Source organism: Wolffia australiana, chromosome 13 (assembly GCF_029677425.1).
Source record: "Wolffia australiana isolate 7733 chromosome 13, ASM2967742v1".
Taxonomy (NCBI): domain Eukaryota; kingdom Viridiplantae; phylum Streptophyta; class Magnoliopsida; order Alismatales; family Araceae; genus Wolffia; species Wolffia australiana.
Window position 1 is genome coordinate 11,314,040 of NC_135847.1, and position 52,060 is coordinate 11,366,099.

At 37.3% G+C, this 52,060-nt stretch overlaps 3 protein-coding genes and 1 long non-coding RNA gene across 4 annotated transcripts; 3 read left to right on the forward strand and 1 right to left on the reverse strand.

Moving 5' to 3' along the window:
- Positions 1-11,341: 11,341 nt before the first annotated feature.
- LOC144711417 (uncharacterized) lies at positions 11,342-14,884 on the forward strand. Its single transcript, XM_078585407.1, has 5 exons — positions 11,342-11,556; positions 12,996-13,152; positions 13,661-13,711; positions 13,979-14,071; positions 14,668-14,884. The coding sequence occupies exons 1-5, from the start codon at positions 11,411-11,413 to the stop codon at positions 14,737-14,739; spliced, it is 519 nt and encodes a 172-aa protein (XP_078441533.1). The 5' UTR covers positions 11,342-11,410; the 3' UTR covers positions 14,740-14,884.
- A 7,066-nt stretch (positions 14,885-21,950) lies between these two features.
- On the reverse strand, positions 21,951-26,059 carry MLS (malate synthase). Its single transcript, XM_078585338.1, has 3 exons — positions 25,707-26,059; positions 24,556-24,881; positions 21,951-23,064 (listed from the first exon to the last, which is right to left on the reverse strand). Exons 1-3 carry the CDS (start codon positions 26,055-26,057, stop codon positions 22,089-22,091), a joined length of 1,653 nt encoding a protein of 550 aa, XP_078441464.1. The 5' UTR covers positions 26,058-26,059; the 3' UTR covers positions 21,951-22,088.
- Positions 24,627-25,058, forward strand: LOC144711358 (uncharacterized). Its single transcript, XR_013583533.1, has 2 exons — positions 24,627-24,761; positions 24,843-25,058. It is a non-coding gene; the product is annotated as an uncharacterized LOC144711358 (long non-coding RNA).
- An 18,720-nt stretch (positions 26,060-44,779) lies between the features above and the next one.
- NEF1 (no exine formation 1) lies at positions 44,780-50,729 on the forward strand. Its single transcript, XM_078584678.1, has 4 exons — positions 44,780-46,216; positions 47,583-48,154; positions 48,602-48,821; positions 49,089-50,729. Exons 1-4 carry the CDS (start codon positions 45,005-45,007, stop codon positions 50,394-50,396), a joined length of 3,312 nt encoding a protein of 1,103 aa, XP_078440804.1. The 5' UTR covers positions 44,780-45,004; the 3' UTR covers positions 50,397-50,729.
- The last annotated feature ends 1,331 nt before the right edge of the window (positions 50,730-52,060 follow it).

A 52,060-nucleotide genomic window follows, 5' to 3' on the forward strand; every position in this document is an offset into this window, starting at 1 on the left:
CAAACTCAAAAATATGTACTAAATGATTTTTAAGTGTCAAGTAAAAGTATTTGATAGATAATTTGTATTCAAGATAATATGTATGCAATAAAATATTTATTCAGGAAAATATGTAGTCAAGAATATATATGTTCAAGATGATATGGAATATAGCTCACTGGATTTCAGGTTTCTCTATATCTTTCTTATACAACCCCCTTTCTCTCTATTCTCTCTTCAATCATTGACTTCCTCTCCTTTTTATTTCAAATCTCTCTCACTTTTTTACTTCTCAATCTCGTCTACATTTTATCAATTTAATCCTACCTATCTTTTTCTCTCTTTCCCCTAAATTTTTGTTTTCTTTGTAACCTTTCACATATAAGAACGAAAATGTGTACCTTTTAATTATTCAAACCTCAGGTCTTTGCGTCTTCTCTTTTCCTTTCAATGTTCCTTCTTTCCACGTCTAGATTCCTCTTGATCAATCTAAAGTTAGTACACAAAGGCAAACCCAGACCTACAAGAAAAACAGACTGAATCCTTCATTCTTCCTCTTTCCCTGGTTGCCGTGCGAGAGACACAATGGAGAAAAAGCTTGAAGGTATTCTCTTTATTTCTTGGAGAGAAATTTCTTCTAGAGAGAGAGCTTGAAAACTAAAAAGGATCGAGGAGAACCCTTTAACATTCAAAAACTAGGGCTAAACATAAGGGGAAGTTCTTCCACTCTAACATGAGTAGATGGTAGCATTAAATGCACACACATTTTGAATTAAATTAATAAGATTTATCTTTCTTGGAATTTTCTTTCTTGTACCAGGTACACCTTCAAATGAAGGTAACCTTTTGGAATTGTATAGAACCTATGACGTACACAAAGTGGCATTACATGGTCCAGGTAATCAAGAAAATAAATAATATAAAATACTGACCAGGTTCTATGGTCAGATGTGAACTTGTAGACTTCAGTCGGATGTGCATAACCTTCATTCTAAAATACTTACCGTATAATTATGAAAACAATTATTCATGGAAAGATTATTTAAATTTTCAAAGCTTTTATTTTGAAAATTGTCATTTATTTAATCTTTATCAAACATAAAAAGGATACAATTAGTTCATAATTGATTTTTGATCCACTTCAATCTGATACATTTCTGTCCATGTAATTATGTAATTAAATTAAGATTTTAATTATCTGGAAATTTTTGTTGCTTAACCAAAGGAATTCCAATTGATCTGGAATTTTGGATTTGATAATAAATTAAATGTATTTTTCACCATTTAATTTGGAGTAAAGATTTGTTGGTTTGAGTCAATGACCTCACCTGTTAATTTCACTATGTCAGGGCATTCCATGAGCATAGGTGACGTGTGCATGTATGAGATGGATTTTTATTTCCAACTCATCCAAAAACTCTCTGAAAAATATTTCAATTGATCTGGAATTTTGGATTTGATAATAAATTAAATGTATTTTTCACCATTTAATTTGGAGTAAAGATTTGTTGGTTTGAGTCAATGACCTCACCTGTTAATTTCACTATGTCAGAGCATTCCATGAGCATAGGTAACGTGTGCATGTATGAGATGGATTTTTATTTCCAACTCATCCAAAAACTCTCTGAAAAATATTTCAAATGGTTTTGGCAATGTAATGGTCATTAGTTGACAAAGTTTTATAGGTCGACCAAATGCCACATAGACTTCATAAAGTAAATTCATCAAAATCCATACATTGACTTGAAATCAATGGCCTTCAATCTTCAGTGCCTTTTGACAAGAACTGTGGATAGATTGAAAAGGTAAATATGAAATTAATCTCAAATGTTCAGCCCAAAAATCATATCAGATCGTCTTCATTTGAAATTAGAGAAGTTTAAGGCCTTCTTTTGTCTCTCTACTCACCACGGATTGATAGAGTGAAATGGAATTATCACATTTCCAGAAAATTATACATCAAAATTTTTATTAAAAAAAGCTCCATTGCTTCGTGAAAACATGACCTCATTTTATACAAAATTCTGCAAATAATTGGCATGTTCGACAAATGAAGACAATTGTCTTCAACTTTGACAAAAGTTCCAATGATTGGGTTTATTTTTTTGTGTCAAATCCTGCAGTGCGGCACATAAAATACAACAACTATTATTAAAATAGCATGTTATTTATGATTATCATCATGTCATTGAATGTTTGCCAGAATCTGAACTCCTCTATGTCATGAAGAAGGAAGTCTAGTATTCATTGAAAATTTTGCTTTCTGGTGCATCCTAAGATAATGGGAGCTCGCTTACGGTAGTCTCAGATAACATCCACCTAATAAATGGTTTCTTGCAAAAAAAATCACAAATAAATCTAACCATATCAGATTTGTGATACACAAATTGCTTTTTTTCCACAAAAATATGCAAAACATGTTTAGCACAAGATTTTAAACCTACTGGTGAATAAAAAATGTTTCTCGGCACAAAATTCTAATTATTTAACATTTTATTAAACTTTGGGACATTGCCTTTTTTTAGTGATTAAATTTGTTCAATTTATATACATACGTCAAGAAATATTGCATCACGATGGATTCTTAAAAAATGATATTTAATCCAAGTTTTAATTCACAAGTTTACTCTAGATTCAGATGATATTTTTTGGAAGATCCTCTTGAACACTAATAGCTTGGTAACTATAGTGTAAATTTCATGTTATCAATGTTACTTAATGAATATTGATAGTGTAATCTAAGTTTAGAGGTTTATGAAAATTAGTATATCATGATATATTTTGGGCCTAAAATTTTTATGATATCAATTTATAAATTCCCCTTTCATTTCATGATTAATTCAAGAATCTTAAAAAATTAAATGACTCATGATATATAATATTTGATTCAATGATAAAACCAACTTAAATTTATTTAATTCTACCATTTTTTATTGATGAATATTTTCTAGGATTATGTGTGCAGGAAACAGGTGGACATAATTCATGATGATTATGATTCTTCAAAGGATAATGGGCTTAAAAGACTTGCCGGAGCACGTTGGATGATGAAATAAATTTTAGGAATTTACTTTGTCATTGATAATTGATTTAATTGAAAATATTTATATCAAGACATTGACTTAAAATTATGATTATCTAGTGATGAGCAAGAGTCGTCTCCACTGGGAATGGTGATGAGGGAATTGATGACCTTTAAACGGTGATTAGGGGATGAGAATTGATATTTTATAATTTAGACAGAAACATGATGGTGAGATGAGAAGGCGATAAATGACAATATATATTTATGAAAATATGGGTAAAGTAGATATAATAGAGATATTAGGAAAAAATGCAAAAATGTTGAATGATGAGAAGGATGATGAGTAGGGACAAGTATACGTAATAATTAATCTATAGAAATGTTTATAAATGGAATAGGGGCACGATGAAATGGATGTGGAAGGATATATTTGGATAGATGAAATTTAAGAGAAATATGACCAATGTAAACCCAAGGAACTCTTCATTGATGACACTCGTCATTTTTTTTTATGATTAATGTCATGTTCATTGTCCTCCTCAACATTGAGGACAGCCATCATCCTCATTGATGATGATAGTTGTCATCATCCTCATCATAAACATTCATCCTCCTTTTCAGCATCAATTGTCTTCTCTGTCCGTGACAACTGTTGTGGTTGTCATCCCTTTCGATGACCACTGTTGTCATCATTGATGATAATCATTGTCCTCATCATAGATGCCAAATGTAGTCATCATCTCTGGCATTGATACTTGTCATCTCCATCAGTGATAATCATCATCCCATCGATAGAGATTGTCATGAATGTCATCCTCGTTAATGAACATCACATCCTCTTCATCGATGATTTTCGTTGAAGTCATCATCCTTGGCAATGACAGTCATTGTTCTCGTCAATGATAGTTATCATCCTCATCAAGGACAATCATCATTCTTGTCAACATCAGGCACTATCCTCATCCAAAATAGTCATCATCCATATTGATGATGCTTTCTTGACATTTTCCATCGTAGCCATAAAAATGACCATCGTTGTTGCTGTGGATACCATCAGCAACACTAGTCATTCTTGCGACGGATAGTAGTCCTCATCCACCATAGTCATCATCCATATTGATGATTCTTCCTCCAAAGTTATCTACCATCATCCTACAAACTGTTATCATTGTTGGGGATAAATATTCATGTTTAGTGACAATTGTAATTAGTTTCATCAACTTCCACCATGAAAGTCATCATTTCCAACAACATTTCCTTCAACATTGCCATCCATAAAATTAATTTTCCATGACAATCGTCCACTACAATCGTCATCTAAGATGACAGTTGTAGTCATCTCCAATGAGTATTGTCCTTCTCTTCCACAACAGCCATTGATGGCAGTGATTGCCATCCACTGCTTCAATCATTCTCCTCCTTAATTATAGTGGTCTCCTCATAATTGCCCTTTTTCATCCTTGTCAACAAAAGTCCTCATCCTCATCAATCGTATTATTTTTTCTCGTCAGCGATAATCTTTTTCATCAATGACAGTTGTTTCATCAATGAGCTTAGCACGCATATCCAAAATAAGAAGCTAAGCTAAGCATAATAGCAATAAAAGAAAAGGTACAAAAAACTAAAATTAAAACTCATAACCGGTTATTCCCCTTCCTAGAATTTGAAATCCATACTTTTATTAAAGCAGCATTCCTTTTACCCCGGCTGTATTCTTAGACCGTTCTTGCCAGCAAGATAATTCTAAAAGGAGATATTTGGGGAGCCTCATCTGGTCAACGTGGATGAATCCCTATCCCCTAGCTTTGGGCGTTGAACCCTTCTCAATGGCAGTAAACCTCATAACGGAAATCATAATCATCATTAATGACAGTTACACTTGCCATCCTCATCCATGATGCTTCTGTCAGTGATGCTAGTCATTTACAATGCTACCGTCATCATTGGTCATAATGGTAGGGAAAATATGCATTCTAAGATATATTCATATTATATTTTATAATTTTATATTTTAAATTCATAAATATAATATAATATATATTTGAACACATTTTTAATATTTTTATTTTTCTTTGCTTTCCCTCCGATTATTTCCAGTCTTCCTCTGTCATTCGTACCTCATTTCCATCATCAGTCATTCATCATCTTGGAAGAATGACTGATGATTCCTGATGATTCCATATGATTACATCTAGTACCATAAAATAGTTTGGATGATAATGGGTGATGTATTTGAATGGAACACATCAAGATCTGTTATCCATCAAACAAGGCTAAATCTGATTGTAAAAGATGGTGGTAAACTGTTTGTATTTATCTCTAATACCAACTTAAAAAAACAATTTCTTGGAAAAAATGATGTCTAAAAATTCCATAAAAGGAGGAAAAAACCTGAAAACTATAATATCATTATTAAAAAAACATAAATAACACCAATTTAATGAAAATAAAAAAATATAAATTGAGATTAATATAATAAATATCTTGTTATCAGACCCATTCCTTAATTCATTCCTATTCCCTTGGTAATGCCTTGAATTTTACTTGGATCATTCTTTTAGCTTGAGAACCTAGATATATGTGTATGATGTGCAAATGGTATTGATTAAACCTTAATATATGACTATCCCCTTGAAGTACTAGAACTATAATGGTCAACTATCTTTGAGGTTTTGAAAAGAGCTGATGGTCATGGCTGGAGATTTATTTTTGCTAGGAGTGATAATAAGGTATTGGGGATGATCTCAAATTTCTCCCAATATAGGTCACTCTAGCACATGTGGATGTTACTTAGTGCTTGGGGTTCCCCATTAACGTACCTCCTATAAATGATGTGGTGAGAATAGTAATATGAAAATAAAGGATGGACACTATATCAGAAGTGTATAAATGATGTGTTGAGAATAGTAATCAGAGAAGGCATCAATCGATAAAGAGGAAATAAAATGTGGAATGACATAGAAGAGAGGAAATACGTGGATGAAAAGAAATGGAAAATCAAATATGGGATGTATCATTTAATAAATTCTACTTCTAAGATAAAAGAATGAGCAGAAGATGTATAGAAATAAGTGAAGATTATCGTGTGGTTTCAATGATGTAGGCATAATGTTCAAGTATGAAATGAACACATGTGCATCAAAGTTAAACTCAGTTCAAAGTGATAAAACTTCATACCAATTCAAAGAGAGAAAAGGCCATGGTATGATAGAAGAGAATGAAGAAGATTAAGCTAAAAAAAGAGTATGAATATAAGGAAAAGTTAATAAGAAAATTGAGAAGATAAATGCTTGAGAGTTTGGCATATCTTAAGTAATAGGAAAATGGTTTAAGGTCAGGTTCCTACAAAAAAATGATGGGAAACACATGTGAGGATTAGTGAGGAGGATATGTTGGGCATGGATTTCACCTATTTGTGTAAAAAAATTAACTCTGATAAAATAATATTTATATATTTAATCCCATTCCCTATATGAGTAGAGAGTGAGGTCATCTCCTCAAGGACTTACATTTTAGAGATATTTATAATTTAGAGATCTAAAGGGATTAAAAAAGGAGAGATCACGGATAATGAATATAAAATAATAGGTATGAAAAAAGGAAAGGAAAAATATTTACGTATTTATTTATCAATTTAGAAGGGGTTTTTTTTTGCCGTGTGATGTGTGGCTATGTGACTGAAGTTGTGTGTACATCTGGATAGATGATTGTTGTGGCTGCAAAGATACACAGCTGCATGCTCCAGCTGCATGGCTACACATTGTTGCTAAATGCTATAGCTTTGCAATATCATGCTTCAAACTATGTGCTATAGTTATGTGGCTGTGTGCTAGTCTATTGAAGCTACACTGCTGAAAACTATAGCTCTGTATTCAGGAGTAGGGACAGAAATAATAGATCAAAAAAAGAGAAACTAAGAGATATCAAGAAACAGAAGTAAGAAACAAAAAATGAAAAAAAATCATAGACACGGCGTTGACTATGTCGAAACATTCTTGCAAGTTCCCATGATTAATTCAAACATTCTCACCATACCTTCATAATATGATTATGATATATGGTAAATGGATGTCAAGATTGCTTTCCTCTGTAGGAACCTTGAGAAAAAAGGAGTATATGATACTACCCAAGGTTTATGCATCTAGAGAGTTTCATGAAAAAATCTACATGTAGAAAATATCTATTTGTGGGTTGATGCAAACATCAAGAAGTTGGAGTATTTGATTTTATTATGCTATCAGATCTAATAACTTCACTTTAAATGAATCTGTAACATGTATGTACAAGAAGCCCAGTGGGTCGCAGCAGTCACTTTATACTCATCACAAAAATAATTTAGGAATGTTATCATATAATAAAGGTACGGCTTTCCACCAACTTATCTGTGAAGGATTTGGGAGATGCAACATATATATTAAAAATAAGTATCTACATAGATGGATCAAATATTTGATATTAATAACTCCAAGAGAGGTCCGATAGGATTGAGAGCTGGAGTTCACGATAAAAAAGAATTTGAGTTAAATGAGTCGTTTTAAGTCTCCAATTTATGCAACAATATTAATAAAAATTTCCTTTTAGAATAGGGTAAATAAGAGCAAAATCCACAGGGATCAGGTAAGGAGAGAGTAAATTTTTTTTCAAATATATTTTAAGTAATTTTTAAGGTGATTTTATATTTTTTTGTATTTTTTAGTATTTTCTATAGAGCAAAATCAATGCAATAAATAAATTAGCCAAAACTATTTTAAATAAATGAAGTAAATATTTATTTTGTTTAAAATAATTAATAATGATTTAATGTGAGTTTTAGAAATTTGTGGAAATTTTTAGGGCAAGAAATAACATTAAAGGTTAAAGAGAACTTTTGGCCATGCTGTTTGGGTGACAGAATTTGGGCACCAATGGGTAGTAGACAAAAAAGCTGTAAGTTTGGCTACATAAGGAATTGTTGAGTGCCTTCTAGTGCGTTGGAAAGCTTAAAGTCTAGAGTATCCATTAAAATGACTATATAGACAAAAATGGTGAGAAAATTCAAACCAAACATTTAGGAGATCAAACAAACCTTGTTGTTACTTCCCCGAAGGGCCCAGTTACACTCATTCTCCAAAAATATTGATCACTCTTGGACTCTCTCTCCCGTACTCATGTAGAAAAATAATGGATCAAAAAAATCTGATGCACTAGGCCTCAAAAAATAATTTGGGAGCAGAAATCCAAGATGAGATGTAAAAAATGGGGACAAAAGATTAAATAGAAGTGCCCTAACTCTCCCAGTCATTGGAATTAATTCCAAGGGTTTGGAGGGCTACGATTACTTGATTTCTACCTCGGATCCAAGTTCCCTCCTTTCCATATTGGAAAATAAGCCTTTCGAATTCAAATTATGGGTTAGTTCTAGAATTCTTCTGATGGCGATGGCCTCAAGTTATCTAGGTTTTTTTAGGTTTAGATAAATTTTCATGTTTTAGTTAGGGTTTCCCTTGTACTTCATGGGGGCCTATATATAGGACCCCTACGTTAAGATGAAAGAGAAGGCCTATCATTTTGAGATACAAATTTTTGGAACAAGAGAGAGTAGGAGAGAGAGTTTGAAGAGTGCGGCGCCGCCATTGTCAGCCCGCTCCTTGCCGGCCGCCTGTACACTCTCCAGCCTGGCCTCCGCTTGCGCACGCACATTGCAGCCGCCACGCGGGCTGCCCGCCACGCTGCGCCGCATCGCCGCGCCGCGCCACAAGGGCTGCCCTGCCGCGCCCCGCATCCGTGCGCGCGCTCGCGGCCGTGAGCCTCGAAGCCGCCACCGCCCGAGCCGCGCCGCCGCGCTGCATCGCCGTGTCGCCTCACCTCGCTCCGCGTCGCCGTGCCGACCCTGGAAGTCGCCACCACGCCCCGAGCCGCGCCGTCGCGCGCCCTGGGCTCCACCGACGGCCCAGCGGGCCAACCCACCTATTGGACTGGCGCCTTGCCAGGCCCACCAGGCCCAGCCCAGCCTGGACCACGCGCCTCGAGGTGCCGCAACCAGCGCCCCGAGGCACCACGGCTGCCCTAGCCGCCCCGGCCGCACCCCGAGGTGCCACTTCAGCTGGACGCCCCTGCACGCGTCCCCAGACACTACCACATCAGCCCTAAACTCCAAATGGGCCAGTCCTGTTGGACTGTCGGCCCAGATGGCCTTCTGGGCCAGCCCATCTGGGACCGCGGCCTAGGCCCGCGGTCCAGACCACGGTCGACTGTGGCCCAGTCCGTGGCCCTGCCCACGGTCTAGTCTGTGGCTCAGCCATGGCCGCCTGTCGCCGCTAGACCAGCCCGCGGCCGGCCATTATCAGCCGTGGCCGACTTCCGCCTTCGACTGCTGCTCGTCGCCGCCTCTGGCCACCGCCAGCCACCGCCGCCCGCCGTCGCCTCAGGCTGCCACCCGCCGCCGCCTGCCGCCGCCGCCTCAGGCCATCGGCCGCCATCGCCCACGGTCGCTGCACGCCGCCGTACCAACCGCTGCATGTCGCCGCACCAGCCGTCGCCGCCGCTAACATCGACGTCTGCCACGTCACCGTTTGCCTTGCCGCCACTCAGCCGCCGCCCACTGCCACCGCCGTTCTCGACCGTTGCATGCCACCGCCGTTCTCGACCGTTGCATGCCACCGCCCTCGGCCGCCGCCACCGCCCGCCACCGATTTCGGCCGCCGTATGCCGCTGCACTGTTCACCGCTGTTTCGTCATCCGGAGATGGACGTACCCCCCCATGGTCGTCAGGCCCACCAGCGTCTCGACGACTACCACGTGGACGCAGACCATGTGGAGACCGCATCACCGTCGGCTTCATCAAATTGAGGCCCCTTGCGAGACCTTTCTGGAACACCCCACGCGGGACATGCAATCCAAGGCGATCGTCCCCGAGAAGGATGAACGGACCACTCCCGTCGTAGGACGTCGACGACGTCGTCCTACATCAACCCCTCTAGTTGATCCGGTTATTAAGGAACATTGAATTGGCTTCTAGAGTGGGATTCTTGTGTATTGGGCCTCTTCTTATTATGTATGAGATCGCAAATGTTTATTCTTTCCTCAATTTGTATTCCAAATTCACCATTGTACAGGCCTTAGTCCTGTTTTCTAAATAAAACTCCAAACAGATGTGAGAAATCAACTTGACTCCATGGACTCAAGTGGGGTTAGTCTCAAAATTCAATAACATATATAAATAGAGCTTAGGGGTATAAATCATAAATTTCTCATTTTATCGATAAATGATAAATAATGCAAGAGAAAATCTAAAAATAAATGGTAAAAAAGAACCATAAAGCGTAATTTCATTGATCTCATTTGATGTTATCAGTTCACATATCAAAAGAGGCACTAACCTTAGACTTTTAAAGACAATGTGATGATGGAGAGACTCACATATGGTTTGTCAATAGGATCCATCGTGTGCATAATATAACATTTGTTCCCAGTTTTACAAGTCGATTTCAAGCAAACCCATGAGATGAATACTACATAGCAGTAAAATATACCCTTAATTACTTAAGGACTATATATTTGTTTCTAATGTATGGAGGACTACAAGTTTCAAGGTTACATTGACTCACTTTTCAGTCAGAATCAAATGACAGTAAAGCTACATATAGATTCTTTTTTACATTGAATGAAGGTATGATGTACTAGAAGTATTCCAAGCACAATCCAGACTCAAAGACAGAAGATAAATATAATGCAGCAATATGGTTGAAGAATTTCTACACCTAAATTGCCATTGATTATTTGATCTTAGAGCCTATTAATTTGTCGTATGACAATAATGGCGCAATAGCACAAGCAAACGAGCCATGATCTCATCATAATTCAAAACATATTTTGAGTTGTTTTCATTTCATTAAGGAGATGATTGCTGATGAGATATTGTGACGAAAAGGATTCCATCAATATACAACATAACATATCCACTAAGGGAGACCCTAGCTCATGATGTTTTTGAGCATCATGAAAGAAATAGGATTATTGAACAAGGGACATTGAATTTAGTTCAAGTGTAAGATTGATATATATATATATCAATCTTATCATCTGTGCAGCGTAAGAAACAAAAAACGACCGTCCCGTCCCGTCCAGAACCTTCTCATTCTGGTACCGTCCCCTCCAGAGCCGTCCCATCCACAACCGTTCCGTCCAAACCGTCCCGTCCACATCCGTTCCGTCCAAATCCGTCCCGTCCCGTCCCGTTATGTCAGCCCAGTCCAGCTCGACTATCGAGGCTGGGCTGAGACAATGGGCCAAGAAAGCGCAAAAGTCGGGCCCATTAAATACTAACCGTTGGTTGACAAAAAACGACCGTTTGTTCTCCCGGTTAACGTCGGAAAAGCCTGCGAGCTCGAGATCGGCGGCGTAGAGAGCGATAATTTTGCTGCTGCGATGGAAATTTTCAGAAGAATCGCTTCTTCATCAACCTCTGTTCCCGTCGCGGCGTTTGATTCGTCTTCCGTGTTGCAGAACTATCCGCTCTTATCGGCGCTCGCCGCTTTCTTATTGGCGCAGGTGTCCAAATTCTTCATTACCCGGTATAAATCTAGGGTTTTTTTCCTATATTTTTATTTTTATGGTGCTTTTGGGTTCGATTGTCATGCCCCAGAGCTTAATTCAAGAGTTTGTCGTGTATTTGTTCATACTTGTCTGTCGTTTGTGTTTGGTAAGATCAATGTTTTCGGGCCATTTTGTGTAAGAAATAATAGATTATGGGTACTTGTTCGAGCTTTTTGACGGGAAAAAAATTCGGATATCATTGATGATCTCTCTCTCCCGTGAAATAGGTTCTGATTCTTATTTAGCTTATTTTTGTATTGCGTAAGAAACAAAATTGACGATGCCTTCCTTCATTTTCTCTCTGACTTAAAATAATCACTTTCAGTACAATTCCTAATTAGGTCGCCCAATTTTTTTCTCACCCAGTGGTTACAACGAAGCTATCTTCAAGTTATATTCCAGAAAAGAAAATTCACGCTTTTGAAGGATTGTATAATTTGCAAAAATATCAATAGCCCAGTCAGAATCTTTGAGCTAAAGTGAACTCAGAAGCATATTTTTGAAAAAACTTTGATGTCGAGGATAGATCTGACTCGTCCATTGCGGCGATTTTTTCATAATTAACGTTTACTGCCTATTTTTGTGTCTTTCAAACTGGTGATGACGCTTTCTACGCTTTTAATGGACGCATGTTAGTTTACTCACACGAAGTGAACTTTCCATGTAATCGAGCATTCGATCCCCAAGTTTGTGATCTAGTTTTTTACCTTTAATTCGATTCAAACCTCTAAAGTGTCATCTCATGGAAAATATGGATTGATTTGATTTTATTCAAGGGACAAAGTGATAAGATTTTTTCAAAAAGGAGGATTCCGTAAAATATGTAGATGCTGATTCCATGCCTTCAGTTTTTTAGGGTACCTCATGTTTAGATTCAGATTTTATCAATTATAAAAAAAATATATTTTTTGGTATGATTCCTGCACCCCGTGAGAGGAGTCCAATTATTTGGGCGGGAGCCAACTTTCCAGCGTTTGGAATATAACCTGATTGTAAAGGCGTCATCTGGTCTCATAAGATAAAAATTTATGCGATTTGCCTAAACTTTAGGATAAAATAACTTTTACGGCAATTGGATTAACATGGATCGCAAGCTTTGTCTTTCAAAAATAGATGTTAAAATAATAGCCGCTCAGATGATGTGTTGAACAGTTAACCTCTGATGTCTCAGTGTCTACTTCATTTCTCTAATGAGAATTTTAGAATAGTGTGTACGTTAAAGGGCGTAAGATGGCTTTGAATTTGCTCAATTTGATAAATCGCTGCAGTAAGTCCGTAGAAGGAGTTTTATTCCAACGGAAAACTGAAACTTGATGATAGAGTGTGTGAGTCAAGATATTTCCATTGTCTGATGTCATACTTTCTATTTCTTTATACTAAAAATTACTTCAGAAATATTTTATTTCAACCTTCTTAGGTTCCGAGAAAGACGTTGGGATCCCAAGCAATTAATTGGAACCGGCGGAATGCCATCATCCCACTCAGCCACGGTCGCTGCTCTTGCTGTTTCTGTTGGACTGAGAGATGGCGTAAGTGGGTCAATCTTCGCCACAGCAGCAATACTAGCTTGCATTGTAAGCTCTTTGCCTAATTTATTTTAGATAATCCTTTTTTGTGTTTCTTCTGAGTTATTTCCATTTTTTTTTTGTATCTTTTGAAGTTAGGCGTCCTTAGTTCTAATTAATGTTCTGCATAGCTTCTCCTTATTGAGCCCTCAAAAACCTTGGTGGCATACTTATCATTTTTACTCTTTAGTTTGAATCAGTAGATTGATGATTAGAGTAATTTGCGAATCTTATTTTTTATGAGCCTCTATCAGTTTTTGCTTTACATTTTCCTCGGTGGAGGAAATATGTAGCTTCTATTTACAAACGAAAGTATATAAAAGGAGCTACTTAGGTTATATTTTCCTGCCAGTTCTCAGATAATTTGTTCTGGGAACCAGAGTAAGAGACAATCCAAGCTTGGTGTTCAACGGGAGTCAGTGTTCTTTTCGTATCCGACAGCTATAATGTTATTGTGGCTTCTATTTTTTTACTGTTATTTGAGTCATTATGTATAGTTAATGTAACCATTTCATAGGTTATGCATGATGCTTTTGGCGTAAGGTTGCATGCTGGACGTCAAGCTGAGGTACTTAATCTCTCTCTCTCTCTCTCTGTATCTCTCTATCTATATATCCTCCATCACCATCTACATCCCTTCTCCCTCTCTTTATCTCTATCAATTTAGCTACCCATCTATCTAACCATCCATATGCTCATTCACTTGTCCCATCAAGGCACCACAGAAAATTGAAATTAATGTGGCCTTGAAAATACATATGTTATTTTTCCTGTTTCTATGACACACTATCCATGTTATAGAACCTTATTTTGACTTAACTATTTCCTCCCATAGGTTCTGAACCAGATTGTATATGAGCTTCCTGTGGAACATCCTTTGGCCAACTCGAGGCCATTGCACGAGCTTCTTGGTCACACTCCTCTCCAGGTTTCTCCTAATGCTAAACTTCACAGCCTGATAATATGGTTTTTATTGATTTCTGCCGTAAACAATGAAATGTCTTGAATAAGTATTTACTCATTTTTAATACATGTTTCTATGACACATCTATTAAAATAAATGTATGATTGCGTAAAACAAGATGATTATTCATTGTACTAGATGAATTAAAAATGGGTGCATTCCATCTCAGATTGTTAGCGGTTTGTTACCCGGGTCTGTAACTGCCTTATTTGCATATTTAATTGGTAATATAATTTTCTTTAAAATTTCGGCAATATAAGAAGCTAAATTGCTTTTTTTCTTTTTGCCATAAATTGGTTGCAGTCTCATTGTATATGAGTTTTCCAACGTTATAGGGGAAACAAATCAAACGTTATAGAAAATGATTAAAAACATGTTTAAATAAATCCATCTCAGATTGTTGCTGGTTTGTTACTTGGGTCTGTCACTGCCATATATGTATATTTTATCGGCAATATAGGGAGCTAAATTGATTTATTGATTTAAAGGGGAAACTAAGTCATACATGATTGAAAACGATTGAAAATATATTTAACTAAATGGGTAAAATTCCATCTCAGGTGGTTGCTGGCTTGGTACTCGGGTCTATCATTGCCATATTTGCATATTTAATTGGCAATATAGGGAGCTAAATTCATGGCGCAGCTTGGAGGAAGGCGAACCGACCTCATTTGGGAACTCGATTTGTTGTAGAAAGTGGGAATTATTGCACTGTATGATCGTTTCTAACACAGTTTTTGATATGGTTTTGGACCAGGATCAACTTTATCTCTTCAACCTTTATAATCTCCCTTCCTAACTTTCAGATATTAAAGTTTGCTCTGGCGATCGTTCTTAGGGAAAAGGGAAAATTTAATGAATCTAGCGTCTCAAAGGGCAGAAACCCCAAATCTTAAGCTTTGAACCCAAAATAAAAAGAAGATGGTACGTTGTTTAAGTTCATGGCATGTTAGATGTTGTCAATGAGAAGCCAATAAATGTGATGCAGGGAAAACATAAGTACATTTGATTTTGGCTTGTTGGTTTTGTTTTCTCGTCAAATGGTGAAGGCAGCAAGGGTGTCAATGTTGGCATTTTTGACATCCAAAAATAGACTGGTTCCTTCTCATTCGTTAGAAGTGAAGAAATGTTGAAAACTGTACCATTCACTTACTTTTACAGCTGAAAGTAGTGTAGAATGAGAATACAGTGACTACCAGCTGCGTAAAGATTAATGGTGAAACAATTAGATGTATTGAATAAGTGTTTCCTCATTTATTTATACATATTTAGATATCTATTAAAAATAAAACTGTATGGTTGCATCGTAAAGGATGAACTTTCTATAAATGTTTTTCCCAGATTGTTGCTTTCAATCTTGAAGCCTGAACTTCTTCGAAGGTAATATTGTTCAATAATATCATGGATCAATTTAGTTATGAGCTTCATTACATTCAGAGTGAACCTTGGAACAAGAATACAATTAAAAACAGATCATTTTACATTCACAAAATCAAAAGAAGATAGGCTTTATGATTATTTATTGACATTACTCAGATATCACCCATCATAGGAAAAATAACGTACTATTGACGTCGAATTCATGACATTTCTCTGGCGCAGTTTATGAAGAAGAAGAGGAACTAGATTGCCGATAAGAAGAAAAACTTTGAGAAAGAGAAAAAAAGGTGTGGGTTACTGTTGAAAAATAACTTTTCAAATTCCTATATGATAAATTAACTTTTTCAAAGAATGCCATGAATTATGCACGTTTTCTTGTTTTCAAACATTATTTTTTCATAAACTACTAGATTTATACTGCCCAATTCATAATTAACTATCATTTAATTTTACTTTATCGTCATTTAGTATTAATTGAATGGTTACCAACTCTGACTTACCATTTATATCTAATAACATGATAACTAACCATTTTTTAATAATGAAACAACATCCTGGAAGATACACATATGCACTGACATCTAGTCATAGACTATTAAGTTAAGACAATTCAATTACAAGGATATGATTTATAAATCCAGGTAACTCATAATTATATATAAATCCATCAGTTAAGATGAAATATCTGTTACCAAAAATATAAGATTTCTTTAAGCTGCGAGACATGTGATGCAAACTTATATGAAAACTAAAACAAGCATGTCAGATCACCAGTATTTATGTGGAATCCTCATATCTCCACGAAGCTCTGAATTTTTAGGTTGGGAGGCATGGATTAATGGGGATCTGATGTGTGTCCTTGGATTTGCCAAAATATACTCCTAATAGTTTGATTCCTTTTCATAATAACATTCAAAAGATCCCGTACCACCATCTGTCCTTGCAAAAATAGTTCAAATAATCAGACGTTATTGAAAAAATTAATACATACATTGTGGTACCATGATTTACATTTCATAGTCAATGTGTTTTTCTCTTTGATTCAAATGTCACCTCGTCATTTATGTTGACGTTTATGATGTTTACATAATATATATTATGATTCTGATTGCAAAGTTTTAAGCTCTGCCATGAGTCCAAAGCTTCCCATTGCATTCATGTGATATTAATATGTATTTTCTTGCCCTGCTATGTGTTCCAAAAAACTGATTGGAGAATTATGGCATCAAAATATAATACCCTTATCACACCTATTGATACTGATTGGTCAACTAATCATTGGTTGCAGCCGTAGATTGGCCAAAACTAATGATTAGTCATAATCCAAATAAATCATATTTTACCAAGTGGCACAACGGCGTTATGTCAAAATAAATGACATATTTAAAATCATATTTAAATTCATAGTATGATTTTTTGTTTACAAGCATTATGTCAAATATTCAACAATTAAAAATTTCCATAAAAATTAGAATATCATTCTTAATATAGCTTTAATCAGCTAAATGATATCATGCACACATGCTTATTTTAAGGCAAACAAAAATGTAAATTTATCATTTCAATGTATACTTTGCATTTTTTTCAATGCCACATTATCAAAAAATGAATTTATGATGAAAATATTTTATGATTCCCATAAATATAGTCACATAAAGAAGAAAAAACTAGTTTTAATTATTTTTAATGTTTTATTATAATTTTAACTCCTAATGTCTCATACTAAAATATTATATTTACAATGGTTTGGATTTTATGTATTATTTAATGCTATATTCTTTACTCTTTGAAAATTTTAAAATGTTTAGTACAATAAGGTACATATGAGAAAAATATTTTATCATTATCTTTATATTAATATAACTACAAATGGTGCATCAAAATATAATGGTTGATGGTGAGGATATCAACTAGGTCTTCAAGAAGAGTTGGAGAAAGAGGAGAGGAGATCCAACAGTCCTGTGATCGCATGGATAGTTCTAGTGGCTAAGCCCATGAACAGCTTCAAGACACTCTCCCAAGGAGCAACTCAAGGGTGGAACAGGTTCCCCACAAGGTAATTTCAGTTTACTTTGTTTTGGAGATCAAGTGAAAATGGATTTTCAAATTCTACTTAATGGAAAAGAGTTTTCCAAGATTTCTCTCATGGCTCAGAACCCAACATATAAGTCATAAATAATTTTTCTATAGTTAGATTAGCTTTGAAGGCAATTGTTCTCATTTTAACAGAATTTCAGAGATTTTTATGAGTAAGAACATACTCAAAATATGAGATAAATATTATTTTATGCTGTAAGAGGGGCAAAAACAAGCATCTCAAAATTAAAAATACTGGTAGATGTCATGATAATGCAAATGATAAAACTTATTGTAATCTGAAAGCTTTTCACAGAGACTAGAGTTTTGTCAAGGGCATAGAGTCGTATAAATATGTTCACTAGAGATTTGATTCAATTTTCTAGGTTTTTCTCATATTTATAACTCCATGTTTGAAATCACATTAGAGAAAGCATGCCATGCATGAAAATGGATTTTATTGAGGAACCTTGTTTTTGAAATTTATTGGAATAATTTTAAACCATGTGGGCTGTGATGTGCGAGACTATATTTTGCACACTTTATTTTACAATAGACTAGGAAAGAAGCCTATAACTATCTATTATTACATATTTTCACTGCATCATTCTGGACTGAAATATTGTACTACCTATACGAATCATAATCCAGTTTTACTTAACGTGTATAATTTTTTTAGTCTGTAAATTATTCATATAATGTGACATAATGAGGTGAGGGAATCATCTGTATTATTCTCTCTCTACATCAATTATATATACTGATATTTTATTTATTAGAGGATTTAGGTGAAACTTCATGTGGCATTTCAATAAGTTACTAAAAGTGCAAGAGTGATTTTTCTCATTTTCTCATACTATAATTTTTCTGTGCTTTTTTATTTATTCCATATTTAGCATCACATAAATTTATTTTTTTAACTGGATCTTTATTTTATTCAAGAATACATACATTAATTTATGAACTTAAACCCAAAAAACATGAATATTTGTCTTACAATGTTCTTTGTTGTTCTTGCCTATGTATACCACCTGGTTATCAACTAATTTTAAAGTGTATATTTTTAATTATGTTTTCCTCCCATAAATCTTTGTTCCCCCTCATAAGTATTTTCCTCATGATTTAGAATTTCAGTGTCAAAAATATTGCAACCTAGTCGATTTCTTGAAGGATACATGTACATACTAGGGATTATATGATCTGTTAAAAAATTAATGTTTAGTTAGTGTATAAAATTATATCACTTTGGGACATGTTAGATTTTTCTAAATTTGAATGACACAGTTTTTGAAAACATCTTACTCACTGAAAATTTAATACAATATATTTTTAAACTACAAAGCATAATCAAATATTGAAATTTTTCATTAATCTCTTCAAACCTGCTGCACAATAAATTGATCATCATGATAATTTATTTCACTTCTTTTGAAGGGAAGAATGAAAATTACAAACTACGTTCCCAGAATCATGGCTGTTTCCATACTATTAAGGCTGTACTTGTGAAGCCTTGATAAGTCCCCTTGATATTCTGGTGGTGGAATCCCATTCTCTTGAACTTAACCATCATAAATTAGACTTGAAAGCTAGAGAGTGTAATGTACCTTTAATGTATGCTTCTCTATGGACATACTGATCCCATTGAGAGTTCCAGTAAAAGATGACATCGTGGCTAATATGGACTTTGCTTACATCATGCTCGCAAGAATTTTGTGCTCATGACCCAATTTCACAGGCCTGCTATGGTCATCAAGCATTTTTAGTTGATTCTCAAGTATCTTCATGTGAGTAGGACAGCCAAATATGCTTGCGGGCTAACTTTTGGCTTCAAACCATTCCGAAGCTCATATGATGTGGCACCAAAAAAACTCATGGTTTACTCATGGTTAATCAAATAAACTACTGTGCTCACATATTCTCCCTTCATCTCCTTAGACAACATGCCTAACAACATGGATCTCACATAAGTATGTCTGTCTGATTTCTCCTTTCAAGCACACCATTCTGGTGCATTGGATATGGGGCAGCTAGCTGACTTTTGATACCTGTTCCTCACAATTCTGCATGAATTCTGCTGATGTGAATCAAACTCCTCTATCTATCCTGAAAGCCTTCATCTTCAACTTCTCCACCTCTACAATGACTTTGAATTTCTTTAAGGCATCAAAGGTGTCAAACTTCTTCTCTAAGAGCGACCTAGGTAAGTCAGCTAAAATTATCATCCATCAGCATGAAGTAACAGTTATCTCCCCAAGTTGCAGGATATCAAAGCCCACATATATCACCAAAAAATGAGCTCCAGAGGTTGGCTAACCTTAGACATGATAAAAAGGGAAATAGTGATCTATGTTCAGATTCCCTGATGGACATAGATAAAATTATTTTCCATCTTCAGATTCTCATACTCACATTCCAGTACTTGAACTCTCATTGAATGATCCGATTAAAGACACAGGTCAAGGTGCTATGTTCTACTCTTCGGTGGTGAGATCAGACGTTGATTCTCCAAGATCAAGAAAAGAGAAAAGAAGAGATAGATAGAGAGAGAAAGAGGAGAAAGGGAATGCACAAGAAGGTTGTATCCACCATGCACAGAAGTACATCATTGGTTCATATTTATAAGATAAAACAATGGTACTTTTTAATCGCTTATTTTTTAAAATATTCATGCAATCCTGTCTGTTATAACCTCCTATCTAGATTGAACCCTAGCCAATACCATTTGCCTTTACATGTTTGATCCTATCCCTCTATCTGTGATCATATATTTCTAAAAAATACCTGTATTATTATTAAAAATATAATTTTATATTAAATCCTATCGGTCAATGTCATAGAAGATGTGTCTGATGTTGCGAGCAAGACTCCTCAATACTCAGATTGTCGAGGCATGGACCACCTCCACCGAAGGGTACAATCCTTTTCCCCTTCACCTCTTCCATTCCACTGCCATCCTCTTCCATTACCTTATTTCATTCCCCATTGACGCCCACCCCCCCCCTTTTTTCTCCCCTCTCCCTAGTCTATCTATACCCAGTCACTAGTCTATCCCCAACCCAAGCAACTCCACAAGGTCCCCTGGTCAACATTCAACCCCAACCACACACTCAACTTTGACAATCTACCACCAACCTCGACCCTGTCAATGGTCATCCCCCCATCCCGTATATGGTCAACCCAGACAATGGTCAATCCTGACACCATAAATGGTCAACCCTGACACTGTTAGTGGTCAACTCAGACCAGGTCAACCATCCGACGAAAAATACAGTTGACCGTTGTACTCCCGTCCTTGTGCGGTTTACTGTTGTCGTCGGACTCAATTAGCAAAAGTCAACTGAACAGCATATCCTAACCTATTGATGCCAGATGGTCATTAAATCTAGGCCAAAGTATACACCACAATGCTTACAAACATTACTCTCATCCTCGACGAAGGAAAGGGACTCTTGCATTACCAATATCCCCGGAAGGAGATAGTCATAGCATTGGTGTGATCTGTAGCTTGTTTATGTCAGGCCTAAGTTGTCATTAGTCATCCTTTTCATGTACATTATCTGTTGTTTATCAATCTCTGCCTGCTCAGATAACAAGTGTTGGGGAATAACCCTCATAAAGAAAGGCAACAGAGGAATGAGGTTAAGAGAGAGGGAGATATAACACAAAAACTTTCCAGCATTTTTCATTCATCATTCGACCATACATTTATAGAGTTTTGGAGAGACTAGCTAACTTATCCATGTCCTTACAAATTTCTGCAGCTCTTAATCACACATAAACGCCAGCATATCATTCCCACACACCAAAGGAGAAAATTCTTCTTCTTCTTCTTCTTCTTCTTCTTCTTATTCTTCTTATTCTTATTCTTCTTATTCTTCTTCTTCTTATTCTTCTTCTTCTTCTTCTTCTTCTTCTTATTATTATTATTATTATTATTATTATTATTATTATTCTTCTTCTTCTTATTATTATTATTATTATTATTCTTCTTCTTCTTCTTCTTCTTCTTCTTCTTATTATTATTATTATTATTATTATTATTATTATTATTCTTCTCGAACAGTGGCCCTCACAGAGCACACTTGGGGTGGATCTCCACGAGGTGATTATACGCGTCCAGCGTGGGAAAATCATCCAATTCACTCGCCATACACTGTTGTTCGAAGATCCTCGCTTCCACATTGAATGAAAGAAGAGAGAGCAAGAGAAAAAGGAATACCTACTGATGCACACGACATGCTTTCACCTGAAGAACTAGTACATATTTATAGGCATTTCCCCCTTAACAGCCTCTAGACACAAACTAAGCACGGCCACAAAAACCTGTCCCTCGACACCAACCCCAACTTCTCCTACAAACTATTTTAACCTCCCTAAAGGCCAGTAATCAAGATAAAAATAACGCACTAAAACTTGGTTTACCCCTTGACCCATTTCACAACCAAGATTAAAATATCCAACAGCCATTAATCACACAAAAACACCGAAAGAGAAAACTATTATTTTTCTTCTCCAACCGTACCCATCAAAGAGCACACTTGGGGTGGATCTCCACGAGGTGATTATACGCGTCCAGCGTGAGAAAATCATCCAATTCACTGGCCATACACTGTCTCGCGAAGATCCTGGCGGCTTCCTCAAACCCCCCGGAAGCAAACCTCGCGCTTCCCACCTCGCTCCTTATCCTCTCCATCTCCTCCTCCATCACTCTCCCAAAGAGCTCCTTCGTCACCGTAGCCGGCGCCGCCTCCCCGTCTAACTCCGCCGCCCAGCGCAGCCACTGCCAGTTCTGCACCCGGCTTATCTCCGCCGTGGCAGCGTCCTCCATTAAGTTATACAGCGGCACCGAGCCCGTCCCCTTCAGCCACGCGGCTAAGTACTGAATCCCCACGCGGGTGTTGAGCCGCAGCCCCGCCACGGACCGCCGCCCGCGCGGCGGCGCCAGGAGGTCCTCCGCCGCTATCTCCGCCGCGTCTTCTCTCTTGGCGGTGGCTATCTGGTTTGGTTTTCCGGCTAAGTAAAAGGCCTCGGAGATGAGAGGGACGAGGCCCGGGTGGGCCGCCCAGGTGCCGTCGTGCCCGGCGCGGGCCTCGCGGAGCTTGTCTCTTCTGACGAGGTCCTTAGCCGCGGAGTCGGCGTTTGGGTCGTTTTTGATGGGGATTTGGGCGGCCATTCCGCCCATGGCGTGGACGCCGCGGCGGTGGCAGGTGAAGACGAGGAGGTCGGAGTAGCTCTTCATGAAGGGCTGAGTCATGGCGACTTGGACGCGGTCGGGGAGGAGGCGGGACGGGTGGGCGCGGAAGGTTTTGAGGTAGCTGAAGATGTAGTCCCAGCGGCCGCAGTTGAGGCCGAGCGAGTGGTCGCGCAGCTCGTGGAGGATCTCGTTCATCTGGAACGCGGCCGGCAAGGTCTCGATCAGGACTGTGGCGCGGATGCTGCCTCTCGCGATTCCTGCCGTCTTCTCCGCCCTGTCGAATACGTCGTCCCATATCTTCGCCTCCCTGCTCGATACCCACCTCGTAAGTCATCCCGTTCGAAGAGAAAGAGAGAGAGGGGGAAGAAGATGAGAGAGAGGGGGAAGAAGATGAGGGAGAGGGAGAGCGTGGGGAGAGAGAGACGGTGAAGAGGAGGATCGGGATAGAAGTGGAGAGTGAGTGGGAGTAGAGAGAGGAGGAGATGAGCAAGAGCTAGACCGTGGGAGGAGAGAGAAGGTGAAGAGGATCGGGATAGAAGTAAAGAGCGAGTGGGAGTAGGGAGGGGAGAAGATGAGAGAGGGCGAGAGCGTGGGAGGAGAGAGAAGGTGAAGAAGATAGGGAGAGAAGTAGAGAGCGACAGGGAGTAGAGAGGGGAGAAGATGAGAGAGGGCTAGAGCGTGGGAGGAGAGAGAAGGTGAAGAGAATCGGGATAGAAATAGAGAGCGAGAGAGAGCTAAAGTGTGGGGAGAGGGAGTAGTAAAGATAGAGAGAGTGGGAGAGAGAGAAGATGAAGAGGATAAGGAGTTAAGTAGAGAGAGAGAGAGAGAGGGAAAGAGAGAAGATGAAGACGATAGGGAGTTAAGTACAGAGAGAGAGAGGGAAAGAGAGAGAGAAGAAGAAGATAATAGAGATCGAGAGCGTGGGGAGAGAGAGAGAAGAAGCAGAAGAAGATAATGGAGATCGAGAGCGTGGGGAGAGAGAGAGAGAGAAGAAGAAGAAGAAGAAGATAATGGAGATCGAGAGCGTGGGGAGAGAGAAGAAGAAGAAGATAGGGAGAGAAGTGGAAAGAGAGAGAGAGAGAAGATAGAGATATAACTGTATAGAAAGTGTAAAGAGAGAGGATAGAGATATAACTAGACAGAGTGGAAAGAGAGAGGATAGAGATACAACTAGACAGAATGTAAAGAGAGAGGATAGAGATATAACTAGACAGTGTAAAAAGATAGGAAAGAGATAGCACTAGACAGAAAGTGTAAAGAGAGAGGATAGAGATAACACTAGACAGAAAGTGTAATTATTGTGTAAAGAGAGAGGATAGAGATAGCACTAGACAGAAAGTGTAATTATTGTGTAAAGAGAGAGGATAGAGATAGCACTAGACAGAAAGCGTAAAGAGAGAGGATAGAGATAGCACTAGACAGAAAGCGTAAAGAGAGAGGATAGAGATAGAACTTGTGAGAGTAAAGAAAGAGGATAGAGAGAGAACTATAAAGAGAAAATAGAGAGAGAGAGAGATGACAAAGAGAGAACGAAAGAATGGTCCAATTTTAAATCCAAACAACTGCACTGGAACGAATAAGAACCAAGTACTGAAAGACCCACTTCCAAATTGTGTTGAAATAGAACGGAAGAGAGAGAGAGAGAGAGAATACTCTTAACTAAATCATCTATTTCCTTTTACTTTTCTAAACCGAAGTTCTCTATCTGAACGGCCAAGCTTCGCTCTATTACCGAACTTAGACTAACCATATAAACCAGAGTAGAAGAGCCCAGAGAAAGAAAAACCAGTCGACTGACCTCGAGTGCTCCATCTTCGGGAGGTAGAAGAAAGGGCCAAACCCACCTCCCTGAGTTGCCCGGAACCTCGCATGGTTATGAAAGAAGTAAAGACCAAAGTCGACCAGGCAACCGATGGCCGGCTCTCCATCGATGATGAGATGAGCTTCCGGTAGATGCCATCCACGCGGTCGCACGAAGAGCGTCGCCGTCTTCTCGTTTAGCTGGTAAACTCTATTTCTTGCCTCGTCTTTGAAACTGATTGTCCCGTTCACAGCGTCTCGTAGGTTGACTTGCCCTCTCATCAGATTGCCCCAGGTGGGAGAGAGTGAGTCTTCAAAGTCGGCCTGCGACGACCCACCAGGCAATCGTTAGAATTTTTTTTAATCTCTGTAAATTTCTTCTTTTGATCGTCAGGATGTGTGCTGCTAAACCACAAACAATTTATTCAAGGGTATGCATTCTTTTTCCGGTGTTCCTTGGAATCAGAGTAAACAGTTTTCTCAAAGAGTTATTGATAAACTTACCTCGTCTAGGATGATCTCATATTGAGTGAAAAAAAGAATTTGGGATCATGTTCCATCTAATATGATGATCATCCAAAGTATAGTTCCTCTTTGACACCATGTTTCAGAAACCAAAACCAGATGCAGGAGTGAAAGGGTTACTTTTTTATTATATGCGTTGGTTTAGCTAGCTATCAAACAGACATATTGCTTTTTGTAATATGAGAAAACATGAGGAAATCTACAAGTTAGGAAGAAGCAGAAAATATGAAGAAATCTACAAGATAGGAAACCGACTTAAACGCAGAAGCAGAAATCTTTCACATGATTGAAACATATCATAAAGACATATTGGTTTTTCTATCATGAGAAAACATGAAGAAGTCTACAAGATAAGAAGCCGCCTTAAACACCAAAGCAGAAATCTTTCACTAGAATGAAACATATCATAAACCATATGATGTTAGTTATCCTGAGAGCTAGTTAGTCTTTTGAGTCAGCTGGTAGGAACCTCCTTAATCTCTTCAACCCAATGGGTGCTCTCAGATAAATTCAACCTTACTTAAACTTAATCCTCTTTAGTCCATCCTAAGTTATCCCGTTTAAACTTGGTTTAATTATCTACTTCTTTTCCACTAGAGGAAACTAGAGCTTAACACATCTTACCATGAAGACTTTTGCACCAGAGTTGAGGGCATTGATGATCATCTTCCTCTCAACTGGGCCAGTGATTTCAACCCTCCTATCAGCCACAGCCGGAGGAACTGGAGCGCAGACCCAGTCTCCCTCTCTCACAGCCTTGGTAGCAGGATCAAACTCAGGACTAGCGCCTAAGTCAAATCTCCTCTGAGCCTCTCGCCTACACTCCATGGCATAGCGCACACGTCCCCTGAACTCTCTCTGGAGCTCTACAACGAATTGCAAAGCCTCCCTTGTGAGAAATCCGGCGAAGTCCTCATCGTACTTGCCTCTGATCTCAACTCCCATTACAGAGTCGTAAGAACTCTTCTTTGCCATTGTAAAACTTGATTATTTTCTATGTTTTGGGGGGTCTAAGTTGTAGTATATATTGGCCTCGCTGAAGGATGGGCTTAAGGCGGTGGATGGAGCTTTGTGCGTCATCGATTATTGGGATGAGGATGGAGAGGTAGCGGTGCCATGCTAAGCTGTCGAAGGCCGTTTAAGAAAAAGGCCTACGGTGACGTTCATTGTTTTGTCTTGTGGGTTTTGGCCGTCGTGGCGGTTTCATGGAGCATCTTTTGGGGGGGGGGGGAAGGTACGAGAAGGGTAGATAATGCTATGCTCTTCATTGTTTGTAAAATTTATATGAGTAAAATTCAAACTTTCAGAAACCCAAGTTTGTATTGGTTAAATTTTGTATGGTAATGTGGATGTTACGGTCCAGTTATGAGATCTCCAGGTGTGGAAATTATAAGGTTGGATTATTATTAATCTATCTTTGATCCTCTCTTTTACAGCTAGGTGAAACCCAACTAGAGCTAGAGGATTATTATCGTTGCACTTTCTGTCTAGTGCTATCTTTATCCTCTATCTTTATACTCTGTCTAGTTATATCTCTGTCCTCTCTCTTTACACTTTCTGTCCAGTTATATCTCTATCCTATCTCTCTCTTTCCTCTTCTCTTCCTATCTTCTTCATCTTCTCTCTCTCCCCACGATTTCAACCCTTCTATCAGCCACAGTAAGGGAAACTGGTGAAATCCATACTTAGACGCGTCCACTATAAATACTAGGTGGAAACACCTTAATAAGCAGGTCAGCAAGCATTGAATCACTCCCCAAGTGTCAATAGACACTTATCCATCTTTGATCCTCTCTTTTACAGGTAAGAGCTTCCCCTCCATGTTCCTATAAGCATTTGAGCTCTTGTTGTTGTTGGAGAACTTTATGGCAGCTTCATTTTCATGACATATCTATATGGGTTTATTTATGTAGGAAACAACTCCTAGATGTGACATAAAGTCCCGCAATCATATGACTTGTGAAGATGTGTTGAAACAAGCAACATACTCAGCTTCCATCATAGATGCCACCGTCATCTTCAACCAGGTACTAGACCACGAGACAACTCCCCATGCAAGTACCCAAATATAACCAGATGCAGATCTTATTGTATCCAAGTATCCAAGAATCCCATGAATCTGAGACGATTTATGAGTTTCTACATAGACATCAGATCATTTTCTCCTTGTAGATATCATATAACATTATTGGCTACTTACTGGTGCATGAGTAAAGGGTCATTCTGGTATCTTCCATGATACCTAGTGACAAAAACAAGGTTAGGTGGTGTACACATTTGGCCTTGTTGAGAGATCAAACAAGTGCAGCATCTCGTTTTATTATTTGGTCATCCTTAAGGATAAGGTTCATATAGGGGTACAATTTTCCATTAGAAACCTCCAAAACACAGTTAATATATACTACCTTTGTGATGGCCCTAGAGAACCTATGAATCTATCTCAATGTATTTCAATTCCAATAAGACCTATTCTTCATATCAAAATGGTTGGGAAGGAAGTGACAGCAATATGCCATAAAAAATATAGAGCACTAGAAAAATCTGGCAACCCACATTTTCCTTCAGTTATATATATTGGCCAATAATGTTTTCTGAAAAACCAGAAGTGGTGATGACTTAATGAATTTGAAGTACCATTGGTTCGAAGCTTTGTCTAGATCCTATGTAGATTTTCTTTCCCATTGACCTAAAAAATTTAAAGTTGGCGCATGTACACTTCATCCTTTAATTAACTATTTAGGAAAGGTATTTCCACATACATTTAATGTAACTCTAAATACGGTGAACCACTATGGCTATTAATTTTTTACATCAGTCCTTTGATGAGACATGATAAAATGCTTTATAATTTTCAATGCCTCTCCATTTTTTAAATCATTTCACAATAATTCTGGTTCAGTATTGCGCGAGCATCCCTTCATGCTTAAGAGCTGTCTTATGGAACCACTTACAACCAATGATAAGCTCGCATACCAATGATAAGTTCATCGTGTATGATAAGTTCATTATTCCCCATACTAGGTTACATGTCATTGATTCAAGCTCATTCTCCATCCCTTGAAATCAATGACCAGAGTTTCTAGAACTCACGGCTAGTGAAAATGAACCAGGGTAGTTTTACACTTGGTCCGTATGATGGAATTTCTGGCCTTTTCTTTCTTGTATACCTTCTCAAGATAACCCTTTTACCTTTCACACCGATTTTCATATATTTACAGTTCCTCGAGTGGTTGTGTTTGAGGTTATTCTAGGTTTGGAATGCTTTCTCCTGAAGTATTATCCCTTGCTGGAATAAAAACAGGTAAGTATGTGCATTTGACTTAAGGATGGTATCTACTTATATAATTATGATGTGATGAGGTTCCACGACATCTTCTATCAACTCCTCAAAGGCATAATCTTAGGATACTCTCCCTAACATAACTAATCTTATGAAGATTGCTCAATCAAACTGATTAATCCTGGTGATATGTTTTGGAAAATAGATCCTATAACCTCTTGAAAACTCTAGATAGACAATAAATTAGAGGCTGACTGTCCTCAAATCTGGAGATATCTTATTCATATTATAAATCCTAGCTTCATCTTAGCAACTCCAAATATGCATGTAACCTGAATAATGTTATTTGACATAGGGTTGAGTGACTCACCATAGTGCTAAAAAGCTCCGTATGTGCTCTATTTATCCATTTATTTACCCTATTCATATTGGGCTTATCTAGAATATTGTTTTGAAAAACTATTCCATGTTGCTTAAAAAATAGAGGAAAAACTCCTAGAATCTGTCCTGTATCAGTGTGTCAACCATAGTGCTTGCCTCCTCTATCGGATCAAACTAATATGATCGATTCACCCAGATGTTTTCCACCTCTAGTTTCAAATTCATAAACATCATAATGACTTCATATTTCTCACAGAGTACGCAGACATATTTATATGGAGAAATCATCTATGAATGTAGCAAAGTAGTTTTGGCAAATGAAGCATGGGTGATAGCATATACACACATCAATGTGAATCAAATCTAGTAGGTTTTGGTTTCTATTATTATATTTCTTGAAGTCATTTATTTTCTTGGAATTAATAAAACCAACACAATTAGGGAAGCTAGTGAGATCAAAGGAACCTAAAAGTCCCACCGATGGGATGGAAAATTAGTCCTTCAAAATCAGCACTTTTCAAATGTCAAGGGTGAGGAAATAATCTTCCACAGATGTGACATGGAACCATATCATATAGCTAGAGATGAGAAATGCTTTGATTTCAATTTGAATCTGCCTTATTTAAAATACATTTAGATATTCCAGATTCAATCCATCAAATAGATTCATGAACATAGACTGGATTTGATTCATAATTTATCACATACAGGAGTACCTTACTGGCGCTTGGTCAACCATACCTTCCTCTTAGTGTAGTCTATGGTAGTGTGGCTTAGTTTCCAACAGAGGTGACACTTTGCTAAAGGGGCTGCCTTTTGGTTTCATTGTCCCGTTTTCTGCATAGTTTTAGTCTTGGAAGTCCTGGACTGACGATTCCTATCGTCATAAACTCATAAATTCATGTTTTCATGTAAGACTAGAGCATATCTGTTGCCTGATGTTCCTCCTCTAGAATGGAGCTAAGTTAATTAAGTTACCATTGCTCCTTGAACATTCTATAGGACACCTTTCAACCATCAAAGGCTGCTGGTAAGATTTCAAGCGTACATTGAGCCACATATTTCTCTGGCATGTGTATGTCAAGATACACCATTATTTTATCGATGTCACACATTTGCGTGATGTGCCCATCAAAGCTTTCCGAATTGTGAAGAAAGTCATCCTGAGTTTTTGAAATAAGGCTCCAGATTTAGCTTTCTCATTCCCCAAAAATCATTTTCCAACTGTTTCAAGATGTAGAGATAGATAATCCTTAGAAATAAGACCCCCAATATCCTTTGCAACATGTTGCAACATGTAGCATAGGGATAATTCATTGGTCTTGACTCATTTGGCATGATGTGCCCATGACTCTGCATGACCCTCCATAGTGGGATTTCTTGGCTCAAGTTCATTAAAAATAAGTCCAAGTCCATGTACCCAGACTAGAATAACAATATTTTCTTCCACTTGAGAAAATTAACTCCAATCAAAATTGAAAGTGTAATACTAGTGTCTGCTACATAAGATGATAACAAAGCACACATTTAACTTAATATTCAGCATGATAAATTTTCATTTCACGTAGGTGGATGAGAGCATTAACTCATTGTAAAATATAAATGGACCTATTGACTTGTGTTGAGGTTTTTGTGTTTTAATGTACATTAAATTAAAATAGTAATCATGACTTTATAAATTAATAAGTTCCTTGAAGTTAAAGGTTTTTAAAGGTTTTTGAATGCTTTAAAAAAAAAGTTTTAAAATATTAAGAGCTATTAATATAATTGTTAAAGAAATTGTTAAAATCTTCTGTATAATTAAAAATGCTTTTTAAATATTCTAAAAATGTTTTTAAATGTTTTTAAAAGGTTTTAAATAATATAAAGGCCGTTTTAGGTTTTAAAGTGTCTTTAAAACATTGATTTATATTTTAAAATGTCAAAAAATAATAATAAAGAAATTAAAAGAATTTTTTATTGAATGAGAAATGGTTTTTTTAATCACTTTTTTTTTGGATTTATTTTGGGTTATAAAGGGCCCAATAAGGCCTAAATGGGCGGAGCCCATTAGCCTTAGTGGCGGACCCGACGGGCGGACTTAACCAGTTAAGTCCGCGGTCGGGTCTACAGTAGAAAGTTTAAATAAAGAGAAAAAAAAATGGGGCGGGCGGGATTCAAACCTGCGACCTCCGCCCTGGCAACATGGTGCTTGACCAGTGCGCCACGTGTGCACTTTAATATAGAAATAAAATTTCTATATTTAACTCACTTCAGACCCGATAAATCAAATTAGGAAATTCGATTTATTCCTAAGGTCGGGTCCGACGGTTGACTTTCCAAAATTCATTTGTCATTTCTAAAAATCATATTTTTCTGACTTTTGGAATTCCTATATTAAACCTAACTACTTTAATTAGCACTAATTACTATAATTAATTTTTTAATTAAGGAAACTTTCTATAAAACTTTGAAAGATCATAAAAAATTAATTACAGCTCCTTTTGAGCTTGAATTTTGTAAAAAATTCTCAGAAAATTACAATCTACCCCTCTAGCCCTATAAATACCCCTTCAGAGCAAGGGTTGAGGCATCCACTTTGAAAACCATCTCTCTTGAGCTCCTCTTTGAAGAAGAAAGTGCTCCCTCTTGTGAAGTTCTTCCCCTGCAATCTGTGTGCTTGTGCTTCTCGACTCTCAAGGGAAGTTTTTCATTTTCATCATTCATTCATTTACTGAATAGGGTGATAGTTTCCTCCACAATCATTGAGTTAGTGGTGATTTTTATGAGATTTTGTGAAGGATAGTGAAGGGATTGATATTATTTTTGAAAGTGTTTAAGAGGAATTGATTTGTTGATCTTGAAAGTACTTATGAGACAGGTTTTCAGAATTGATCTTGATATCACATTTGAATCTTAGTGTGTTTGATCATTCATACATCATTGAGAGCGGTGATTGACCTTTGATCAATCACGGGGAGCGGTATATCGTTTCTTCCACTAATCTGAACAGGTGTTGAAGATCGAGAAGGCAGGGAGGTGACGTTGGTGGCACCAAGGACGTGACGGTGACGAGGGAAGTGGACGTACGAGGAAGAGCTCCTGACGGTCTACCCGAAGGCGGTTCGGGGTTGAAGCTCGTGCACCAAAGAACGTGACGTGCCATCGGAAGACTCCTCTGCAGAAGCAACTCTGTAAGTTGGGTTAGGGTACCTTACAAGGGAGGATCCTTAGTAAGGTTATCCTGAGTCCTAATTTGGACTCGAAGGGGGGCCTTGGATTGACTCGATCACTAAGCGGATCGAGGAACCAAGTAAATCTAAGTGTTTGAGAGAAAGAAGGTGAGAGTCAAATCAAGGAATCTTAAAAGCTAATTAGGCAAACAAAAAGTAGATAAGCTAATTCACCCCCCCCCCCTCTTAGCTTCCAACAACTTGCACACAAAAGTTTTTGATGCATACTACCATATCCTACTAGATATTGTATATTTAATATACATGCACAACAATCCACCCATGTCAATTCAAGCACAATAATCCCACATATTTGACTACCTTTTAAGCTCAATTATCAATACTCAGGGTGGAAGGCCAGAGATATCTGTATAATCAACTTTATGTAATTCAATAGATATCCTCCTTCATTTGATTTCGCATATGTAATCACTCAAATTTGTCCTGATTAAATACTAAAATTACATGGCCTTTTAAATTTTCAGTGAAACATGTTTAAACATATAAATTAAACTAAAACATTAATGAACATGTAAATTTTCACATTACAAAGTTATGCAATCAAAATTGGAATAATTTGAATTTCTCAACAAAGAAGTAGGCTCAGTCTATGAATGATTTCTACGAACAATGTTCAAATCACCTTGATCCAATGTAGGCCGTAAATAAATGGTAAATAATAATAAAAATTAGACGTGAAATAATTTAAATTCGACCAAAACAACTTTCAAAGTAAAAAAGGGCTTGAATGCAATTAAGTTGGCCTATATACATCTTATGGACCGTGTTTGGACCTGACCGTCTTGAGCCTAGACTATGCTTGAGCAGGCCAAATAATTTGTGCTGTATAGGGATCCAATGAGCCACCCAAGGGATGTTCCTAAGGAACCACACAATACCAAGCTCTACTCGTTTGCCTAAATGGGTTGCAATTGTGATTGCCCTAAGGGACAACACTATAATGGGCTCTGCTTATTGGGCCATGCTACAACAGTGTCCCAAATGGGCCATCCGCACATTATCATTAAGGAACCATGCTATAGGAAGGCTCCTCTAAGGTGACCAAGCTAAGATGGTGGTGCACATGCCCAAACTGCTCCTTTAGAAGCTACAACATCACTTTTAGAGGAGATGACCCGAGACATGACACACCCACCTCATAATCCCAAATCTAGGATCCAAATTTTATTTATTATTATATTTTTAAGAACTTTATGAATTTACAGTTATTTCTTATTTCATCCAAGGCCTATAACTAAGGCATTTCTGTAAAGCTCATTTAGTGATCTATTAAATGTGTGTTTTCCTTCTCAAGAATTTCCCAAGTTCCCTCTTTTCTTCCATTGCTCATTATCGTCATCATTGAGAGGTTCTTATTTTTGTTGCTCTACATTGTAATGGCCGGCACCATCGCACCATTATCATGTGCCATCACACTATCAGCACCATCACAGCCCATTGTCTTGCACCATAGTATGCCAGCACATCGTTACTGTCTACCACCACTGAACTGCCATGCAAGTGTGCCATGCTGCATCACATGACACACCGCATCACATTCTTGGTGCCAAAACAGAGCGCCATAGGCCCACAGTTTTCTTGCTCATCTATGAAGCCCTTCTACTCCAGCATTTCTGCAAAACCTTACATGGTCATGCACCACCTAGCATCCACACCATCACACCATCCAGAACCATCGCACAATCACGTATTAACTAGCCATGCCATGCCATCCCATGACATCCCTTGCTACCGCACTGTATATGCCTTCTGCCCTTTGCGCATTGCCTCTGTCCATTGCACATTTCATTTAGCATTTAGGTTTCTGAGTGCTGCTCCCAAATAACCACATAGTTGCACCCCCCCTTGATTCCCCACCAACTAACCATGTAGTTGCATCTATATCCAACCCTATGGCAATACATCAGCACAAAGGTCCACTCTTCCCCCTTTGGTCACCCGCATTATTTCATCAAGTCTTTTCTCGTGTTTCTCCACCACCATTAGATTTAATAGAGTTTGTCAGTGTAATAGGTTTGCATCTTTTCGTAGTCAATCGTATGGGATTTTGGATTCTAAAATATGTTTTACCTCGCCGTTTGTAAGGTAGTACCCCCACCATAGATTGAGAGAAGGGGACTGCACCATCATTATTTTCACTGGATTTAAAAGTTTGAGTTGATCTTGTGATTTTTTTTTCAATTTTATTCAACCTTTAGTTCCCTATAATCATCCTTACCTGGGCCAGTCCTAGTCACAATCCATTATGAGGTGTGGCCTAAATGGGTTGCCAAAGTGCTCTCCCTAAGAATCCACACTAAAGCATGTTCCACTTGGAAGCCCACATGAAGGAGCGGTCCAAATGGGTGACCCAAGTGCTGGCCCTAAGGGGCCTGGTCTTGCTAGATCATATTCTCAAGATTGTTTTCTGTCTCCCCAAAAATTCAAAATGTATTATCCTTTTCTTTGAAAATCAAAACATTTCAAATCAAAATTGTGGAATTTAGATTAAAGATAGAATTTACAGGTGTACGTTTTGAAGCGATATGACCTGAAGATTATTCCAAGATTAGTTGGTGCCCTTTGGGTAGTAAAGTTCAATTATTAGAAAATTGATAACAATTCAGAGTGATATTTTTTACTTAGAAAAAATAAATTTGATACACATATTGTGTTTGAATATATAGTTTTGTTATTAAACTTGTGTTTGCAGAAGCTGTTTTACTAAAACTCTAAAAATATTACTTCGGTTTTTAAACCGTGTAATTTTGAAATATTAGTATTTAATGTTTTTGAGATATTATAAATTGTATATTTTTATCACGCTCCTATTTCATGAAACTCCAAAAATATGACTTTGGTTTTTAAACTATGTAATTTTCAAATATATTTTTTTTTGAGATATTAAAAAGGTTATAATTTTATCACACTCCTATTTCTTGATGACTCATTAAATTACATACCACGTCATGTTACTGTAAAACTGGATTCATAAGAGTCCTTTCAATACTGAAGAAGCTTACACGAGATGTGCATATTATGCCCAGACAAAGGTCTGGGAAAACTGACCGATTAAGGAACAGAAACTTTGATCTAACTTCTAATTGGATAAAACTATCTAAACCCAATAATTATTTGTTTCTTTTCAACCAACATCTAGTGGAAAACATTAAGGGGATTGAATGTGTTTCCAATATCTTATATTTTGATTATGCGATATTTTAGGTATTTTTGTACCATCATTAAATATCAAAATATACCTTTCAATACTTATCTTACTTAGGATATGTATATTATGGCCCGATTAAGGAAATTACATCGGTCAAGGGAAACTACTTGGCCATGGAGCAGAAACTTGTGACCTTACTTATAGCACTTAATCCAATACAACTATTTGTTTATGCTGGAACAAGAGATAGTGTAAAATTCCAAGAAGTGTTCTAGTTTTTGTTTTCACTAACTCTTACTTTATTATTTATATCTTATCTTTTCTAGATTCATTTTTTCTATTCCTGGATTCACAGTAAACATTCTTCATGTATGGGACAATGTTTTTTACCTTGTTTTGACAACCAACCTTGGTTCTGTAATCCAGAAAAAAGATTCATATATATTCTTGAATTATCTTTAGCCACAAACTTTAGATCGTATGAGTCTTCACTCTCATCTTACAACGCTGACTGAGATTTCTTTATAACTGGGGCATCTCTAAATCTTTTGGTTGAGCCTTCTCCACTAGTACCTCAAACTGGTCCAACATTCTCTTAGGATGATAAAGCTACTTAAGGAATATACATCTATAATCTCATCCTAAGACCTCCAACCTCTGTGCAATAACCTGCAACGTTAACGCTATAGCCCATAGCAAAAGTTTATTTTGATTAAATACTGTTTAATACTCCAAAATGAAATAACTAAAATGTGTGATCACAGTCTCAATGTTAACTACAAAAAATGTTTTCTCAAATTCAAATTCAGGAAAATAAATATTTTGAAGTACTTTTTATATTTTATTTTTATTCAAATATCACATTAATTTCAGTTTTAATACTATATAAATTTCCAGATTTGTAATATTATTTTCTGTCAGAATTTTAAAGAGATTATACAGAGCCAAATTAATAAAATAAAGTATTTAAATATTGAGGTTTGAGACTGTGGATAAAACTTGTAGACAGAACTTTAAATTTTAATATTGCAGAAGAATTAAAAACTATTCTGAGTTTCTGCAAGGAAATTCACAGAAAAAATTTAATTGTGATATTGAAGAAACATATTTAATATTATTTCAGAGTTTAATACTAAAAAATTCTTTAGAAAAATATATTTCAACTATGAAATTGCAGAAACAATAGTAAGATGATGTTATGGTCTGCTGAAGAATGTTTTTTGGAAATAAAAATTGAAACTCTGCTATTTCAGTAACATATGTAACATGACTTCAGAGTTTACTGCTGATGATTCTTCAGAAAAAAGAATTTAAATTTTGATATTTTAATAATATATGTGTGATCATTTTACAGTTTTCTGCAGACAGTTCTTTAGGAAAACGAATTTTAATTTTGACATTGTGGTAACATATGTAAGATGATTTTACAGTTAATCACTGACAACGCTTAAAAAAATAAATTATATGTAATATTTCAGAAACATAGGTAAGATGATTTTTAAGTTTATCGCTGAAAACGTTTCATAAGAATGAACTGCGCTGTGAAATTGCCAAAAAAAATTTCTTACTGTTTACTGCTGAAAATTCTGTAAAATCTAAACCATGAAATGTGCAATTCCCTTACTTATCATGTTTTCATATTTTCTTCTAAATTTTTTTCCTGAAAAATAAAATCAGAAACAATTCTCATTCTAGAAATAGAATAATGCAAGCAATAAAAGTACTTAAAATACCACAATCGTGAAAAAATAATGTCATAAAAGATAAGTGGTACAACTCTCAGCATTTTCTCTTGACAGAAACTACTAGATAAAATTTGAGAATGAGAGAGAAAGACCGAAAGGAAGAGGATATTTATACATATCTTTTTTACAAATATATTATCATGTCATTTATTATTCACTCTTCATTGTTTTTAAATCACCAGAAGTTGGCAATCATGCTTCTCCACTACAAAGGAAGATTAGGATTACCGTGCTGAATGGTCATGACCCTCTAAATGCCTCCTTCCAACCATTTATGAAATTTCTTCTTCTTCACAAAAATAAAATACTAATACCACATTAATATCATGAATTCGTATTTTTAATTTCATGAGAATGATCATATATGTGTGATATCAAGCTTAAACAATTAAGTTCACTTTAGAATCATACTTTAATTTTTTTAATTTCCTATATTTTGGAAATTTCTAATGTCATATTTATATATTCAAAGGCAGAATATGATTTAAGGGATTTATTTAAATGCCTTTGGTAAAGGTAAATTGTGCACTTCATTTTAGTGTCATTGTAATTTTAATTTGCCTAAAACCAAATAAATTTGTTTAGAAATAGAAATCCACTCAGATGTATACTAGGAGCAAGGTCTTCTCCACAGGGACTGGCCTTTAGATGTGAATTTAATAATTGAGTTACAGTTAAGGAGGAGTAATAATACGAATAAAGATGATGAATATAGTTGAAGCTAAGTAATTAATAGTTAGGGACTAGTATCTAATGGAATAGAGAATTTAAGATAACATTCAATAATAATGATTAGTAATTGATGTGAGAAAGAAGTAAAGAAAGAGAGAATACGATATAGTATGTATATCTAGAGATAATAAAGAAATGAGAGACTTGGAATGGATTAATTTTATTAAAGCTATAGGTGATGTTAATGTGGGTAGTGAAGAACTGTAGAAGATTAGTGTTGTAGAAAAAATAATGAAATAATATCAATAATAGATAGAGATAATGATAACGGATATGAAGATTTTAGTGAGATAGGGAATAAGGGGTTATACTAAAAAGATGCAAGTAGTTAGTTTATAGAGGTATTTAGTTTAGTAAGAGGAACGAAGAAGAAAAATAAAAAAAGTATTATGAAGATAGTAGAAAGTGAGTATTATAATTTTAGTGATGGAATTAGAGTAGATGAAAAGATGTATATGTATGCTTAGATTTTAAGAATAGGAAAGATAAGTAGCAGCATAGGGATTATTTAATCAGTAGGAGAATTAAGTAGATAGGTAAGAAGAATATCTAAGATATTAGAGTTAACTAGATAGATAGAGATATTAATTTTTGTTTCAGTTTAGAAAAGTTTAAATAAATGGGATAATAATAAGAGGAGAAGGAAACTGGTGTTTATGTATTTATATATATATAGATCTGGATGTTTAGAGTTTAATGAGAATATGTGTTATCTAATTCAGAAGAGAATTAAGGGATTAATTAAGCCATATAGAGAAAGGGGAGGATATAGAGAAGTTAAGAATATTAAGTAGATGACTATTAAGGTGTTATTATGATTTTATATTTATAATTATCCTAGGTAGATAATAATCTAGTCTATATGGGAAATATATTTTAGAAATATATTTTTACTATTTTATAATAAAATAAAATCACAATAAATAATCAGATTCCTGTCAACACCTTGCAGGTGTTCGACTGAATGCCTCAATGAGGCTGCAAGTCTGAAATTAGTTTAATAGGTGTATTTTCTAATAATTTGAATAAGATAAAATCAGTAAGAAACTTAGATAAATCAATGAATATCTTTGAATGCACACTAGGTGCTCAATGAAATGCCTCAATGAAATAAAATCAAACTTGATGAGTAATTAAACTAACTTGAATCTCAACCAAATTGAGCATAGAGAGGTCCAGAATCCGCCATGATTCGGCCGAGCAAGTGTAGGGCCACAGACAGAAGCCCCAAACATCAGTGTGCGTTCTTGCTCATCTTTCTCCGTGTTGGTGCTGATGAGCATCCCTAGCTTTTCTATGAAGACTTCCTGATCTGTGTGGGCTAAGACGGAGCTGTCATCAGCCCACCGAGCTCTCCAATCTTTGAAAGGGACCTCCATTGTCTTCTTTCCTTCCTGCAATGAGAGATATGCTTTTAACATTTGAAACCTGACTTTAAGGGGTCGAGAAGGTTCTCTCAACCCTCTAGTGGGCCATATTTGATCCAGTGGCTCTCCAGGGGTCATTGGATCAATCTGTGGTCCCCTCGTTGCCAGCCTCTACAGGCCAATCGATGAGGACAACAGTCAGGGGTGGAGAAGGACAGGACTATCCCCAGACATGTGATCTCTCTTATGATGGGTTAACAGCTGTGATTAAATTGCAGCCATGGACCCATCATTTTGGTTTATTCGTTGTCCGCCATGTTAGCACTCTGTTAGCCGTCGCGTCAACCGCCCCATCAGCCACCTTGTCAGTACCCGTGCTCTGATTCACTTAGCACTTGGCCTCACTATCCATATCATTCATGGCAGTCAATCAGAAAGCCTAAAAAGAAAGAAAAATAATTAAACATCACAAAACATATCTCATCTTCCAATCTTCTATAAAGAGATTGGACGCTTGAGATCATGCCCTTGTATGTAAAATGACCTGACATGACATGAGCTTTGGGTTGGGTTGGATTGAAGCCCGATTATACTTTATTCTTTTACTTCCACAATCGCTTTGTTGCTTCTTGGCCTGGCCTAATGCAGAGGTGAACAAGGTGCAAGTCTATGAGCAGTTAATGTGTTCATGCTAACAAAACAATGGATCCAATATGCATAAGACTTTTCAAACGCAGAAAGTACTTGAGTTGGGATGTCATGCCCAAAAGGGATCTGCCCAAGTGCTCCCTAGGAGATATGAAATTACAAGATTGATCTCTTTGGATCTTGGTCCGCGATGGTTTTTATATTTTAAGGGCTCATTGATCCCATATCAGAGAAATTGAAAATAAACATTACTATATAATCGTCTTGTTTCTCTACCCTTTGAAATAACTTACCATCTTCTGTATGTGTGCCCGCACCTCTCTGTGGGCCTTTGTGTGGGCCTCTATATGGGCCTCTGCATGGGCATCTGAGTGGGCCTTTGTATGCCAGTGGTCGGAAGCTCTTTGTTATTCACTGAATGCTAGCCAGCTTGAATGTTGTGCGCTCGCTAGCTGGCAGCTGGCTTGAGTGCTCCTAGCTCCCTCCTTTTGTTGGCCACTAGAAACCCCCTTTTTTTTTGTTCTCATTTTTTTATTTAATCCACTTTAATCTTAATGCCATTAGAAATAATAATTCCAAAAATGTATTATAAATGAGATAAAAATGGACTTCAAGGATTAGATAGAATTTTAGTGTGAATAAATGGTGATGCTTAAGCTTTTCAAGAATTAATGCATGGAAGGGGAATTTATAATAAAATAAAGATAAGATTAATAGGCTGATGCATATAATGACTCTAAATTGTGCATATTTTAAATAATCAAAATCTATTTATCAGCTTTATAAATTCCACTTCCATTTCTCAAAATATAATGTTATCATGTCACATGTTACAATCTGATTTATTAATTCTGTGACCAATCATTTTCATGTGACCAATATTTGGAAGCGCCCAATGGTTGTTGCATCAATCATGACTAAAAGCTGCCATTGTCTCATTGCAATCCTTAAAGACATAATGAAACAACCACAGATGGACATATTTTCTTTTTATTGTACATATACACATTGTGAGACTATAAAAATCATGGAGTATTTTTTTAAGAATGTAAATTGACATGTAGGATATGTTTCAGTACTTAAAAATATGGACATTATTGTTGCCATAAATGTGATAAGAAAGCAGGAACCATATCAGTAGAAGACAAATGTGAGATCAAAATCCGAATAAATATGTTATTAAAGCATCATGAACTCGAGATATGCGGCGTGGTACAATTTATTGAAAATTAATTGATGCAGATAATTAGACTCGCTTTTTTAAGGAATAGTCTGCTTTATTGATTCACATTTAATCCTCAGGATCAAAGTCACCACCATCAAAGATGTGTTGAAATCAAGATATTTCAATTTGTGTAGGAGTGCCTTTGGATATTTCCATCTTTTGCTTACCACTTCCAAATGCTGCACTTAAATAGGGATTTAACTTTCCACAGACTATGGAGAATCTGGAGAATAATCTTGAATTGATTTTGTGATGAATCATTGAGTTTATCTTCTTTCCTCTATGATTTCCCCATGTTCTCCTTTGCTCCCTATAACTTATTCAATCTTTTTCAAATGCTATAACTCTAGATTCTAAGCATATCTATGCTCTAAATATTTTTATGTTCAATAAAAAATAAAAATATGTTAAGGGATGATGTTAAGTCTAAGGTCACTGACAGTGGAAATTTTTTTGCCACAATGTTTGATATCCTTTAAAATTTTGGCAACCTGAACCAGAAAACACAATTAAAAATCCAATGGCTTTGGGATTTTACTACACATTAACGTGAAATAGAAAAATTCTCAGGGCATCCGACAGATTTCTTTAAAATGTTAGATCTCTTGTTTGCTCTTTGTTGTGAAATTCTCACTGAGACATAGACAGAAGGAAAATCAAAAGATACGAGAATAGGGGTAATATTCCCATTTGGAGTTCAAAAATGAAGGATAAAATCAGTAATTTTTATAAGTATCAAATTGAAATAAAATAAATGTGATATAGAAAGGGCCAGAATGGAGTCAACTATAGCCATTACTCAAAGAACTTGGGTTCAAACAATCACAGATAAATTCTTGTATGTTTTAAAAACAATTTTCTTCTAATATATAAAAAGTAAACTTAGTATTATTTGTTTATGCCGTAGAAAACAGTCGATTAATTCAGATATAAATATCATTTGCAGATACAAATTTATTGACCACAAAATTATTTAATTGTTAAATAACATCCGGTTGACCTGAATATTTATTCTACGATATTTTAAATGTTACATGCAAATGAAATATTTACATATTTGATTTATATTTTGCGTCCTAGTTTAACAATTGAGCATGCTGACTTCATTGTCAAAGATCATATTCCTTCACAACCATCCAATATTTCCTCAATGTAGGCCAAACTCATTGAATAAGAGTTTCATGGGCATGGGTCAGTTTGAACATTCATCAAAATACTTACTACACATGTTAACTAAACTTCGTGTGGCCTTAATCTTCAATAGCTTCTCTGATTATATCCTCACTACCTTATTTCATTGATATACAATGGTATTATCTGCTTCAACAAGAGGAGAAGAATACACATGTTTCTGACAGAGTGAACATCAAGTAGTAGTAACTACATGTGACAGAGAGAGGAAGATAGACAGAAATGTGAGATCATCTATTGGTTTATTGTATCATACTTGGAGAGAAGAAAGTTTCATGCCTTGTGACCAGTAGCTCTTCCCAACATCCCAAAGGAGCATATCATGGGGTTTCCATTATTTTGTAGTTATATTCGTACATATAGGTACCATCGATACTATTAACACTTCATACTCATGTCTTTAGATTCCCAAGGTATATTAAAGATCCAAATAAAATTAAAATGCATTACTAAGGGAGGAGTGATAACACTTTAATTATTAAATTAACATCGTCAATTTAATGAACTAAATCAGTCATCTGGATTATATACTGATTTATCTGGATTTTTCACTTTAAAGAATTTTATGACATTGGATTCATGGATATATTAATTTTTTTTAAGTAAGAATAGTTTTTATCAGAATCACTCAAAGTTTCCTGTTATTTTAAATTTATTAATCATGATCCATCTCATATCACCATCCGATTTATTCAAGTGGTAATCAATCATCAATTTTTTTGGCAATGACTGGCACAGATAATCATTAAAATGTGCTATTATGACATCTCAAATTTCAATCCCATTATGCACCCATCACCAGCTAAACTTTCGTTTTATAATGCATAGGATCACATGGCATCAGTGAAAGACAAGGAACATTAAAATCACAATTAAAATGATGGAATACATAGTCAAGTGTCAGCCTCCCAAAATATGGCAATGAAAATCAACATAAAAAAACTCAAAGATAAAAAAGAACAGGTGGACATGTAGTGGGATGAGAGCAGTGAAATTAAAAAAAGAGGACACATTTTTTAGAATCTTAGGATGCAGTTTTAACATGCATCAGTTTTGTGGTTAACACAAAATTTTGTGGCAGAATCCTTGGTGCATCTAAGGATTATGATGATACACTGAAGACACAACATTTGGATCAGTGTAAAGAGGAAAAAAATTAGTCTCAAAATGATCCAACTTTATCATGTGATATGTTATGATCCTGAAGGAGTTTCAAGCTGATTTTTTTTAAGGCAGCATCGTCTCTCTATATCTCTGTCTCCTATACAAATCAATATCACCGTGTATATAAACAGAACCCTGAATCCATGTAGGAATAATACTGGAATTTATCCTACATGTGTAGGCCCAGTAAAAGAAAGAGATTTCATGATCTATCAAGATTATTGTTGCAAATTGATAACTGAAGTTTGAAGATAAAAAAGAAGTGAAGGGGCGCTCCAACGATACCAAATTCCATTTACCCTAATGGAATATAAGGACCTAAGGTGATTTCCTTTCATTTGTGTCATCATCTTCTTCTCAATACCCATCCATCCCCACACATCCATCCATCCAGAAACAGGCATCTATCTATATCAGTACTTCCGTATCCATTTCCTTGTGCTCCCCTATTCCACACACATATATATTTATATCCCTACTTATCATCCTTCTCATCCTTAATATTATTTCTAATTTAATATTCAAAACTTCTAAGTTATGTTATAATGATGTAGTTTCACATTAAAGAATTCAAGTTAATAACTTCCAAGAATGTAGAAACTCAAAATCTAGAACTAATGAAACACTACCATCTGATCCAATGGAAGATAATTCCATAACATTCTAGATAATATGATCTCGAGCTAGTGTTCCTTCTGAAATGACAGAAGAATTTAGCAAGGGTTTGCGTGGAGTTGATTGTTGCTTGTGTATTGAAGAGAAAAAGGGTTAAATAAGTTAGTTATAAGTTAACATAAAAATAACTAAACACATTATTTGACCATAGGCATGCTGATCAAAATCTGATCATAATTTTGACTCACATTATTAACTTAACAAGAATCCAATTGATCAGAATGTAATTATAGTCAGATTTCTTGATTAGATTTTGATTGCAATCAGTTTGGAATTTGGACCAGAGTCAAAATCTCCAATTAGAGTCAAATTCTGACCAGATTTTGACCTCTCCTCAGTTATCATACGAGTCAAATCCTAATTACATTTAGACTTTCATTAGATATCAAGTCTTATCAGATTTCAACTAGAATCAGATTCACAATGTTTTCAAAGTCTCATTGATGTGGCAGGCCCCTAGTTTGAGTCCACTCTTAATGAGGGGAAGCAACACCATTGGGACAACAAAAAAACTTGTTATTTATTAGAAACCTATTGCCAGACTAATATATTTATGTAGAAAAATGAATTAAAAAATGATGAAATTCCAGACCAGAAACTGGCATATTCATTATTAAAGACACAATCACTTCCCTGCCCATTTTCGCGCTATCCGGTTCCCGCTCGAGCCGACTACACGATGACGTCACAAACTACCCAATCACAAAATTTCCCTTATCAACTAACAACCAACAAATTTTCCTCATTAAGTATTACACATGCTGGCAAATTCATCCAACAAAGAAAAACCTAAAAAAAATTCAAAAAAAAAGAAAAACATAAATTTCCACATCAAGAAGTGGCATTCTCGTAATTTAATACACTCTCACATTCCCTAGATTAATACTATCCTTGGCCCAAGCAGACTGCAGACTAGTCTTCTTCTTCTTCTTCTTCTTCTTCTTCTCTCAAATTCGCCATCTCCGATCGCTGTTCTTCGTCAAAAATCGATCTTGAGCTCTTCCCATGGCGGAGCGAGGCTTCTTGATCTCGAGATGCTGATCCAGAAGACCCTCGCCGCGTCAAAATCCGTCTCCCCGATTCAGATCTGGTGATTTCTCGAGCCCTAGCTGCGAATCAAGAACAGGGGCAAGATGATGTTCGATGAATCGTTCTATCGCCAATCCGCCCACCAGCGAGGCTTTGCGGCTGCCGCCATGAGCGCTCCGTCGTTCCCAGTGTTCGCCAGCCGCGATTCCGACCAGAATCGCGGGTCTATGGCTGGTTGGTCGACTCCCCCTCCGTCGTCTTCTTCTTCCTCCAGAAACCCATCTTCGCGATTGCAGCCGCAGAGTTCTTTTGCTCATAATGGTAGAATTGCCGTGGCGCTTGTCCCTGCTGCCGCCTTTCTCCTTGATCTTGGCGGCTCAATCGTGCTTTCTCTGCTCATCGTCGGGCTGATGATCTCTTACATACTGGACTCTCTCCGGCTCAAGCTGCCCTCGTTCTTTGCTGTCTGGTTCTCGCTTCTTGTCTCTCAGATTGCCTTCTTCTTCGCCTCTTCCGCCCGTTTTCCTTCTCTGCCGCTCACTGTTCTTGCCATGTTCTTGTGCGCTGAGACCAACTTTCTCATCGGCGTTTGGGCTTCTCTTCAGTTTAAGTGGCTTCAGATTGAGAATCCCACCATTGTGGTTGCTCTAGAACGCCTTCTGTTCTCCTGTTTGCCGATTGTTGCGCCTGCCCTCTTCAGCTGGGCTGTTGTTCTTGCTGTCGGAATGGGTAATTCTGCCTTCTATTACATGGTTTTCGCCTGTTTCTTTTACTGGGTCTTCTCCCTACCTCGACCATCTTCATTCAAGACCAAGCATGAAGCTGAAAACCATATCCTGGGCTCACTCGAGTGTTGCCTTCATACTCTTCATCTTCTTTTCGTGCCTCTTTGCTTCCACATGTCATCTCACTACTCGACAACCTTCTCTTCATTCTCCTCTTTCTGTGATCTGCTGCTGCTCTTCTTTGTGCCGTTCTTGTTCCAGCTTTATGCCTCTACCAGAGGAGCTCTCTGGTGGGTTACAAAGGATGAAGGCCAGGTACACAGTATCAGAGTGGTGAATGGTGCGATTGCAATGTTTGTGGTGGCGATTTCTCTTGAAGTCAGGGTTGTTTTTCGTTCGTTTGGGAGATACTTGCATGCGCCTCCTCCTTTGAACTATTTTCTTGTGACTGTGGTTATGCTTGGAGGTTCTTCGGCCGTGGGAGCTTACATTCTTGGTTTAGTCGGAGATGCTTTCAGCTCAATGGTATTTACGGTCTTACTGGTTGTGATAAGTGGAGCTGGTGCTGTTGTCGTTGGTTTCCCCAAGCTTGTAAGCATTACTTTTTTCGGAAATCACATATACAATGCTTTAGTTTGCGTAAAAGCTTTGGCTTTCGAGATCAATTTAATTGCGCAAACAGATGAAAATGACTAGTTCATTTTCCAAAATATATTACTTGGGAGCATGTAAATTGACCCTCGGATAACTTCATTGTTTATTTACCGACTACATTCTATTGTATTTTAATTTTTATTTCTGCTGTATTATAATTGTTTTATCTTGTATTACTTTTATTTTCACCTGGATAATAAGTAATCCCAAAAAAATTGGGAATGACATTTGGGCCGAAGAAATTGTTGACGGTTAGCATTAGAGCTTTCAGTACTTCGCAAATCCTCTGGTTAAGTTTGTCTCGTTGTCTTGGATGAAGTGCTTGGGTCATGATGTCTGCCGCAAAGAATGTTGAGAAAATGTAAAAGTCTCATAATGCATCATAAACGCTGGCTTAAATAAAGCTACAAAAGTGAAGACCATCATGTGTGACTCATAATTGGGGCCACGGAGAAAATGAAGGAGAAACAGTAAAAGTAAGGCAATGTGGTATTGCGCTTGTTTGATTATGGCTTAATACCGGTTACAGAGGATAAGGGATATAAAAATCCCAGGATCTGGGTTCCTGTGTACGATATTTAATGCCAAACTCTTGTATGTGTTCAATGCTGGAGAGGCCTGAAAAATAATTGCGAAATTTTCAATGGCTAATGTAGATATGGTTACTCAGAAACCTGGTTTGGGAGGTTTGGTGAACAAATTAGCGGTAAATATGCAATGGCGTTATCAGTCTGTCAAAGTAATTTGATACTTTTAGATTCACCACATAATTTTCTTCATTTACATGTTTTTTAAAATCCTCATTTTTAGTTGCATATTCTGAAATCATGACACATTGCACAGAAGACCATTTTTGCTTCACCCTAAGGACTGTGGGATGTATTACTAGGTTCATATGAAGCCTTGAATGAAATATTTTCTCTCCCTCTCTTTCAAATTAACTCCATTTTCTCACTAGAAAAGGATGGTATCCTTTTCCATCCTTTTTCTCTTGCCGCTTGTTTTAAGTTGTTTCCAGTTAGACTTTTAACTAGCTTTATTTTGTGGGGAAACTACACGGTGAATGCAACTTTGTTGCTTTATACCTTTCCTTTTCATGCATAAATTGCGTAATGGACATTTCAAAACCATTAATCTTTTCTTGTCTTGTGCACATCCTTTTGTAGAGGATTCTCCTACCCAAATTATAGAGTTCTGCCTCTCTAAAATGATCTCTTGTTTCGAACATACTATGAAATGGTTTTCTTTCCAATTCCACCGTCTATTGTTGTTTTTTGGTGACTGTTGCTCTTTATTTTTGCAGTTTATTTTTGTTCCTCTACTCGCGGGGTATTATCTTGGCAGATTTTTCACCAAAAGAAGTTTACAATCTTACTTTTCGTTTGTTGCATTAGCAACTCTAGTAACGGCGTGGTTTGTTGTGGAGAACTATTGGGATCTCAATATCTGGATGGCCGGCATGCCTCTAAAATCTTTCTGCAAGTTGATAGTGGCAAGTGTATTTCTGGCCATGTCGATACCTGGTTTGATTCTCTTACCATCAAATCTACGGTTCGTGGGCGAATTGGGTCTTATTGGTCATGCTCTGTTGCTTTGCTACATAGAAGACCGCTTTTATAACTACACTAACATGTATTGGTTTGGTTTGGACGATGAGGTGATGTACCCAAGTTACATGGTTATCGGAACGACAGCCTTGGGTCTGGCTTTGGTAAGGAAGTTGGCTGTTGACTGCCGAATAGGGCCAAAGACTGTCTGGATTGTGACCTGCTTACATTTGTCAAAGCTGCCAATGCTTTTTATCTCATCACGATCTGTTCTATGGGTATCAGCTCTTCTGTTGCTGGCGGTTTCTCCCCCGTTGCTTCTTTACAAGTATGCCCATTAGAGTGATTTTCTTCAAAGTTTTTAAGTTATTTCCGTTTCATGAAACCCACGAGTATCTGGAGCAAATAATGATATCTGTAGAGAGGGCTCATGATAATTTCTCGTTTCTGTGTAGAGTTTGAGATTGAAACTCTTCCGGATCCTTGTTTTATTGCACTCTATGTGAATATTTCTAGAAGATTAGTTGGTTAATCACCTTTTTTGGTTACTAAAATGCTTTTTTCATTTTCATTATCGTGTGTAAAAGATTTCTGTCTGTAATCCTTTGATCATTTCCTGATTCTGATGAGAATCAAGTGTTTTCTTAAGCAAAAAGTGTATTTTTTGTATTTAAATGGCTTTTAGGGTTATGCGCTTAACAAGCGCTGATACCATGTTCGAACTTGCAGTTTTGGATTTGTCTCATTTTCATTTTTTTGTTTTGGGGTATGGCAGAAGCAAAACGAAAACTGCTTCTAGAATGAAGGCGTGGCAAGCTTTTACTCATGCGGGTGTTATAGCCATAGCTGCCTGGCTTTGTCGTGAAACATTATTTGAAGCTCTCAGATGGCTAAACGGAAGACCTCCATCGGATGGCTTGCTTTTGGGATCTTATTTATTGCTAACAGCACTTGCTTGTGTTCCCATTGTCGTTCGCCACTTCTCTCATGTTCAGGTTTGAACCTGCCTTGACTGATTTTTTTATTTGTGTGGGACTTAAAATAATGTGATGCTAATTGCTTGTCTTGTACAGCTTTACTGATTTGTTTTATTTTTGGGGCATTTGTGAGAAATTTTCAAATGGTAACGGTCATTCAGCTTTTTAGTATGACTTTTTTGTAAAAGTGTAATCTTCTTTCTACCTATTTAAGCCAGATAGAATGGTAGTATACATAAGCATTCTGACATGAACTATTTTCCACTCTTGCCTTTCCTCGTGCAGGCTGCAAAGAGATCCCTTGTTCTAGTGGTGTCTGCCGGCTTGCTTTTCATTCTTCTACAGCCGCCTGTACCTCTATCATGGGCTTATAAATCAGAACTTATAAAATCAGCCCATCAGACCTCAGATGATATATCGATTTACGGCTTTGCCGTTTCGCATCCTACATGGCCATCATGGCTACTCATAATCGCCATCTTACTCACCTTATCAGCTGTCACCTCTGCCATTCCGATCAAGTACGTTGTCGAGCTGAGAGCATTTTACGCCATCGGAGCCGGGTTCACTCTGGGTTTGTACATCTGTGCAGAGTACTTTTTCCAGTCTCTGATCTTGTACCCGCTCCTGGTGGCCGCCATGGTAAGCACTGCCATCTTCATGGTCTTCACTCATCTCCCATCCGCATCGAGTCCCAGGATTCTGCCTTGGGTGTTTGCCCTGTTAGTGGCGCTTCTCCCAGTGACATACCTTCTAGAAGGTCAGCTCAGGGCCCGGTCAGGTGAAGAAGAAGCCATCAAGGTGACTAATCTACTCGCAGTGGAAGGGGCAAGAATGTCCCTTCTTGGTCTTAATGCCATGATTTTCTTGCTCATTGCCCTGGAGATCAAGTTTGACCTGTCCGCAATGATGAGAGAAAAAGCCGCAGAGAGAGGCAGCGGGCAGACGAACCTGCACTCCGGGTTCCCTCCTAGACAGAGGCTTTCTCAACAGAGAAGGGCAGCCGGTGCTCCCTCATTCACGATCAAGCGGCTGTCGGCGGAGGCGGCGTGGATGCCAGCTGTCGGCAACGTCTCCACATTCCTGTGTTTCCTCCTCTGTGTGGTTATAAACACAACACTGACGGGCGGCTCAAACCGGGCAATCTTCTTCCTGGCGCCAATCCTCCTCCTCCTGAACCAGGATTCTGACATATTCTCTGGGTTTGGGGACCGGCAGAGGTACTTCCCAGTGGTGCTTGCCGTCTCTGTTTACTTGTTTATAACGGCGGTTCAGAGGATATGGGCCGAAGTCTGGTCGGGTGATTCCGGTTGGGCCTTGGAGATTGGTGGGCCCGGTTGGGTATTTGCAGTGAAGAATGCTGGATTGCTGATCCTCACTCTGCCCAATCACATTCTGTTTAGCCGGTTTATGTGGGATTATGTGAAGCAGACAGATGGGATGTTGCTGCTTACCATGCCCCTTAACTTGCCCTCCATCGTTATCACTGATGTGAGCACAATTAGGGTTTTGGGTTTGCTTGGTGTGATCTATTCCCTGGCCCAATACTTGATCTCTAGACGTACACGGATTGCTGGCATGAAGTTTATTTGAGCTCGCTTTAGTACCAGGTGGGACGCTTTTCTCTGACACCTATAAGCACATGTTTTTTTACATGTCTAGCGTATATTTTCTTCAAAACAATGTCCAGAAATATATCGTTTTTCCTAGGGCTTCCATGTGTTTCGGATGACGGGCATTCTTACCAGGATCTTCTGTAAGTTAATGCTGAGGTGCGGCTGAGGTCTGGAAACAGTCGGCAGTTGACATAGAAGTAGACTTCCCTCTGCCTTTGAAGGTGGGGTAATGTGAAGGGGATGAGAATGATGTTGACCAGATAGTGCCTGATGAAATTTTGTGTTGCTATAAAGGCCGTGTTTCTATTTTTGGAGTTGTGTGATATGGTTGGGTAATTTTTGTTTTTTTTTCTGGTGAATGAGATTTTCTTACTAATCCAAGAGTCTCGAGCGCCGGGCAGTCTTTTCAATTATATTTTCTTTGGGTGGTAAGTCCCAGCCAAGTGTTTGCATGTCCTGAGCCTAATACCGGATGACGCTATTGGGATGGATGCTGAACAAGATATCAGAAATGGGATTATTTGATATCCATCTGTGTTGATCTCACGATATCAGATGACGATATCCAGAGATGGGATGATGATTTCAGAAATTGGTTGCTGCTGTGTGGATATCCAATTATGTTATCCGTCCCAATATCAGCATCAGTCTTCTTCTCAGGGGTTGGATGACGATATAGGATATCGATTTTTCTGATATCCAGCATACATTTTTTAAACGTAAGCAATTAATTGTTCTACCAGGAAATATGAAAATATGTTATTACTCTATAGGACTATTCTGTGTGAGGATATTTTTTTATCAATTATTCAATTAAGTTAGACTGGTTGAAGTTGCAGGAGTTAATAATTAGTCCAACCTGGCCCAAAATGGGCTTGTTCAGCAAACACCAAAGCCCAGTATGACTTGTCAACACTATTTAATACATAATACGTAGAGTGTATATGTTTTTCGAATATTGAATATTTGGATATTGATATCTGGATACCAATTTTTGGTAGCGGCATTTGCCACATCCTGACCCCTATAATATCCGGTCTGATACCCGATATTGGTGGATATTTGATAGCCATCTGATTTCTGAAACTCGGTAACTGTAAGCATCTTGATTTCATCCAGATGTTGGATGTCACATTACTGATTTCAGATATCGAAGGGTGCATCGGACGGCCGAATACTATCCCAGTCCAAATTCAATTGAAGGACATTATCATTATTTGGGTCATTGTCATAATATTTTTTGAAAGACAGATTTATATGTTTTGCAATGTTTTTATGATTTTCTGCTAGAATTTGGAAATCATTTCTTTATATAATGCAGCACATATCTCCACATATTCCAATATTCAAATGTAGACTAGGACTTTGTTGAAGTTGAGAAATAAATATAAGCGGTTGGGATCAGGATGAATTCAAATTCGATAATTACAAATAAATATTAACCAAATTTATCGCTGTGTCTCTGCCCATATATATTTCTATCTCCTTGATAACTCAGATTTTGGGGTAATTAGTGATGAGCTAACTTCACTAATTAGTGTCGTTGGTTTATCCGAATTAAAACAACAAAAATTTGTAATAACCTTACTAGCGTAGGGAGAGTACGGGTCGATCCACAGGGAGCATCGGTTTTTTCTTAGG

Excerpts from the sequence above, each read along its gene's own strand:
- LOC144711417 (XM_078585407.1), top strand. The coding sequence starts at position 11,411 with ATGGAAATTTTCAGAAGAATCGCTTCTTCATCAACCTCTGTTCCCGTC. Across the intron at positions 11,557-12,995 it reads TCCAAATTCTTCATTACCCG|GTTCCGAGAAAGACGTTGGG; the intron begins GTATAAATCTAG and ends CAACCTTCTTAG. Across the intron at positions 13,712-13,978 it reads ATGCTGGACGTCAAGCTGAG|GTTCTGAACCAGATTGTATA; the intron begins GTACTTAATCTC and ends TTCCTCCCATAG.
- MLS (XM_078585338.1), bottom strand. The coding sequence starts at position 26,057 with ATGGCAAAGAAGAGTTCTTACGACTCTGTAATGGGAGTTGAGATCAGA. Across the intron at positions 24,882-25,706 it reads CTGGTGCAAAAGTCTTCATG|GCCGACTTTGAAGACTCACT; the intron begins GTAAGATGTGTT and ends GGGTCGTCGCAG. Across the intron at positions 23,065-24,555 it reads CCGAAGATGGAGCACTCGAG|GGAGGCGAAGATATGGGACG; the intron begins GTCAGTCGACTG and ends GGTATCGAGCAG.
- NEF1 (XM_078584678.1), top strand. The coding sequence starts at position 45,005 with ATGATGTTCGATGAATCGTTCTATCGCCAATCCGCCCACCAGCGAGGC. Across the intron at positions 48,155-48,601 it reads CCCCCGTTGCTTCTTTACAA|AAGCAAAACGAAAACTGCTT; the intron begins GTATGCCCATTA and ends GGGGTATGGCAG. Across the intron at positions 48,822-49,088 it reads GCCACTTCTCTCATGTTCAG|GCTGCAAAGAGATCCCTTGT; the intron begins GTTTGAACCTGC and ends TTCCTCGTGCAG.